Source organism: Nelumbo nucifera, chromosome 3 (genome assembly GCF_055504915.1).
Source record: "Nelumbo nucifera cultivar China Antique chromosome 3, China Antique-T2T, whole genome shotgun sequence".
Classification (NCBI taxonomy): domain Eukaryota; kingdom Viridiplantae; phylum Streptophyta; class Magnoliopsida; order Proteales; family Nelumbonaceae; genus Nelumbo; species Nelumbo nucifera.
Window position 1 is genome coordinate 77778963 of NC_142651.1, and position 54497 is coordinate 77833459.

Genomic DNA, 54497 nt, shown 5'->3' on the forward strand with positions numbered 1-54497 from the left:
GGGGTAAGATAGTTTGGAAATGCATGGATAAGGACATAGGGTGAATGATATAGAAACATTTAGATGCATTAAGAAAATGCATAAATTATACAAATACATACATAATATTAAGCTAAAATCGTCTATGGATAATGTATATAAACAGAAACATTACAATGTTAATAATACTGGGATTTTAGAATATGTATATATTATATAATAATTATCACAATTTCAATTTTTATTAATTTTTTTGGAATATTTTATTTGTTTACTATTTTTGTATAAAAAAATAACTCTATTTTTCGAATAATAAATATATTTTTATTTTTAACATTTGTTTTAGTTTACACATAATTTTAAAACAAAACATTTTAAGGTAGATAAAATAAATTATTTTTATAATTTTTAGTTTATATTAATTTGGGGAAAATTAAAGCTTAAGTTATTTATTTTAGCTTTTATAATTATAATTTCCATTTTATTAATTTTATTTATTTATTATTTTTATATAACAACTCTATTTTTTATCAAATAATAAATATGCTTTCATTTTTTAACATGTAATTAATATGCAAGATGAAGCACATAATCATTTAACGTACTTAAAAAAATATTTTTATAATTTTTAATTTTCATTATTTTTTGGAGAAAACTAAATCTTAAATTATTTATTTCAGTTTTTATAAATATATATAAATTTCAATTTTTATTAGCGTTCAAAATCAATTAAAAAATGGTTAATATATAGTTTTGTCAAATTAGGCATCAATACAAAGACGCATCATACCTATAAAAGAATAATTCTTTACATATCAAGGTTCAAAAAACATTTAATTTCTCTTTCAATCTTTTTCTCAAATCCAAAACATGGTGATACCCACTAAAATTAAGATAAGCAAGCACCCAACAAGTTACCAAACGAGGGAGCCACCCATTAAAACCAAGATAACCAATTATTCAGTTTAATCATTTGTTAGACTAACCACGTAGTCACGTTGTTGTTGATTAAATACATTTGTTAGGCTGTTAAAGAACTGAAGCATTTTGAAATGTTTAGAGGCATCAAGGTCCTTGATGAGTGGACCTTTTGATTGCCTCAAGAAAACCTATAAAAAGAGAAGGTCACCACTCAGCGAGGCGTCCATCTCAATTTATTTCCCCTCTCTTTGGAGGCTTTGAATCAAGTAGAGATTCATCTAAGAAATCGATACGGATTGAGACAGAGTCTGCAAATTCAGAATAGGAGAGAAGGAAGGTATAATTTTATTTTTGATTTATTTGAATATATATTTGTTTAACACTATCTTTGGGGCCGATTTCCCTTTAAAAACCAACAAAATTGGTATCAGAGCCTCTCTAAAATGCTTAAAAATGTAGATTGCATTTTTCAGTAATTTGCTCGTATTCTGGCGAAATATATGCCAGAAATTGATCCCTAGTTGACTATCCTCCTTTTCCAATCTATTGGAGGCTGATCGGTTGCCAGAAGTGACCAAAAATGGATGGTCTGAAATCGGTTATTGATTTGGGTTGTGCAAACGCAAACCTGATTATGAATTTCAAGCGAAGAAGACGACTTGCCCAGGTCCATTTAGACATGTTCTTGATGGATCGTGTCCGACACAGTACCGTACCATATATGATGAGTTGTGTTCGTCATTAGGGGTGTCAACCGTATTCGAAAATCCATTTCGAATTCGATATTCGACATAATCGAATTGAATTCGGATAATTCGAATATAAAATCGGTCGAATTCGGATATTCTATTCTTACCGAATAGTTAATCGGATTCGAATTCGGATATGACCTTATTCGATTCGATAAATATCCGATTCGACCAATTATTTAATTCTTGTATACAATATATAAAATATTTTATATAATTTATATATTTATATACTTTATATCAATAAAATATTTATTTTTTTATTTATTAATTATCTAAAATAATTAATTAATCGAATTCGAATCGAATATTCAAATATTCGAATATTTAATCGGATTCGAATTCAGATATTAATTTTCAATATCCGTCAGATATCGGATTTTCTAATCGGATTCGAATTCGGATATTGCCTGATCCTATTCGAATTCAATCCGTTTACACCCCTATTGAAGGAATGGTAGGATCCATCTAATGGACGCCAAAACTGTTGCGGAATGGGTGGGCGAATTTCAAAAATTTTCTACCTTCTTCCAACTAGGAATCGTATTCCCTAAATTTAGAATACCATATTCAAGGATCTTACTTGAACCCTATTCGAACCAGATCTGAACCAAAAGGTAAAAGGGAGGAATATACCTGATCCGGAGAAGCAGTATCTCCCAAAGTTGGTGTTCACGCCCAAAGAAGAAACCAAGATCCGCTCCTGCTGAAAATGACACAGTTGTGGATGGAACAGAACCAGCATGGTGCGTCCTACACACTGGATCCTTCACAAGAATCCTCTGGAAACTCTGAACACCGAATCTTCTTCAGTCTTTCATGCAAGACTGATATCAAGAACTGATTTCTTGACTTCCTATTGCTGCAAAGATCGAATCTTGCAAGAGAGAATGGCGGCGGTAGGAGGAGAACTCCAGGGACGAAGATGGCTGAACCGCTTCTCTTCTCTCTGCAGTATGAATGAGATCTAATCTCAATTCGCAGGGAGTATTCTTTCACCCAAACCCTGGTTCGAAATCTGATATATTTCTGTTGGGTTTCTCCTCTTATCTTCTTGATTAAGAAACCTCCTAATTAAGAGTTATCCCAATCCAAATCTGTATTTGGATAGAGGGTTATCTTAATCCTATCTGCAGATTGAGTTAGTTTACTCCTGATCTTATCAGGAGGTTACCATATTCAAATCTAATTTGAATTTGGTCTCCTGGAGTGGATAAGGTTAAAGGCCTAATCCTTTTACTAACATTAATCTCAGATTCGCCCCATAGATGGGTGATCATATCAGCCCAGCTCGAAATGGGCTTTTGGCCCATTATATGTTCAGTGTTTAACTAGTTTCCAATCTGCTGCCCAGTTGGGCTTCTTTGTATGGCGTGGGACCCAAGCATTGATCTACACACCAGCCACATGGGTTCGGCCTAGCCTTTAATACAAGGCCCAGCCGAATTCACTGAAAAACTCAGTAAACCCCAGAGCCCATCATATGGACCCTATGGGCCCAACACTTACATTGAGTGGTCCTTGGGCCAAGCCATCTTATAAAAACCTAGGGACTATGGGCAGGTGCAAAATTAGCCCATCAGGTACTATCCTAAATGGTCTTACACTTAACCTCTCAGCCCTTAATAATCAAGCACTGCCCGACAAGAGAAGACCTCTCCCTCGGCTGCAAGGAACAATGCCGCACTCTCCACTCACATGGATCCCGAGAATTAAAACCATTTGCAAACATTTTGAAACCGTACATATATATATAAATATATTAATTTTGCAAAACGAAAATCTAACGATTGAAATCAACTGCCGGTAGTTTGGTTTCCATCAGAGAGAGTGCCTTTCCCGATCATTACCCTTTGTCCGACAAAGGGGCTGATCCCGTCACTATGATCACCCACTCAGATGAATTCTCAGACTGTCCCAACATACCCAGGTTTTGACCCCCATCTAAGGATCTCACTGATTGATATATCAAAGACAGCCCGATCCGACATATAGTGAAGTGTCATAATCGAGTCTAGGGGTCAGATGTAACTTTTCAGTTTTGCTCATCTATTTCCAAAGTCCAGGGCAATACTGGAAATCTGGTCCGGTTCAAGGATTCGAATAATCTCATACTACATGTGCCTTGGGTCTTACCCTAGTGGCCGAGACAGGCCATCCCAACACTTGGTGGCACACCAGTATCAGCCTTGGCAGGATAAATCTCCCTAGACTTATCCAATGGCTGTGAACATTTAAAACTAACACGAGTCTCTATAAGTGTCCAGTTTTAGGGTCTTACACAGAATTAAACCAAACAACATGAATCAAACATGCACTTTATTTATTTCCACTAAATAACAAAAGTGCATCAAGTCGGATTGAAGCTAAGGGCATACAAAACTGTCTAACACCTATTCGCCTTGGCATCGTGTCTAATCGGTTCCATGCGAACTAAGTGGTTCGAACGTGGTCTGAATGGGTTAAACTGAACCAAACCGATCCATAACATATCATAACACTTTATGGGACCAGTTTGACAGGCACATGTGCAGTTTGCCTTGCTGTGTGATTAAATTCACTTGGTTATTATTATAGAATCATTCTTAAACCCAAAAGAGAGAGGATGAGACCATATATAACTTTGTCATTTGATAATTATGCTTGATTGTTTGGATGCATGATTTATAGTTTGTTCATTTAGCTCCCAATGTGTAATTAAATTTAGTATTTTTGCATGGCAACCTTGAACACTCAAAACCTTTTTGCTCAATTTCAATCATTCTCCATTGAATTTTCCCTGGAACAAATTAAAAGAAATGGAGAAGTTGGATTGACACCATCTTAGGGGCCTATGGATATGACATCTACCTCATACAACCTGAACCTCTACAACCTCTAGCAAATACGAGTAGCCAAACTCACACTACATATAACAATTGGTAGTAGACCAATAAAATGGCTCTCTTTACATTCAAAGTCAGATTTCTAAGTCATTGAAACTTGGCATTCCCATATCTAATATTGCTAAGCGAACTCTTAACACTATCAAAAGTCAGTTTGTAGGCTCCACAAAGGCCATGATCACAAATTTGCTTTCCCAACTTTTTGTTGCAAAATTTGAGCAACCTATAAGTACTAGAGAGTTTATTAGTAAGGTTTTAGGGATTATTTACCAGCTTAGAGATTTGCGGATGAACCTACTGTTAGACAGTGTATGCCCTTAGCTCCAACCATAATGATGTACATTATGACATTTATCGTAAACGAACAAAGTACATATTTGATTCATGTTATTATGGTGTGTTTCTGTGTAATACCCTTAAACTTGACACATATGAGACTTGTGTGAGTTTAGAATCCTCACAGTCGTTGGATAGATCTAGGGAGATTTATCCTGCCAAAACTGACACTGATGTGTCGCCAAGTTGGTTGGGGTGGCTTGTCTCAGCTACCAGGGTGACACCTGAGGTACATGTAGTGTGGGTTTTTTTGAAACCCTGAACCAGACCAGAATTCCAGTATTGCCCTAGACCTTAGAGATTGATGGGCAAAACTGGAATGTTACACCTAACCCCTAGACTCGATTATGATACTGCACCTAGGTGTCGGATTGGGTTGTCTTTGATATGCCAATCAGTGAGATCCTTAGAGGGGGTCAAACCTGGGTACGTTGGGACAGTCCGAGAATTCATCTGAGTGGGTGATCATAGTGACAGGATCAACCCTTTTGTCGGACAAAGTGAATGATCGGGGATGCATTCTCTCTGATAGAAACCAAAGCTGTCGGCAGTCGATTTTAATCGTTGAAATTTGTTTTGCAAAATATATTTATATAGATATATACATATCTACATATAGATATATATACATATATATTACGGTTTCAAAATATTTGCAAAAGGTTTTAATTCCCTAGATCCATGTGAGTAGAGAGTGCAACGTTGTTCCTTGTAGCCGAGGGAGAGGTCCTCTCTTGTTGGATAGTGTTTGATCATTATGGGCTGAGAGGTTAAGTGTAAGACCATTGAGGGTAATACCTAATGGGATAATCTTGCATCTGCCCACAGTCCTTGGGTTTTTATAAGGTGGCTTGACCCAAAGACCACTTAGTGTAACTGTTGGGCCCATTAAGAGCCCATGGTGATGGGTTCAGGGTTCACTGTGTCCTGCAGTGAATTCGAGCAGGCTTTGTAACGGAGGATGGGCTAAACCCATGTGGCTTATGTGTAGATCAATGTTTGGGTCCCACGCCGTACAAGAAAATCCAACCGGGCTGCAGTTTGGAAGGTTAATGAGCACATGGACTTAATGGGCCTAAAGCCCAAATCGAACTGGTTTGATTTGATTAATTAAAGAGGGGCGGTTCTGGGATTTAGATCAACAGATAGGATAGGGAGTTATCCCTATCCACTCAGAGAGTCCAGATCCAAATAATTATTTGGATTAGGAAACTCCTAATAAGATTTGGAGGGCTTATCTTAATTTGCAGACAATATAAGGGTTTATCCTTATCTCTTAAAGAGAGTCCAGATTCAAATAAATATTTGAATTAGGAAACTCCTAATGAGATTAGGAGTTGCTCACTTTAAGAGTATAAAAGGAGGAGGAGGGCAAACCTCCATTCACCCAATCTGATCTCAAATACAAGAGAGAAAGAAAGCAACAGTAAGACTGCGCCATTTTCTACTCTTGTCTTTCCTCCCGCTGCCGCCATTGCCAGTTCGTTCTCCACTAGTAGGAGCGATCAAGAAGTGTTTTGATATCAGTTTTTTGAAAAAAAACTGATTTGAAGTCGTTCTCACAAACCCTCCATCAAATTCTTGCTAAAGGATTCGGTTCTTGTGAAGAACCACCTGTTGATTCTGTTCCACCCTACAATGTGTCATCTTTAGTGGGAGCAGTCTTTGGAGATCTCCTTGGGCGTGAACACACCTTCATTGGGAGTTATTATTTCTCCATATTAGGTATCTCCCTCTCCTACCTTCTGGTTTCGGATATGGTTTGGTTCTTGGTTCAAGATTGATCATTGAAAAATGCAGTTTTTTGTAACACAGGGAATATGAATCCCACATGGGAGAGAGAGAAATTTATGAAATTTTGCCCTACCTTCCTGCAGGGTTCGGCTATCCATATGATGGATCTCTCATCCCTTCAGTGATATCAGAGCCAGGTTCAAGTCTTGAACCAAAAATAGATCAGATCTAAACCTGCGCAATTGGGCAAAAGGCGTTGTACCCGATTTGCGTAGATAATTGATTTTCTGGGAAATCAGTTCCAAGATTAAGGGTTGTTGATCTGGAATTAAATCTTTATGAATCTGAAATATATTTAGAATAGTTCTTTATATTTTTCTTGATTTAGGTTATTCGTATGGTGGAGATCGAAGTCTTTTTTGGCGCAGCAAATCTGCGATTTTGCAGTTTTTTAACTTTTGGTCTATAATTAAATTTTTTTCTAAACTGAATGTATAGGAATTCGATCTGATGTAATATTAATAGAAAATTAGGATTTTTCTATTTTATTTTATTCAAGATCGAAGCTGATTGCGCAGAGGGAGGAGATTTTGCAGATGGAGATTTCGCTATCTACGACTTGCAGTTTGTGAAACTACAAACTGCGATCTAACATCTATTTTGCTGGTAGCAGATATGCGAACGGCCCTTATACTATTTTTTGATTGTCTTTAATCAATAGTTTAATTTCAGATCAATTTCTTGAATTAAAAATCAAACCCTAGACCCATTCGAACTAGATTGGACCAAACTGGTTGGACCGAATCTGAAGAGATAAGTTTAGAGGAAACAAGCAGGCCCCAAATGTTATTCCAAATAATGTTGATGTTGGAACCTCATGAAGGCCTCAAAGATTTAGAAGATATGCAATTCGAGATGATTGCATTGTATATCTTACCGAACCTGACTATGTAGATAATGATCCTGGAAATTACTTAGAAGTATTAAAACATCAGAATTTTGAGCAATGGTTGGAAGCCATGAAAGAGGAAATTAAATCTATGGAGAACAACTCAATATGGGAGTTGGTTGATTTACTGGAGGGGAGTATTGGTTGTAAATCGGTCTTTAAGTCCAAAAGAAGTTCAAGTGAAACTATTTAGAACTTTAAAGCATGATTAGTTACTAAGGGATTCACTCAAAGAGAATGAATAGATTCCAATGAGATCTCTTCAGTAGTATCAAAGAAGGATTCATTTCGTGCATTAATGGCAATTGTAGCTCACTATGACTATGATTTATTTTAGATGGATGTAAAAAATTGCTTTTCTTAATGGTGATTTGGAAGAAATTATTTACATGCTACAACCTAAAGGTTTTATCATAGAAGGAAAAGAATAAAAGGTCTGCAAAGTTCAAAAGTCTATTTATAGACTAAAACAAGCTTCGATGCAATGGTACATCAAATTTCATACTATTACCACAACATTTGGATTCAAAGGAAACATCTTAGATAACTACATTTATGCGAAAGTCAGCGGTGTATGGAGGGGATATTAGGCTAGGTTGGAAGTGGTCTCTCTTCGAAAGACGAAGGAGTGCCTCCCTAGAGAATAGAAGCCTTTTGGTATGGGGTTAGAGGAAAAAATGAGAGGGTTGCAGGGGTTCGAGGGTCTTAGTATTGAAGTGTTTGGGATTCGATGATCCCCAACGCAAATAGGACCCCCTATTTATGGAGAAGATACCACGGTCCTAAAAGGTAGGAGACGAGGATTTTTGCTCTATACCGAGAAAGGGAATATATTGTTCGCTGGAAATTATTGGGCGCGTTGCCAGGCATCGCCACGTGGTCCTTGAAGACATCCTTGAGGATTAGCTTTCCTTATCCCCGAGATCCCTCATTACTCATCTGTGCTACTACCTTTTGTGTGACGTGACTAACCTTACATGGAGGCAATGATGTTACCACTCGGGGTCGATATTCGTTAATGCCATGTGGCGATCTGTAAAGTGATTCTCTATAACGGATCCGCATCTGTTTGGGCATACATGCCCGGGTCTCGCCATGGGCACAACCCATTGTCCTTCCGACCCACTGTCCGAGGTGGATTCATAGGCTAATCATGGTTCTGTTCAGTATGCTGCAGCTTCATTGCGACGGTTATAATAGACAGTAGGTTAATCACAGCATGGGGATTGACTATGGATTTCTTGTAAACATTTTTATGGTGTTACTCTTGGTACTTGGGTGCTCTTTAAGGGTCCAAGCGAGTTATACATACCAACATTAGCCCCCTTTCTTATCGGTAAGTGGGAGCTTATCGATAAGCATGTTGCCTTTGTTTTTGGACTATGCGGTGGTTTTATTGGGTTTGGTGTTTTTACTTGTCTTGTGGTTTTGTATAAATCACGTATACCCTGTTTTCATGCTTGGTAATTTATCATGGTTTAAGGTTTTTTTATCCCCCCTATCTTTTGGTGATTTGTTTCCTGTTAATAGTCAGTGTTATGTAAATTGCGTGTTTTGGTCCCCCCCTGAGTGTTGTTAGGAAGGAAATCACCAAAAGACATCCAAATTTATGGTTGATGGTGTGGCTATTTGACTACTTCCATTGTAGATGTATTGGTGACTAGGTTGCGGTGGTGGCGGTCATTATTTCCTTGTGCCAATGTGACAGGTGCCATGTGTGTCGCTCGGGTCTTCGCTAGCTAATTAATGGTGCTAGGTGTATCATTACACCTAGGTATGTGCGTCACGGCGTCTCATCTTCTTGTGGATGTACTAGAGATGTGTGCTATTGTGACTCTTGCAACAATTCGTCTGGATGCATCCAATTAGTCTCCTTTTTGAGGTGTAGGCTGCCAATAAAAGAGGTGCAAAGTGTCTTGTTTAGTATTGCAACAACTCATCTTCGATCTTTTAATTTGCGTTTGGGAATGGCTCTTAATCAAAACGATGCACATGCATGCCGGTGAATCTATGGGTTCTAATTCGCCGTCTCCAATGGGGTCGCCATTGTCCGCCAGTTGCTTAGGCGGTATTGTGAGGAGAATGGTACAGCCCCCTTGGGGTATGATGTTGTCGATGGAGTGCCTGTCCGTGGCCCTCATCTGCGAGATAGGTTTGTAGTGTCAAGGAAAATTGTGAGTTTTGCAGAAGCGGCCATGCGGTTTGGGTGGCTGCCTTCAGTTATTATCAGTCTAATGCTGAATACATTTGCTCGGTGATGTCTGAGATTAAGAACCTCCCCTATGACTAGATCATGGTCAACCCTCGCACAATGGTTAAGGACCTGTCATAGTCTCTCCATGATCGGTTTCCATGTCGCGGAGGTTGAGGAACGCGTCGTTCGATTGGCGCACGTGTTCTGGAGGGCGGGTCTCAGGGATTCACCATTGGTTTACAGGCAGTCTATAACAGATGTGCGTTGTCGTATGGAGGCGATGAAGGCCAGGTTGAAGGAGGCTACCATGCGTCTTGCAGACCTTGACGCATAATGCGTTTATCAGCGTCGCATGGTGGCGGAGTGTGAGGTAGAGATGATTGGGCTTGTAGCGTACAAGGCTCGGGAACCTCAACTCCGGGGTATTGAAGATGTGAGGACTGAGTAGACCGCTTGATGAATGCTGTATTTTATTTGTGAATATGTGTATTAATTTTCATGGAATCAATGAATCCTCTTCAACCCAGTGAACTTATTTTGTTGTTGTTATGTATTGTTTTGTGATTCGAGTAGGGGCTGTGTGCAGCTTTGGTCGCGTTTAATTGTGTGTGTGTGTGTGTGTGGCGCTCACGGTGTGCTATTGCTTTAGCCTTAGTATGGGCAGATGATTAGGTCGACTATGTGGCTTGGCTACATCATCACTATGGGCCCTGGAGATGTCGTGATGGGGCCGTGAGACTCTTCAGCTATGCAACCCTCCAAGCTAAGAATGGCTTGTAAGAGAGGGTTATAGCCTTTCCTAAGTGACGGCCTTGTCAACCTACTGTCAATCCTGTGAAGGCCATCTGACTTGTTGTCCCATCGAGACTTCATGCTCAGTTATGTATGGGCACATTTCAATTACTAGTGGGGCCATTCGATTGGCGCTTGCAAGATCATTACGATTCAATCGCGCGTGTGGGGCGAAATCGATGCCTGATATGGTTCGGCAATGGTTACTGACACGACATGTTTAAATTAATGTGCCTCGCCTGTCCCATCCTCCCAGGGGTACTTGGGTAAATTCAATGGGATTTCATGTATTCTAAGTAACGCCTTGTGTGTTGTACGGGCGTCCGTTCATCTATGACAACGTCGTTCGTTCCGCCATTTATGTTAGTGTCAGAAAACCTTCGTAAGATTGGGGAAAGCAAATCCTAGAAGATCTTTTCGCCCGCGATTTGTGCTTAAGGGTCTCTCTGCTTAATGCACCCTTAGACCTCGCTTTGATTTCTATCCATGGCTCCGTGTCGCCATCCAGATGTTAGGGTCGCCAAGGGTTAGGAGATGAGGGAAGCAGAGGAAATGGTTGAGTGTCCTTTTATCAATTTTGTTAGGACCGTTGATATGGTGGAAAGGCTATCGGAGAGGGAAACTACCTTAGCTGCTACAGAAGAACAGGGATTCTGGCCCCCGGTTCCAATGGCGAGAAGCTAGAGGGCATATTTGATCCTATTCAGGGAAATAAATTATTGTGCATTTGTGGTCAATCTGATCAATCTATGTCCTAAAAGTGTCAGGAACCTAGCACTAACAACACGAAATCCCCGAACAACTATACGGCATGGGCAAAGTTCATTCTCGAGAACCCTAATGACTGTCGGATGTTGTAGGATTCTGTTAGACAGTGTATGCTCTTAGCTCCAATCAGATTGATGTACTTATTGTCATTTATTGTAAATGAATATAGTGCATAATTGATTCATGTTATTATGGTGAGTTTCTGTGTAATACCCTTAAATAGGACACCAATGAGACTCGTGTTAGTTTATAATCTTCACAGTCATTGGATAGATCTGGGGATATTTATCCTGCCAAGGCTAACACTGATGTGCCACCAAGTTGGTTGGGTGGCTTGTCTCAGCTGCTAGGATTGCACCTGAGGTAGATGCAGTGTAGGTTTTCTTGAAACCTTGAACCAGACCAAATTCCGGTGTTGCCCTGGACCTTGAAGACAAATGGGCAAAACTAGAATGTTATACCTGACCCCTAGACTCGATTATGATACTGCACTAGGTGTCGGATTAGGTTGTCTTTAATATGCCAATCAGTGAGATCCTTAGCGGGGGTCAAAACCTGGGTATGTTGGGGCAGTCCGAGAATTCACCTGACTGAGTGTTCATAGTGATAGGATTGGCCCATTTGTCGGAGAAAGTGAATGATTGGGGAATTCACTCTCTCTAATGGAAACCTAAACTACCAGCAGTGGATTTCAAATGTGTTTGAAATTTGTTTTGTAAAATATATTTATATAGAGATATACTTATATATTATGGTTTCACAAATTGTTTGCAAAAGGTTTTAATTCCTAGGATCCATGTGAGTAGAGAGTGCAACACTGTACTTTGTAGCCGAGGGAGAGGTCATCTCTTGTCGGGTACTGTATGATTATTAAGGGCTGTAAGGTTAAGTGTAAGACCATTGAGGGTTATATCTGATGGGCTAATCTTGCATCTACCCACAGCCGTTGGGCCTTTATAAAATGGCTGGACCCAAGGACCATTTAGTGTAAATGTTGGGCCCATTAAGAGCCCATGGTGATGGACTCAGGGATTCACTGTGTCCTACAGTGAATTTGGCCAGGCCTTGTAACTAAGGCTGAGCTGAACCCTTGTGGCTGATGTGTAGATCAATGATAGGGTCTCATGCCATACAAAGAAGCCAAGCTAGCCAGCATTAAAAGGAACTGAGCCTAAAAGCTAAATGGGCCTAAAGCCCATTTCGAACTGGGTTAATTGGATTAATTAATTAGGGCCAAATCTTGGTATGGATCAACAGATGAGGATAAGAGAATATCTTTTATCCACTTAAAGAGTCTACATCCAAATAGAGATTTGGATCAATAAACTTATAACTTGATTAGGAGTAGCTGATCTTGATCTGCTGATAAGATAGGGGATTATCCTTAACACTTAAAGAGTCCAGATCCAAATAAAGATTTGGATCAAGAATCTCATAAATAGATTAGGAGATCATCTTTTTAAGGATATATATAAAGAGCAAGGCGGACATGGAAAACAATAACACAGTTTGACTGTTTCTGCCTCCAGTTCTTTCTCTCTCTGCTCTTGCCGCCCTACCCTGTTCGATCTCCATTTCTTGGAACTGATCAAGATTTGATCTCGATATTGTTTCTTGCTAAAAGAAACAATTCTGAAGCTGTGCTCACTACCCCATTCGATTCTTGCTAAAGAATCAGAGATTCTTGGTGAAGAACTCTGCTGATCCTGCCTCATCCTAAGCTGTGTCATCTTTAGTGGAGAGAGGATTTGGTACCCTCTTTGGGCGTGAACACCTATGTTGGGTGGAGTTTTTTGCGTGGATTCTGTATCAGGTATACCTCTCCCTATTCTTGGTTTCAAATTTGGTCCAGATTGGTTACAAAAACGAACCTTGAAAATGAAGTTTTCTAAATTAGGAATATGATTCCCGGGTGGGAGTAAAGAAATTTTTGAAATTTCGCCCAACCCTCCTGCAGGGTTCGGCGGTCCATGTGATGGATCTCCCATCCCTTCAGTGGTATGAGAGCCATATTCAAGTCTTGAATCGAATTAGATCAGATCTAATTCTGTACAAATGGGCAAAAGGCGTTCTACTCAATTTGCACATTTACTAGTTTCTTTAGGATTGGTTCCCAGATTTTTGGGCGTATTATCTAAAAAATAAATCTTTATTATTTTGCTATATATATGGAATCATTCTACGAATGTATCTTGAATTCTTGGGCTGCACATGTGATGGAGATAAAATCTTTCTGGTGCCAAGATTTGCGCACCCTGCTATTTCTATTCAATTAGGTCTGTAAATAACTTTTTTATTTTTAGACAAATTGTAAAGGATTCAATGTGATGTAATAATAAAAAAAAATATTTTTTTTTCTATTTTATTTCATCTGGAGATTGTTGGAGTGCGTGGTAGAGGAGAAGAAGTTTTCGCAGAGAGAAGTTCTGCGATATGCGATTTGGCAGATTTTGATTATGTAGTCTGTGATGAATTTTTTCTTTATAGGTTTGCAGGATGTCTAAGATTGGATTAATTTATCCCTGCATGTGATGTATGAATGTGTGATGTGCTACGTACATGGGCCATAAGTACTTGGCCCATGCTCAATCGACAGTGGCTCTTGCGCACACCATGGATGAATGCACATCATTGCCATGGTGTCCCTTTTGGTCATTGGATGACCTCCCTCAGTGGTGGGCCCCACACCTCATCAAGAGGTTACGTGCGGAACCCTAGCCGATTTAGGCCCACCAAAATCTGGTTTTATGAAAGTTAGTGGGAGCCACTTTGGTTTGACCTAAAATAAGAACTAGAGCGTAATTAACTGTTCCCTCCGGCTAATATGAGTGCATGTGATAGGGAGATTCATATGATGAACTCTCTAAAGGCCTTCCGTCATTAGCATGAGGATGGGTCCTTCAGTAATGAGGAAACGCACCAGAAAATGAGCTATCCAATTGCTGTTGGGCTTGTCTGAGTGTTTCATAAGATGATAGGGGCGTCATAGACCGATGTGGGAGGGGCTTCACCAGAAAATGGGAACTCTCTCACGGTACCTTGGCGTTCACGAATATAATGGGTAAGCACTCACTAGACAGAAAGGTTTACCTGAAAACGGCTCTGAACCTTGTCTGACAGAGGCCAAAGGGAAAACTCATATGATGAGTGGATATGATCCTTCACAGAAAGGTGGTGGGGTTATGCAGCTAAAACAGTTGGCTCCATGCACCCTATGTGATTTCCCACATTTCCAGAGACAACCCGTAGTCTCTGTCACTGAGAAAGGAGAAAAATCTCTGAGACGAATAAATGGAAATGGATCGTAGATTAAAATCCATATCTATGAAATGAACATGAATCAAATTAGGTTGTGGACTGATGTTTGCTCTTTTTTCAGAAAATGGCAAACGGATCATTTGCAAAACTGCTTGATGACAACAAGTTGAAAGGCCCAAACTATGTTGACTGGTACAGGAACCTTATGTTGGTCCTAGCTTCTGAAAAGCTGGACAAAGTGGCAAAAAATCCTGCCCCAGAGCGTCCAGGTGATAGGGCTTCTGAGGCCCGAAGGAGAGACTATCAAGAATGGGAAGAGAAAAACTCCCTTGCCCGGTGTTAAATCATTGCCTCCTTGGACAACCCGATACAGAGGCAGTTCGATCAGATTGAACTTGCCAATGACATATTGGACAGTCTCAGGACGATGTATGAAGAGCAGAATCGTTCTACTCGACAAAAGGTCTTGAAACAATTCATGACCGCACAAATGTCCAAGGGTCAACAAGTTCACAACCATTGTCTTCGGATGATGGGATACATCAACGAACTGGAGACTCTTGGATCCGGGCTGGACCTTGCAACCCAGATAGATGCTATCCTTAACTCTTTGCCTCCTTCCTTTAATCCGTTCATCATGAGCTATAACATGAACAAACTGAATGTCAGCTTGCAAGAGCTCAGCAATATGTTGCAAAGAGCTGAAGAACTGATTAGAAAGGATAAGCCTGTAGCCATGCTTGTTGAATCTGGCAAGACAGGCAAGAGAAAGAGGAAGGCAAAGAAGCGTAAGAAGAAAGCCACTAAGAGCAAGAAGCAGAAGAAAGACAAAGCATCGGATGCCTGTCACTTCTACAAGAAGGCCGACCACTGGAAAAAGAATTATCCTGCCTACCTGGAATCCAAGAAAGCTAATTTCGAAACTTATGTTATAGAAACCAATTTGTTGGTAGCTTCTGCGTCCTGGTGTATTGACACCGGGGCTTCAACTCATGCGTGTAACTCACTGCAGGGGTTCAAGGTAAGCAGAATGCTGAGTTGGGGACTACTGCAACTGTTGCAGCCGCGGCCATAGGAACCGTGGAGTTATTTTTTAGAGAATAAATAATTGTACTAAAAGATTGTCTTTATGTTCAAAATTTAAGGAGAAATTTGATTTCCCTCAAAACTGTGTGTAGATGGTTATTTTGTCTTCTTTAGTAATACGATTACTATTAAAAGAAACAACAGATTCATCGCATACGGGGAACTGGAGAACGGTCTCTATGTTCTACATCCTTCCCAAGAAACTAACATAACCGAAACTACGTCAGGTGAAATCCCCAAGAAGAGAGCCCATGATACAATTAATCCCACGTGTCAATGGCATTACCGACTTGACCACATCGGTGTTGACCGAATCACAAGATTGGTAAAGGATGGTCCATTGGATTTTCTAACTGTAGAAGATCTTCCCACTTGTGAGCCTTGCCTACAAGGCAAGATGACGAAACGACCATTTAACGGTAAGCCTGAAAGATGTATAGGCACACTTGACCTAATACATACCGATGTATGTGGTCCCCTGAGTGTTAGGATACGAAATCAACACGTGTATTTCATCACCTTCACAGATAATTTTTCACGATATGGTTACGTGTACCTAATGAGACACAAGTCTGAATCCTTTGAATAGTTCAAAGAGTTTAGACAAGAGGTCGAGAAACAGTTAGGGAGAGAAATTAAAGCCCTTCGATCAGATCGAGGTGGCGAGTATCTCTCTGACGAATTCAGGGACTACTTAAAGGACAATGGGATAGTATCACAATTAGCTCCTCCTGCTACACCACAACTTAACGGTGTTTCAGAGAGGAGGAATAGGACCTTATTAGATATGGTCCGGTCGCTTCTCATACACTCAGAGTTACCCACATCCTTTTGGGGTTACACATTAGAAACTGCGATTTATGTGCTGAATCGGGTTCCAACCAAATCGGTTCCGAATACTCCATATGAACTTTGAACCGGAAAGAAACCAAGTGTTAGACACTTGAAGATTTGGGGTTGTCCAACACAAGTTAAAAGAACGAGTGCAGACAAGTTGGAATCCAAGACCAACAGTTGCCTATTTGTAGGCTACCCAAAAGGCTCTGTAGGTTATCTATTCTATGACCCAAGTGAGCAGAAAGTGTTCTGCAGTCGAAATGCACAATTCTTGGAAACTGATTATATCCTAGACACTCATCGTCAGGAAATTGTTCTTGATGAGGAGAGCTCAGGAGCAGTGGGAGATGTCCCACAAGTTCTAGGTAGTGACCAACATAAAAGATCCACTCGAGTATCCAGGACACCAGTCCGTTATGGTTATGACCAGGATAGTTACCTGGTGGAAACCTTGACTAGTGAGGAGGATCCCGTGACTTACGCGGAAGCTATGTTGGACATAGATTCCCAGAAGTGGGTGGAGGCCATGAGAGCAGAGATGGACTCAATGGAGACCAATGGAGTCTGGACTCTAGATCCGCCTTCCGGGGTAAAGGCAATCGGTTGCAAATGGATTTACAAGAGGAAGAAGGGCCCCGATGGTAAGGTTGAGACCTTCAAGGCTCGTCTGGTGGCGAAAGGGTACACTCAGAAAGAGGACATCGATTATGAGGAAACTTTTTCGCCTGTAACCATGCTTAAATCCATTAGGATCCTACTAGCTGTAGCAGCATACCATGATTATGAGATTTGGCAGATGGATGTCAAAACTACATTCTTGAATGGAGATCTTACTGAAGATATTTATATGCAGCAGCCGCAAGGCTTCATTGCTGCAGGACAGGAAAACATGGTATGTAAACTTAACAGATCAATTTATGGACTTAAGCAAACTTCTAGAAGTTGGAACATCCGTTTTAATTCTGTTGTCAAATCGTTTGACTTCGAGCAGAATCCGGATGAACCCTGTGTCTACAGGAACTACAATGGAGATAAGGTTACCTTCTTGGTTCTGTATGTAGATGACATTCTACTCATTGGGAATGATGTAGGAATGTTAATTACGGTGAAAGTATGGCTATCATAGCAATTCTCCATTAAAGATCTTGGAGAAGCCTCCTATATACTAGGTCTTCGACTCATAGATCGAAGCGGATAATAGGATTATCCCAATTTGTTTACATTGACAAAATAGTCAAGAGATACAGCATGGAAAACTCCAAGAAAGGAAATGTTCTTTTCAGGCACGAAATCACTCTCTCCAAGAAGATGTCACCCAAGACTTCTGAGGAGATTGATGGCATGAAAGACGTTCCTTATGCCTCAGCCGTAGGGAACATCATGTATGCCATGCTGTGCACTCGTCCTAACATAGCTCAGGCAGTGAGTGTAGTAAGCAGATTTCAGGCCAACCCAGGGCTGGAGCATTGGACTACTGTGAAAAACATACTTAAGTACCTTCGAAGGACAAAAGAGTTTTGTCTAGTATTCGACGGTATTTCACTACAGATCCAAGGGTATACAGATGCTGATTTCCAGTCAGACCCAGATGATAGAAAGTCTACATCTGTATATGTTTTCACGATAGGATCGTGTACTGTTTGTTAGAAAAACAGCAAACAGGGGTCCACTACAGACTCCACGACCGAGACCGAGTACATTGCCGCAAGTGAGAGCCAAAGAAGCCGTGTGGATGACCGACTGACAGTTTGAAATTCATAACCTACCTCATATCACCGCCTTCACAGAAGAGAATTGTATCATCTATAAATTGTAAATGACCGACTGACACACCATCCCTATCTACACTCTAGCCTAGAGATTAATCTCACAAGGATATTAGAATCCACCCTAGAGATTAATCTATCAAGGACATCTGCTACTAAAATAAAAAGGAAAGCAAAATATTGCCAAATCAGCATAAAGAAGCAAGGGTAAAAAGAATAAACCAGTACCAGAAAGAAATATAAGTGACATTGTCAACTGTAAGCAGCTATCCAATGATAGAAGACATGTACAATCTATGGTACGGTTTTGGGTTAAAAAGTAAGTACCATAATGCAAGAGGATATTTTGGTAATTAGCCTGTAACTCTATTATTCAGAGGTTAGATCCAGAGATAATTAAGAAGCAGTATCAGTTGTTGCCCAATTACCAATGAATAGTAATACACTATAAACAGTTATTTACAGTAACAGGTGATGCAGGATCAAAAGGATTGGAACGACTTCATTCTTTAAGTGGTATCTTGAAACTGTTACAAGCGAGTGTGGAACTGAACCTTAAGGATTTTCAAATAAACATCCCTTCTTTACAACGAGAAGCTGAAATTGAAGATACAAGACTATATACAGCATTGCTTAAAATAATGAATAAAAAATCAGCACGCCTCAGAGCTCAGATACCTATGGAACAATTCAGGGCGTAAAAGTAAGCAAGGCCAGGCATCACTTGTAAGCATTTTGGAACACTTCAGTTAGGAGGTATTCCATACTTGAGGAGGCTACATACACCTTGGTATCATCAAGAAGCACATTAGCTGGTTGAAGAGATTCTGTCACCTTGTGTGTTATGATTCATAGTTCAACTCCTGCTCCTGCCAGTGCAGCGGCCATTGAAGCTGATGCATCTTCAAGCGTCCGCTGCTTCTGCACTGTGCTAAAGGCCTCAATAACATCCCCCACCTCCCAATCAATAAAATCATCCACCCCAATACCACACTCTAGTCCAGCGTTGACCTGGCAAGGAAAAAATGCAACACATTCAGAAAAAAGCACAAATTATAGAGTGAGGGGAAGCTTGTGTTTCGGTGGGAAGGGTATGATATTGCCACTCCTCTTTCCTTCTCAGCCAAAGACTAACCCAAGCATAAAAGGAGTGGCAGTAGAAGCTCCTAAAAAAAGCATTTCTTGTATTTCCAAAATCTGCATCCACCATTATATACTAGAAGATTCTGAAGAGAATAACAAATAAAGGTACAAGACAGGAGATACAGTAGTTAATTAATGTATGATACACAAGACATACCAAAGAATGTTCTACAGTGTTCCATTGTGCATTGCACTGTTCTAAATGGAAGGGTGGAACACTTTACACCATAGTTGTCAAGGCGACACCTAGGCGACAAGGCACCCTTGGAGGCTCACCTCACCAAATCACCAAGCAGTTTTGTATACTATGTTATAAAATTTATTATATTCTTAATTTTTTGAGATTATAATTATAAAATAGACATTATTAAACTAAAATAATCATTTTGTGTGTTTATATACTAATTTTTTTATTATTTTCTTATTTGTTAGGGTTTAATCAACACATACATTGCTAACTGATGTATTAAACTCTCAAAGACTTCAAAACCTGAACCAATAAGAACATAAAATTTTGTCTAATCAACACATTTTCTTCTTCCACCTTTTCTTTTCTTCTTTTCCTATAACAAAAATAGGGGTTCAACCTCTATTTTTTTCAATTTTCTTTTCTTCTTTTTCTTCTCATGAATATGTTGATTTTCTATATTTTAACATGAAGTTTATACTTTCCTTATGAAAATTATGGATAATTATTAAGGAAATCATGGAAATGGAACCTAAGGAACCACCCTAGGATATATGTTTTTACTTACAAAAATCCATCATCTAGGCGACTAGGTGCCCCTTGTCGCTTAGCCCAATGTTTTAAAAGCGCAAGGCACAAAAAACGCACAAGGGCCAATTTGCGCATGAGGCGCAAGGCGAGGTGGACGCCTTTTCGAAGCAAGGCACAAAAATACAAAACTAAAAAGAGAGAGAGCTAAAAAATCAAAAACAAAGTCAAAATTCAAAAAAAAAGCCAAAAAAATCATAAAAATGCCAAAAAAATTCAAAAAAAAAACTGAAAAAATTAAAGTACATAAACATAACATGTAAAGCCCATTTTCAAGCATGTAATAGGTTGAATGCGCCTCACCTATGCGACTAGGCGTGCCTTTAAATCAATGGCCTAGCCTCACCTTGGCACCTTGAAAACTATGCTTTGCACAAGCAATAGAGAAGCATCACATGGGATTAATAGGTTGAATGTGATTATAGTATGCTTTTCCTTACCAAAGCATCTATTGTTTCTTGTCTGATGGTTACTGAAGGAATTTGAAGGTAATAATTGATGGCAGTTATGAAATGACTAATAGCAAGTTAAAGTGAAAGAAAACGTCTTATCTTCAATCCTAACAATATCTCCGTAAGGGATCGATCATGGCCCACCCACAAATTGATGGATCTAATCTAAAAGTCATGTTCTACTCTGGAAATCATGGTCCACCTACCAATTAATGGATCCCATCTGAAAGATATGATATTTTCTCTTCTACAAGTTTTATCTCAATATCGGAGTTGTAATTCCATATATTAGAAAGCGTTAATTTCTTTAGTCCTATCTTTCTTCAACCTCCAAGCTAGTTTCTTCCATCCTTTCTTCAACTTTTATAGAGCTAATACAAAACCCTAGACTAGCATTTTCTCTCTAGAAATCATCAAACTTAGAAACCCTAGAAAAACGCCACTAAATCTTCTCCCCACACCAAACCCTTTGTATATCTAACCCAATCACAAATTTTTAGCCCATTTTTTTAATTCATCATAACTAAAATTCTTTCCTTTGCCACCCTTCAGTGTATGCAAGATTTTTTACACAACTTTTCTCTCTAGAACCCACTCTTTGAATTCCTAACCTTCCTTACTAACCCTAAACCATTCCATGGACCTATTCCAATTTCCAAACCCCAAATGCTGGCTATAAACCCTAGTATTACCGTAGTTCTCTTCACGTTTTGCTTTTTCACAACATTCGACCATTTTTAACACCTGCCAAGAGTTCATAGGAAGGTTGTTGTCCACTGTGCTATTGAAGAAATTATAGCAGAGATTTCTCCTGCAGAGAAATTTTGAAAAGAATGGTAGGGAGGGATCTCCATCTACGGTTTAGTGAATTAGTCCAAGTTTCCATGATAGTGGAATAGTATAGAAGTTCTATCACCTGGCAACTCACTCTTTTTTTGAGAAAAAGCAAAGATAACTATATTACTAACAAAACCATGTACAGACAGAAGATATACAAAGGGAAACAAATAACCTTCCCAAAACACCAAACAAGTCCCAAACCCTTGAAAGTTAACAAAGATATTATCCTTTAACTGTTTACAAAGCCCTTGAAACCTGGCAACTCATTCTAACCTTTGAGTAGAATAAGAATATAATGTTAGCCCAGAATTGCCAATGATTATAGAAGCAGATTGCATTAGGATTAGATGTTTGTAGGTTTTATACCATGACAGAGGCAATTCAAGTTGCACCAGATTGAGGATGATTGGAAACATAAATCTGGCAAGCAACTTCAATTGTATTTGCCATAATATGCAACCTGGACAAGGCTAATCCTGATGCAACCTATTGTGGTAATCCTGAGTTACTGAGTTATCAATATATCTTCATTCAACCCAAGGTTAGAATAAGTTGCCAAGTGGTAGAGTTTATTTGTAGACTTCTACCATGAAATTCTGGCATAGTTTTCTCAACTATAGATGAAGTTGTTGCTTATAGGTCACACCACAGAGATAAGAACTAGCTATTTTAAACCTTGAACCCATAGTTGTTAAGGCGCCTAGGCAGGTATATAAAATCTGTAGATCCCTACCCCTCCTAAGCTAGTTTATTTTAATTTACCAATCAGCAAACCTGTACATTAACCATCAGCAACAAAATCTTTCAAGTATAAATTTCATGTAAAAATATAAACTGCCATCATATGCATCAGTTAAATATATTAACTTCAATATTTAACTAACTGTTCAATAAAGCAAATAAGAAGCAACTAAGAAATGCAGTGAAAAAAAAAGGAGAAATGGAGGGATGCAGCGATAAAAAGAGAAAAATAAGGTGGAGCCCCTGTTTCATTAAAAAAACATTATTAAAAAGAATGCAAAAAATACAGGAAAAATTAGAAAGATAGGGCACAGATCCTGTTTAAGAAGAAGAAATAGTGGAGCCCCTGTTCATCCCCAAACATATTCCTTAAATAATAAGAAAATAAAATACAAGAGTAATAGGACAAAAAAAGGGGCAAAGCCCCTGTTTCATTTCCAAAAATATTTCTTGAAGAAAAATAAGAAAATAAAATACAGGAATAACAAGATAACTTGGACTAAGCACCCACATGAATAGCAATATAAAATGAAACAAATAAAAAATGATATAATGTGTGGGGCAACAATCTGAATAGCAACCTAAGCGCCCACTTAGTCGCCTAGGTGTGCACCAAATTATCTGGGTGAGCGCCTAATAGGACAATCATCTGGCGTTTGGGTGAGGCGATCCATGAAAACCACCTAGTCGCCTAGGCAACCCCTAGCCGCCCACCTGTAGTAGTATTCTTCGATTTGGCCTCAGGAAAATAGATTTTCTTATCTAACCAGTCTATACGAAAGTCAGGCTACGATCTCCAAAAAAATCTGGAACACCCAACTCATAATTTTACTGCATTCAGGTTCATATGACCCATGGGCTGTAAAGGAGGTAATGGTTCAAGATCTTGTAATTGGGCAGCATTGAGGAGAACTGCATCTCACTGAACTTGGTGACAGAAGGGCAAAATAAAAGGATCTGGGAGTTGCTACTTGATAGTTAGGACTTGATAGAGGTATCACATTAGAGGTAGAACTATAGGACACCTCAACATCATTCTTTTTAGAATTCTTCTGTATGAGAAGAGCCCTCAGAACTCTACCATAAAGACTTCAATAAAAATTAAACCTCTACATGAATTTGGGACTTGATCTCAGATTGCATATCAGCTATTTTTGTCTCTTAAGTTTTTATTGTAGCCTCACAATCCTTGATGTCATCTTTCTTTAAGCTCTTATACATCCAGTTTTAGATTACATACCGAAATGTAGGATGGAGAGACAACCTTCCTATGAACACTTGACAGGTGCTGGGAAAAGGGGTTTGTTGTAATAAAGGACTAAAAGTGAAGATGTGGTTTACCACCCCAATTTAAGCTTTTATACATCCAGTTTTAGATTATATACCAAAATTATGTAGGATGGAGAGCCAACCTTGCTATGAACACTTGACAGGTGCTGAGAATAGAGGATTGTTGTAATAAAGGACTGAAAGTGAAGATGTGGCTTACCACCCCAAGTTTTATATTATGGGATTCAGATTACATAAAAAGTTGCAAAAACTGAAGAGGAGGTTAAAGAATTGAATAGAGAAAACTTTGGGAGAGTACAAAAGAGGAGAAAGGCAAACTCATCACAAATTTAGGGATTCTGAAATTCCAAATAAGCTTAAATCCTTCAAATCCCAGTGAAAAACGTCTGGTATAGGCTGATCTGACCTAGAATTGTTGCTTTTTTCTAGGAGGTCTTCCATGAGAGAATTAACACTTGTGACCTACTATAGAAAAGTGAGACCTCAGTGTTGCCTATCACCCTCATGGTGTATACTTTTTCTTTTTTTTTATAAATGATGAAATTTTATTAAATCATAAAAGGTTTGAGATCGAAAGCTCATATAACCCTCAGGGAGGCAAGAGTTGTAGCCTCCCCAACAAATAACAAGGAAATTACAACACAGATCACAATTGAGCCCAGAATAGGTCTTCACTATTTTTCCCTTGCTTAGCTAACATATCCGCCAAAGCATTTGCTGATCTCCCCACCCACTGTATAGAAGTAGACATAAAATACAGGAATAGCAAGATGACTTGGACTAAAATACAGGAAGAAGAAGAAATAAGAGGGTGTTCCCAGGAAAAAAAAATAAAGAGAAAAAAAGGACGACTTGGACTGTTTAAGAAGAACATTTGGACTATTTAAGAACGTTTGGTTTGACTTAGCCAGAGATCCCTCAACAACTTGGACTAAAACAATAAAAAATGATATAATATGTGTGGGGCAACAATCTGAATAGCAATCTAAGCACCCACCTAGTCGCTTAGGTGTGCACCAAATTATCTGGGCACCTAATAGGACAATCATCTGGCGTTTTGTTAGGAACCTGCCCAACTCAGGGCTCTTCGAGGGGCCAACCTCCTGAATTCTTGGAAGGAGAGAGAGAGAGAGAGAGAGAAAGAGAGAGAGAGAGAGAGAGTTTAATGCTGAAAGAGCCCTTCATTATTCTTTTTGGCTCTACTACTTATAGTGTTACAATCTTGACTGTTACAGCTGTTACAAGTGGATGGCAGTTGTGACAAGTGACTGCTGATGTGGCCTCTTCTTGTAACTGACTAACTGCCTTCTGTTGGTCTGTTCCAACAGTCTTGACAGTCCAATTGGGTGGCAGTTGTTACAAGTGGATGGCGGTTATTACAAGTGGCTGGTTGGTGGCCTCCTCTTGTAAAACTGACCAACTGCCTTCTGTTGATCTGTTCCAACAGTCTTGACACGTTTGGGGGAGGCGATCCATGAAAACCGCCTAGTCGCCTAGGCAACACCTAGCCGCACACCTGTAGCAGTATTCTTCGATTTGGCCTCTGGAAAATAGATTTTCCTATCTAACCAGTCTATAAGAAAGTCAGGCTATGATCTCGACAAACATCTGGAACACCCAACTCATAATTTTACTGCATTCAGGTTCATATGATCCATGGGCTGTAAAGGAGGTAATGGTTCAAGATCTTGTAATCAGGCGGCATGGGGAGAATCACATCTCACTGAACTTGGTGACAGAAGGGCAAGATAAAAGGATCTGAGGGTTGCTACTTGATAGTTAGGTCCTGTTAGAGGTATCACATTAGAGATAGAACTATAGGACACCTCAACATCATTGTTTTTAGAATTCTTCTGTATGAGAAGAGACCTCAGAACTCTACCATAAAGACTTCAATGAAAACTAAACTTCTACATGAATTTGGGACTTAATCTCAGATTGAATATCCGCCATCTTTGTCTCTTAAATCTTTATTGTAGCTTCACAATCCTTAGAAAAACTTCCAAATTTAGCATTTAGATCAGCTAAAATCCTTGATATCATCTTTCTTTAAGCTCTTATACATCCAGTTTTAGATTATATACCGAAATGATGTAGGATGGAGAGACAACCTTCCTATGAACACTTGACAGGTGCTGGGAAAAGGGGTTTGTTGTAATAAAGGACTAAAAGTGAAGATGTGGCTTACCACCCCAATTTAAGCTTTTATACATCCAGTTTTAGATTATATACCAAAATTATGTAGGATGGAGAGCCAACCTTGCTATGAACACTTGACAGGTGCTGAGAATAGAGGATTGTTGTAATAAAGGACTGAAAGTGAAGATGTGGCTTACCACCCCAAGTTTTATATTATGGGATTCAGATTACATAAAAAGTTGCAAAAACTGAAGAGGAGGTTAAAGAATTGAATAGAGAAAACTTTGGGAGAGTGCAAAAGAGGAGAAAGGCAAACTCATCACAAATTTAGGGATTCTGAAATTCCAAATAAGCTTAACTCCTTCAAATCCCAGTGAAAAACGTCTGGTATAGGCTGATCTGACCTAGAATTGTTGCTTTTTTCTAGGAGGTCTTCCATGAGAGAATTAACACTTGTGACCTACTATAGAAAAGTGCCTCTCCATTCTGATTTCTCAACACTCCCCCCATTCCAGGAAGTCCTGGATTGCCTAGGCTGCTCCCATCAAAGTTAAGTTTCACAGATCCTGCAGGCAGGGAAATCCACCTCAATAGCTACCCAGATCTTAATGGAGGAACAGCTTGCTACTATTATCCAGTTTCTCCAAAAATCACTAGAGGAGAATTGCTGAAAGAGATCCATGGTTTTTAGCCATTGTATTGCCCTATTCAGAACACAGTCCTCCAAATCAAGGCTGTTCCTCTCCTTTTCTTGGAAGGTTCTTGCATTTCTTTCCTCCCATAAGGTTCAAAGCAAAGCTGCCCAAGTAGATCTCCACATGACTCTCCCTCTTTTTTGGACCAAGAGAAGGTAGAGTGGTCAAAAATCATGCGTACATCTGCTGGTAGATTCCAACTACACCCAAACAACGAAAGGAGTCAAACCCATAACTCTTCTGAGAATGAACAAGAAATCAATAAGTGATAGCAATCATTCCCATGAGATCTACAGAGAATACACCAGTTGGGAGAAATACACACTAGAGGTCTTCTCTTTTGTAGGTTATCTAAAGTGTTTAATTTCCCAAGGTACACTTCCCAACAAAAGGCCATGATCTTTGGGGGAATTGGCCTACACCAAACTTCCTTGAAAGGGAACGAGTGGTGACTAGGAGAGAGGTAAAGAGACTTAAAATAAGAGGTGCAAGTGAAGGTTCCTTTGGGCCTCGGGTCCCACACCCTCTTATCTGACTCCGTTGGGTCCAAACAAACCTGATTGAGGAGGGAGAGTAAATCAGTCAAAGAATCAACTTTATTATCCCTTAACCCTCTACGAAAGCCAAAATCCCAATTCAAAGCCAAAGGAGTTCCCAATGTTGAAACAAATTTTGAGAACCATTCATATTTATAAAGAGAGATAGAGTATAACAAGGGGAAAAGGTCTTCAAAGGGGTTATTTTCCACTCAAACATCCTCCCAAAACCGGACAGAGTTTCCAAAATACACCTTATACCTGATATACTAGTGTCCCACCCATACTTTGAACTACCATGGATACTTCCAATCACCTCATGCCATAACCTCTCTCTCTCTCTCTAAAGGCCAACTCCAAAGCCATTTTCAAAGCAATGCTAAATTTTTTTAACCACCCTTGATATGCCCAATCTGCCCTCCTCTTTACTTTTGCCCACAACCTCCCACCTAACTAAGTGTTCCTTTTTGTCTTGTCCTAATTCCCACAAGTAATCTCTCATTAATTTCTCCAACTTCTCTGCTTCCCTAGATGGTATCCTAAGCACAAACAAGAGTAAATGGGTAAGTTCGCCAAAGTAGCCTTTATTAAAGTGATCCTACCTCCCAAGGATATGTAGTTCTTCTTCCATGAGGCTATTCCCTTATCAAACTTTTCCACCACTCCCTTATCAAACTTTTCCACCACTGGAGTCCAGAAGCTACTCTCCCTAGGGTTTGCCCCTAACGGAAGCCCTAAGTGGGACATAGGCCAAGAAGAGATAGAGCAATCAAGACATTCTGCAATAACCTCAATCTCTCCCTCACCTCCAAGTTGATACCTACTATGCAGCTTTTTGCCAAATTTATTTTTAGATTGGAGATCCTCTCAAAACCTTTTATTAGGTCTTTCAAGTTTGCCACCTTCTCGCTACTACCCCCCTCACAAAAAATCATCAAGTCATCTGCGAACTGGAGATGGGTGACTGGGATTTGATTCCTCCCTATTCTCCAAACCCTAATTACATCTTCCCTATCAGCCTTGGTAATGATTCTACTGAACACAACAGCTACTAGAGTAATGAGGAATGGTGATAGTGGGTCCCCTTGCCTCAGGCCCTTGCAAGCTAGAAAGAAGTCCTTTACCACACCATTGACCAGAATTGAGTAGCGACATGAACTAATACACCCAAACATCTATTTACACCACTTATCCCCAAACCCACAATTTCTCAAAACCTCAATTAGGAACTACCGATCCACTAAATCATATGCCCTTTCAAGGTCCAATTTACAAACAAAGCCCCTTTGTTTAGTCCTTTTCATCTCCTCAACACATTCATTCGCAATTAGGATTTGGTCTGTTATTTGTCGCCCATGAATGAAAGCCCCTTGGGTTTGGCTGATAATGGAGGGGAGAACTTTAATCCTCAAAGAAAGCACTTTAGCCAGGATTTTGTAAACACTTGTCACCAAACTAATCGGCCTGAAATCTTTAGGGTGGCTAGCATCGGTTTTCTTGGGGATAAGATAAGAGACAAGAAAGTCGCACTAACTCCAGAGATTACTATGTGGTTATCTACAAATTCCTTAAAAACATCACACAAGTCATCTTTAGCACCTCCCAACAATCTTGGTAGAAAGCCATTGTAAAACCATCTGGGCCCGGGGCCTTAGATCAATCCATTAGAAAGACTACTTTCTTTATCCCTTCTTCCTCAAAACTCTTTTCCAGCCACCTTGCCTTTTCATCATCCAGCCTTGCCCATTCCAATCCTTCCACTACTATACTCTCATTCAAAGGCCTTCTAAAAAGTTATTTGAAGTGGTTCACAAAGATCCTGGCTATGTCAACCTGGTTTGTTATCACCTCCTCATCTAGCTTTAAATTAGTCACAAAATTCTTCCTCCTTCCATTTGCCAAGTCATGAAAAAATCTGGTATTCCTGTCACCCCTCCTTAATCCACCTATGCCTAGACTTCTGCCTCCAGCTGATCTCCTCTCTCAAAAGCACCTCTTCAAGATCCCTTTTTAGTAGTCTTCTCATTTCTCTATCATTTTCAGACAATATAATTTGGGATTCCTTCTCATCCAAATCTTCTATTTGAGTGATCAAACTCATCTTCTGTTCCTCTAATCTCCCAAAGTGATCCTTATTCCATCTTTAGTTTTTCGTGGAATATAACCCCCTTCCAGTCCCCCCCCCCTTTCCTCTTCCCACCATTCTTTCACCTTATTCACAAAATCTGGGTGGGTTAGCCACATATTTTGAAACCTAAAAGGTCTAGGTCTAGTGACAAAGGATTCCGAGCCTAATTTGATCGGACAATGATCAGAGGTAACACTAGAAACCAAGGATCCCCAAGGCCATTAAACTTTCTCATGCTGGTTGTGATTGTTCTAAGAGGGTTGTTAGTCTCTTCTAACAACCTAACATTGAAATCCCCTCCCAAACACCATGGACCATCCTAAAGCCCTTGGATTGCATAGAGCTCCTCCCTCATGGTGTATACTTTATAAAGCTTGGTAAGACATGCTATCATTTGCTGATGTCCTGCCATTTGTCCATGTCTAGTAGTCTGAGCAGATCATGGAAAGGAGATATTTCTCCATCATCTTGTACATGGGAAGTAATGCAAGGCCCAACCAAATAGTAACTAATTGAAGTGGTTGTAATGGGGTTGGTCAAGCTGTAATTAGGCCATAAAGCCCTTTGTTTGTTACTTTAGTACCTTGGTTAAATTTAACAACCAATAGAAGTCAGAAAAAATATAAGATGATTTCTATAAATTAATAAAGAAAAGGGAACAGGTCTGGTAAGGGTATAAGAGGATAGGAAATGCATCCTACAAGTTGGCTGACCAATTTGAAAGGAATGGTTAGAAGCTTGGGAAGGTCATAAGAGTTGAAACAACATAGAAAAAAATCCGTACAATTCTAAGGTAACTGCATGGACTTGGAACAGAAGCAATAAGAAAAGAAAGATGCTTCAAAGAAAACAAAGAGGAATATAATAAGACAATAAAGGAGAACTAAAAAGAACTACGGGAATCAATTTATTATGGAGAGAGCATAGAGTCAGAGATAAAGATGAGAAATTGCCAATCCAAATATCCAATTACAAGAACTACTACTCATCTCTCCCCATTTCTGTAATATTTCATTTATTTTTCTTTCTTCAATTTTGTTATATGCAAATTTGAAGACTTCAGAATGTGTAAGGTATCTCCAGCTTTTCCATGATGCCCTGACATCTCTGACATGAGAAACATTATTGAAGTTGTATAGCAATATAGCACATACTGAATGTTAATTGGCTCAGGGATCTTATTAAGAAACAGTTTTCTGGGGTTTCAGGGATCTTCTTAAGAAAGTTAATTGGCTCACAAGGAATATTTCAGTCAGATTTCAGTGGGTTAGCAGATCAACAAACGCCATGACTGATTCTTTGGCTAAACAAGGGGTCTCTAGGGTTTCTCTGTTTTGGGCTTCCTTATATTGTATTCTTCAAAGAGTGTGGCTATGTTTTCATTTCTAAGGGGAGGTAAGGTAACACCTCGCGCCTCTTCTTAGAGTGATTGTACACTTTATTATCTTATTTATAAAATTACCATTCATTCATCAAGAGAAAATATAACACATACTGAAAGCTAAATAATTTACATGAAATTGTTGGGTTTCTATTAATTTTCAGAATTTCTCAAGATATTTTTAACCCCAACTTAAGGGTAACATCCAGTTTCTCGTAACTGAATATTTGTTTGCAAATCCTCCCTTGACCAGGTAATTGAGGCACTACCTCTCTCTGAGAATCTTGAAAACCCTTGTCTGTACCATAGATTTTTCTGCATCTCTTTTTTCTTCTGTTTCAGTTTGAATATGCAGGGAGAGAGGATAATCAAGTTAGTGGTCAGCTGCTAGTAGATGAACACTGGTTTCCAACCTAGATTTACAGTAAAATAATCAAAAAGAAAAGCCAGCTTTACAGTAAAAACCAGCAGCCTACCAAATCTGAAAAGGTGATAGTATTAGACACATACCTCTTTTACCATTTCCTTCACTCTCCTTAAAGAATCAAGAACACCAACATGAACTGTTTTCCCATTTCGAATTATTCGAACACCACAACCTTTTACTACTCTTCCTTCATTAACCATGCACCCGGCAACACGACCACTGCCACTGCTGAAGATAGCCCGGACTTCTGCTGCTCCAATTGGTACTTGTTCCTATCAAGATACAAATATGTTAATCTTCACTCATATGGAATTCAGCAAATCAGGGTGCACAAGAAAGGAATGGAACCAGAGTTAAATGAACCCAACCTGGAAGACCCACCTTCCAGAAACAGACTGGTTGATCACGATAATCTTTTAGACATGCACAATAGAAAGGACATTTTGATAAAATACAAATAAGATATTTTGGTCCTAGGCAAATTTTCTATGAAAAGGCATCCCTCAATTGATACATAGGATAGTAGATCAAACAAATCATGCATGTGCAAATGAAAAGATCTATCTTTACCCAGTCCACCATACTCATACCTCCGGGAAAAAGGAAACAACTCAAGGTAAGGCTTAGTTTGGAAGGAATACAAATACAAATATGTACAGTGCAAAACCTTGCATTTTGTATGTATTTGTACTTTACATATTTGCATTTGTACTCTTTCCAAACTAAGCCTAAGCTGCAGAGATTCCTTGCTCACCTCAACAGGCTCTAAGAGTCCTTCCATTGCATTCCTCATATCATCAATGAGTTCATAGATGACTCTGTACAGACGAATCTCAATGCCTTTGTTATCCGCATAGCTCTTAACTGAACCCGATACTCTGACATTAAATCCCAATATAATGGCCTTACTAGCAACAGCAAGGTCAACATCACTTGTGCTTACATCCCCCGTTGCTTGTAGCAGGAACTTCAAAGTGACATTATCTTGTGGGAGCACGTGAAGGGCTTGTCTGATAGCTTCAATAGATCCCTATTGATAATTAAGATACTTCAAATTAATTGCTAAATAGAACACAATCCTTAGAGATGATGAAGTATATAGAAGAATGTTTTCTTTTTTTAATACATTTTTTAAGAAACCAACAGTTGTGCACATATGACAGTGGTGGGCACAACATCCTATAGGAGATTCCATTTTATATACCCATTCCATGAGAAAGTCTCCCAATTATATTTGAAATTTGACCCACCATCCATAAAGATATAGAAATCTTTCTTTTAGTTCCAACTTTGCCCCTAAAGTGAGAATTGACCTATAAGATGAGCCAAACTGTCCAGTTTTTTCACTCTGGATCCTTTTATTAGATGGTTGCAAAACCACCATTTTTGTAATGATGTTGCAACGCCACCATATTATATTCTTATTCTTTACTAAGCCACAAAAAGAATTTGTTGGTAGAATGGTCACAACTATATTACTAATTCAATGTTTGCAGCATACTAACTCCATGGCAGAGCCATCAAGTGGAGGGGTTCTACCTCCTGCATAGGACCAATCAAATGCTAGACCATCTTCCTGTTATCTCAGACAGATAATCTCTTCTTTAACTGATTGCAATGTGATTAGAGCATTTCCTCAATCAGATACTTTCTGTATATTAAAATTTTTTAGAATATCCATACAACTGTACCTGGACATCAACCTTCATAATAACATTCAGCTGATGTAAATCTAATCCAGATTGTTTTCCTGCTGAAACTGCAGAAGCCAAGGAGGAGAGAGTGACCTTCCCATCCCCAGCCTTTGCAGATATACGTTCATTCCGCAAGAATTCTGCACGTGCCTCTGCCTTTTCACGTGCAACATCAATGGAGTCAACAACCTCAAATTCATCACCAGCAATTGGAACATTATTTAAGCCAATGACCTGTGGCAGTAGATGGGCGTCCAAGAAATTTTTAGGGGTTGTTTGAGACAACATATTAATAAACCAATTTAAATAAGAAGATAAAAAAAAGAGGGAAAATCAGATCGAAAACAAAAGAAAATAGAAAAAATTGCCAACGCATCGTCCAAACAACAAACCCAAAATATCAAATTTCCTGTTTTTTTTTCTTTTTATTGAAGGGAGGCTTATAGGATTCAAAAGATAAAATATATACAAATCTATGAGAAGCTAGATCCTTATCTTCCACTATATAATAACCAGTTTAGGTGTGCCCCTAGTTCAGTGAACAGTCTATAAGACACTCCCCTGGTCCGTCCGGTACTACATAAGAGAAGTTAATAGTATTATCTTTAATCATCACAAAATCAATCAGGTAGTCTACTAGGTTGGCAAACAGTCTAGAAGACACATTCGCAAGGGATGAGTAAGCAGGCAAGTAACTTTTTCGGGGGCACTAAATCCAGAGGCTACACTGTATGATCTTATTGTCAAATTATGTAGTGAGATGTGAACTTAATGTTGTTGCATTTGTCCTTTCCATTTCCTTTCAATGAACTGTTGGAGTTGTCTCTTTATTTAATTTTAATATAGCTCATTTGGCCATGTTAACGATAAAAAACAAAAAAAAAATGATGATAATTTCTTATGCGCTGATTAGAAATTTCTTAATACAGAAGAAAGGAAGAATACTTCTTAGACATCATATCTGCACTACTAATATATAACTCCATAGAATATTGAATACTCTTTTAACCTACGACTAGAAGGGAGAAAGGAAAGGATAAGTGGTGCACAAGTAAATTGATGCTTGACAGCTTGAGCCATAGAAAAGTTGCAGAATATTCCTAGAAATCAAGGATGAAGTTCCATGAGTATCTAAAGGAAAACAAGGGTCATCTGGCTAGGTAAAAGGTGGGTTTCGAAGCAGAAATTGCAATAATAGGTTGCTATAAGCAAACCAACCTAGGAGAGTAAAAGTAGGGATGAAATAATGTATTGAGAGGCTAGAAACAGAGGTTTAACACTTTGATTAAATTTACCACCTAAAGGAGCTGAACATAACTTAACAGTGCATAAAAAATTTAAGAAGAGCAAAGGGAAATAGGTCCAAATTGTGTTGTTTATGGACCAAAGAAACTATGTAACAAAATTAACAAAAAAAGAAAGGAAAATAGTTAGAAAATGGGAAATGGGTCCAAGTTGCACTGTTTATGGACTGCAGAAACTAGACAACAACAATAACAAAAAATGGAAAGAAAGATAGTAAAACAGTCCAAAGAGAAGGTAAGAACAATAATAAAACAAAACCCAAAACTGAAAGCAAAGATTCAGCGTACTAGATAACCAGAAAACAAGAAACACACTTCACAATAGTAATAGAGATAAAACCTAATGGAGCCAGCACCACTAGTTTTCTCTTGGAGACAAAACCTATAGATGGAGACAGTACAAAACCACAAAATTGCAAGAAGCAATTCCTATTCCATTTATCCCATCAGCAGAATGTTTTCGAGAATATTGATCTATAACATATTTATTTTCCTGGTAAGTGCAACACTTGGTAACAAAGAAACAAACATATCTAACTAAACTTTAGAGATCTCAATATCTAACAAAACATCTTGTACTCGACTATTCATTTGGATCAACTGAGGGGGAGGATTTGGTTCATATCTCAAATTATGTTCTAGGGAAAAACCATTGGAATCTTGGATCGGATAGTTTCCTAGGGAAAACCGGAACAAAAATAAAATAAATGTTATTGTTCACCTAACTTACTTGATTACCACTTTGAGCTAGCTTAATATTCATTTCGAACATGAACGTAAATATTAGATTTTGTTTATGTAATAGATTATTTGGTTGATCTATTACAGCCATTTACATTTTCTATGAGTTTAAATTAACTCATTCTATCATGAAGCTTTGAATCGTAAGGTTTGCAGGGCAACTTCAGAATGTATTCTTTTGTCTATAACCTAGTTTCTTAGCTTTGTTCAGTGATTTGGAATTTAAAGAGGTGTGCCTATGCTTCTTTCATCATTTCATAAAATATCATTCTATATTTTGCATATTTTACAATGTTTCCACCATGTTTACAATTTTTACAATATTTCCATATGATATTTCTGACATTTCCAACATGTTTCTTATATTTGGACGAGCGACATTTCCACTGACACCGACATTTTAAACCAACTACAAGTCTACAGCCCTAATGCTTCTTCACAAGACTTTTCCTCTCTTAGGCCATCTAAAGAAAGCAAGGATTAAAGGCTAGAGACAAAAGTAGGAGGATTCCACCTATACCCAAATAAGGAAAGAAACCAATCTCAAATGCAAGTAACAAATGGGCAAGAGATTAGTAAGTGAGAGTAAGTCACCATTTTTTTATCAGCAACATGGAAAAGGATTCATTAAATTTAGATAAAAAGGTACAACAAGAAGTTGTGGAAATATATAACAGACTCAAGAGTACATATTAAGCCCAGAAAATTACAAGTGAGCCCAATACACTGTCTCTGAATCCCTTGCTTAGCCAGCCCATCCACCAAATGGTTTGCAGATCTTCTTACCCAATTGACTTGAATCATCATTTCTTTAGGTAACAAGAAGTTGTGGAAATATATAACAGACTCAAGAGTACATATTAAGCCCAGAAAATTACAAGTGAGCCAATACATACTGTCTATGAACCCCTTGCTTAGCCAGCCCATCTACAAAATGGTTTGCAGATCTTCTCACCCAATTGACTTGAATCATTATTTCCTTAGATAGACATTTAAACCTTCTAATAATCATTCCTTAAATTCCAGATTATACCATCTCCCTTTGCAAAGGACACACCAATGAGGGGATAAATAGCTAATAGGTCTCCTCTTTTATAGCAAAACACAAGTGTTAATTTTCCCAAAGAATGCCTCCAGATGAAAGCTCCAATTTTAGGTGGGATAGGCCTACACCAATTTTAAGTGAGATTTGCATCCTGCTTTTAACAAGATTGTCCCTTGTTGGAAATTTGCCCCATGCCGCCGATCACATCAGAAAGAAAACTTTTGAGGGGTTTAAGGGAGACCAAACAATATTGCCAAGGAAATCAGCATAAATGCTACTCTAGAGCTTGCTCACCAAAGATATAACCAAGAACTTCCCAGAAGGATCCCAGCACGAGACTTGCTTGTCCTGCCCTCCTACTAGAGGCTTTTGGTTCTGTAGTAAGAACGATAGGGCAGAAACTTCACCCACTTCCCAATCAAGCAGATTCCTATAAAATTTTGAGCACCAAATGAATTGTCCTCTTCTCTCCACATAACAATCAATCATCCTTGCATCTTTGTCTACTGCAATTGCAAATATATTAGGGAAGGACTGCTTCAAATGATTCTCATTACATTACACCATTTATCTCTCCAAAACTTGATCCTTGTCCCATGGAATTGGGCTTGCCTGGATAATTTTAAATTATTGTACTTGCTTGCATAGGGTTAGTTTCATAGGTTTGGGTCCAAAATCAACAACTTACTAGTTACTAGGCTCGAGCTTGCTACTGAAATTTTATAGACCCATACAATTTGATCTGGTTTACAAAGATTTGTGAAAACCCAATTGCTGACCCATTGTGACAGCCAAATAAAGCCCCATATAATATAAACAAATACAGAAGTATGGGTTTGACTTTCCTTTTCTAAGATTTGGACCCGACACCATAAATGTTTAAATTAGCTATAGCCTAATATTACTTTTATATTTTTTTTGATAAATAAATTAAGATTTTATTAAGAGAGAGCATTTCAGATACAAGATTCCCATGAAGAGGCGCAAGCTGCGTCCTCTCCTAAAAACAAGAAGAAAACAGAAAACAAAAAACAAAAAACAAAACAAATTCAAACTACAATTAAGCCTGTTGAAATAATTTAGTTATTTTTGTTAGGGTCTGTTTGGCTAGTTAAAGCCTTTTTATTTTCTATTATTGTACTTCACTTACAGCAGGGGCACAGGAGTCTTTTCCCTCCTTATTTATGTCGCACTATATAATATAAATAGAAGCTGGCACCACCAGCACTGTTCCATTGCTCCAAACCTTTTCTTCTTCCTTTCTTTCTTTTTCTCTTCTTTCTTCTTCCCTTCTCTTCTCTCCTTCCTGATATTTCAATCGGATTTATTGCCAAGATGGTATCAGAGCAAGGCTGTTGAATCTGGGCGACCAAGTTTTCTCTTCAAATTGCTGAATCTGGGCAGAACAGAGGATTGAATCTCGACTGATCAAATCAGATCTGCAACTGGTACAACCCTAAAGTTTTTTTTTCTTTTATTTCTTTCCTTGGTCGTGTACCAAGTGGAGAACAAACGAATCCAAACCACTGAATGTCAGCAGACTTTTGTGAGGGTTATACCTCTTTTATTTCTTGGATTGTGTGATCCTATACCTGTGAAAAGGTGACTGTAGGTCACAGATGACCTGTTGTCTCTGCCCGTTAGTCTGATTTCATGTGTGTTAGGATCTCTCTTATTGATTAATGCTGTGGAACTTACTGGAAAACCAGTAGGCTGGGGCTGTTCTTCATGCAGATCTGAAAATCAGTCTTGTCATAGTTCTTCTTTGGAAATTGGTGCTGTGTTTTTTTTTTTTTTTTTTTTTTTTTTTTGTGCTCAGATTAAGTCCAGAACTGAATTGTTGTGTGTGGAGCTTTTGTTGATATAAGGAGGGATCCTAAGTTGAGAGTTTAGATCAAAAAAATTCTGTGTTTACCATGTCGTCTGAGAATTCTGCTACTTCAGAGATTTCAGGGAGCCACAATGGAGTGAGTGGGGGAATGGATATGAATTTCACCATGGCTGTTATTCCCTTTGATGGTCTGAACTACCTTGAGTGGTCTAGGGGAATAAAACTCTACATCACTGCTAGGGGGAAAATAGGATACATCAATGAGAGAGTGAAGGAACCGAAGAACGGAATTGCTGAATATGATAGGTGGAACCAAGAGAATAGTATGGTGATGTCATGGCTCTTGGTTTCCATGCTGCCACAGGTAAAGAAGACATTTTTGAGGGCTGAAACTGCTTGTGAGATATGGGAACAAGCAAAGTCCACCTATTCAGAGCAGAGACACTATGCCAAGATATACCAACTGCAAGTTGAATCCTCTACTTGCAAGCAAGGGGAGAGGAGTCTCTCGATGTACTATTCTGATTTAACATCGATATGGAAAGAACTTGATCACTACCATGTGAATTGGAAGTGTGATGAAGATGCAAAAGCATATAAGTCACTTGTATCTCAGCAACGGGTCTTTGCCTTCCTCCTAGGGCTGAATCCTTCATATGAGTCCATCAGGGTGCAGATCTTGGGTAGTAAAGACTTGCCATCAGTTTAGGAGGTGTATGCCTTAGTGCAGTCAGAAGAGAGTAGAAGAAGTGTGATGAATTGTGCAGAGGAGGAGTCAGTTGCCCTAGCTGTCAGGGGGAAATTCAGATACAAATGTCAGAGGTGCTTTTAAGAAAGGTGACTCTCAGAAGAGAACAAACGATAAGAGTAAACTTTGGTGCATTCACTGCCAAAAGACAAGACACACCAGAGATACATGCTGGGATCTCCATGGAAAGCATAAATGGGCACAGGATTTGGGTAAGAAGTCAACACCTGATCAGGGCAAGAAACCAAATCAGCAGAATCAGAAAAAGTATAACTCAGCTAATATGGCATCTCAAGAGACTAGTACGTTGGTAACTCAGGAGAGGCATCCCAGTTATGATCCTAAGGAAGAAATTATCAACTCCTTTCGTGACCATTTGGAATTGTATGGTAGGACTCTCCGCTAGATGGATTCTAGTCCTACTCCCTCTACCTCTTTTGCGTCTACATCAGGTAACGTTGCCACTGCCTTCCATGTGTCATCTCATACCACTGATTCTCCTTGGGTTATTGACTCCAGAGCCTCAAACCACATAACTGCTAAGTCAAATTTATTTCAGACGTATAACCTTCTCTCTAGGAGAAATAAGGTGAGACTAATTGATGGTTCTTTCTCTACCATAACTGGCCAAGGCATCATACCTCTCCCACTCGGCCTTACCCTTTCTAATGTACTGCATGTTCCGAAATTACCTATAAATTTGCTTTCCATTAGTAGTATTACTCACTCCTTGAACTATTCAGTCACTTTCTTTCCGTCTTCATGTGTGTTTCAGGATTTGGCCTCGGGGAAGACGATTGTTAGAGGAAGCATGGTGGATGGTTTCTACGTGTTGGAGAATAAAGCTGGTGTTGTGGCTACAGAGTCCATGAGTTTGTCTAGTGAGAGTCAAGCCTATTTATGGCACAGTCGTCTTGGTCATCTTTCTTTTGAGTCATTAAAAGTTATGTTTCCAAAGTTGTTTGAGTCCTTGATAGTGGGTCAGTTACAGTGTCAGACATGTCAATTAAGTAAACATTGTAGAAGTTCTTTTCCTTTGAGAAATAAAAGATTCGGATTTCCATTTCATATTGTTTATCCTGATGTTTGGGGCCCTGTTACTCTACCTACTGAAGCTGGATATAAGTACTCCATTACCTTGATTGATGATTACTCTAGATACACTTGGGTTTACCCTATGCGATCTAGAGATGAAGTGCCAAAAATTGTGAAAGACTTTCAACGCATGGTGTTCATTCAGTTCCAAATTGAAATCCATATCTTCCACTCGGACAATGCGAAGGAATACTTCCATAGTGATCTCACGGAGTTTTTTGCTTCGAGTGGGTCACTTCAACAAAGCTCTTGTGCTAGGACACCCCAACAAAACAATGTTGCTGAACGAAAGAACCGTCACCTTCTCGAAATAGCTCGTGGCTTATTAATTCATATGAATGTGCCAAAACGTTTTTGGATGGATGCAGTTTTGTGTGCTACATACATCATCAACCGTATGCCATCTCGGTTACTAGAGTATAAGGCCCCATATCAGCTTTTGTTTCCTACAGCTCTATTGTCCACCATTCCGATGCATGTTTTTGTGTGTCGTTGCTTTGTCCATAACTTGTCCCCTACTCGAGGTAAGCTTGACCCTCGCGCTATTCCTTGTGTTTTCCTTGGTTACCCTTTATCTCTAAAGGGGTATCGTTGCTATGGTCCTACCTCTCGCAAGTACTATGTCTCCATCGATGTATCCTTCTTTAAGAATCAACCTTTCTTCTCAGTTTCTCCTCAGGGGGAGAGTAGGGTTGAGGAGAAACAGGCGGCTCAAACTTGTTGGTTCGGCTGATTTAATGTATATGTTAGTCATTGTTGGGTCTTAAGTCATTAGTTATTGGGCCTAAACTTGTTTAATGTTTTATTTGTCTAGGTGTCCCATCACTAATCAGGGGTATTCTAGTCCATTCATGTAACACTATGTGATAAACATATATATAAGATAGTAGGGTCGGCTGAAAGTTAGAGAGCCGCCATTCTCAAACTTTCTCCTCTTCTTCTTCTCTTCTTCTTCTTCGGCTGTTGTGTTCCAGCAAACATGGTATCAGAGCATTAATCCATCTCTTGGTTACAGCCGCCACCACCTTTTCTACTCTTATCTATTCCTTCTTTTCTTCTCTATCTTGGTCGCTGTGAAGAAACCCTAGGGTTGACCATAGAACACAGCAAGATCTGTATCTAGGGTTTCCCTTGGTTGTAGGGCCCAAGGGGAGTTTGTCCCAAAAGCTGATGCCCTACTAGACTCCTTACAGCAGGTAGTAGCTATTCGGCTGCTAAGAGAGATCTGTGTGGAACAGATCTAGGTGGAAGGACTGATTTCGGCAATCCTAGTACAGGTCGTAGGGGTGATTACAGTCTACGACAACAGAAGTCAAAGCCCAACAGAAGTCAGCACAGTGCAGCAGTGGGTTGCTCTTGGTTTCAGATCTGTTACGAGTTCTCAGGACTGTAACAACCTCAGTAAGTCTGAAACAGTATTCTTTGTACTGAGTTTGCAATCGTGATCATTGTAAGAGGGAGGAGATGTCTTCAATATCAGGGGAAGTGTCTTCTAGGGATAATAGATCTGGTGGGAGGTCTCCTAATCTGGAGAATCCAAATCTGCACAGCTTGCAGATCACCAGTGTGTTGTTGGATGAATACAATTTCAAAGAATGGTCTGTTTCTGCCATGCTCTTCATTACTTCCCGGGAACTCACGGGTTATTTAGATGGGCAGAAGAAGGAACCTGAAGTGGGTAGTGTGGAATATGCAGTTTGGCATAAGGAGAATGCTATTGTTATGTCCTGGCTGCTTGCTTCAATGACTCCAAGAGTAGCCAGGACTGTTCAACACTTTTCCACTGCTGCTAAAATTTGGGAGAAAGTGTCTAAAACTTATGGACAGAGAAAGAACAATGCCAGAATTTATAGGCTAAACCAAGACATTGCTGCCTTGAGACAAGGAGATATGACAGCTGCAATGTATTTTGCAACCCTAGAAGGACTGTGGGAAGAGCTTGATCACCACCTTATTCTTGATTGGGAGAATGCCAAAGACAAGGAGAGGCATGATAAACAAATTGAAGAGGGTAGAGCCTTTAAGTTCTTGGCCGGTTTAGACCCAATGTATGAGAGCATAAGGTCTCAAATTTTGGGAATTGATGAAATGCCAGATTTACATCATGTTTATTATCTAGTAAGGAATGAAGAGGTTAGGAGGAAAGAGATGCAAGTTGACACTCAAATACAGCCAGTTGAACAGCCTGTTGAACATTCAGCCCTGATTTCTTCAAATCAAAAGGGGAACAAGTATTCAGACAAGAGGCATCTTAAGTGCACTCATTGTGGAGGTGGAACGCATGTAAAAGAGACATGTTGGGTTCTTTATCCTCATCTGAAACCAGCTGCCTTGAGGAAAGACAAGAAGCACCAGAAGGGTCAAGCAGCAAGTGGGAACCTTACTACTAGTCACAGTGGTGATAGCACAAAGAACACATCAACAGTTGCTTCTTCTCCCATGGGACAGACTGTTAATTCCTCCATATCCGGGTCCTTGGGTTTCACTACTGATGAGGTAGAGGTCCTTAGCCGGGCTTTAACCCGTCTAAGGACTAATTCTCTTGCTTCCACCTCCCTTGCCAGATCAGGTATCGTCTCTGCTTTTAGTGCAACTAGTTCTATTGACTCTACTTCTTGGATTATTGATTCCAGTGCAACTGACCACATGACACATATGTCCTCTTTATTTTCTTCCTATCACTTATTGTCTAGTCAAGATAAGATGAGAGTTGCTAACGGTTCTCTCTCCACCATCTCTGGGAAAGGGGTGGTTGACCTAAGCAAGGACTTTCTCTTAAATTTGTTCTGCATGTTCCGAATCTTACTTCCAATCTCTTATCTATTTCAAAACTTACCAAGAATTTGAACTGTAGCATAACTTTTTTCCTACTCATTATGTCTTTCGGGACAGATTGACGAAGAGAACGATTGGGAGCAGTCATGAGTATGGAGATCTCTACTATTTTGATGCAGACATCAGTTCGGCCTTACAAACATCTGCTGCTAGTAGTCAGAATAATGTGGAGTCAATAGCTAGGTTACATTTGTGGCATGCTAGGTTAGGTCATTTACCTTTTTCATCATTGGAAGGATTGTTTCCTGAATTATTCAAGGGTATTTCAAGTCAAAGTTTAGTTTGTGAAGTGTGTCAGTTGTCAAAACAATGTAGAACTGTTTATCCAGTTTCTAATAATGAAATTCAAGCTCCTTTTGATTTGGTTCATTATGATGTTTGGGGCCCTTCACCTCTTGTTTCTATTGATGGATTTCGTTACTTTATCAGTTTTATTGATCACTACTCACGATGCACGTGGATCTACTTGTTAAAAGGACGTGATGAAGTACCACGGATAACCATGGAATTTTGTAAAATGATTGAAAAACAATTTGACAAGAAGATTAAGCAATTCCGGTCAGACAATGCTGCTGAATATTTTGAAAAATCCTTGAGCCTATTCATGGAGGATGTTGGCATGCTACATCAATCATCTTGTGCTAGTACCCCTCAACAAAATGGGGTTGCTGAGCGCAAGAATAGACACCTATTGGAGACCACTCAAGCCTTACTATTTCAGCACAAGTTTCCCAAGCACTACTGGTCTCAAGCAATCCTTACCGCATCATATCTGATAAATCGGATGCCATCCAAAGTGTTGGGTATGAAAACTCCTTTCTCTGTTCTTTGTCCTAATCTTCCAGACTTTCCTCTTCCACCTAGAGTCTTTGGTTGTGTATGTTTTATACATGTAAAATATCCAAAGAAGACCAAACTGGATCCTAGGGCTACGAAAGGAATCTTTCTTGGGTACTCTCCTACACAGAAGGGTTACAAGTGTTATGATCCCGTCACCAAGAAGAAATATGTCACAAAAGATGTGGTATTTTTTGAGTCTCAATCCTATTTTCATTCTTCCCAGAATCCTCTTCAGGGGGAGACTAGTGGGATGAAAGAGGATTCTTCTTCCCCCTCCTTTTTTGTGCCTCTTTTTGCCTCGGGCCTTCCATCTTCTCCTCCTGATCCTCCTAGTTGTAGCATCCCGGGTGAACCTAGTGAGGCTCCCATTGTGCCTGTTACCACTCTTGATGCTACAGTTGTTACTGAGGACTCCAGTAGGCAACAAAAAGATATAAGAATTACCTACAACAGAAGGAAAAAGGGCCCTCTAACTCATGGCAGCAACCAATCGGACTCGGATCAACCTGTCTCAGCAACTCCAGGTAATCTTATCACACATACTTCTGATTTGGATCTCCCTATTGCTCTTCGTAAGTCTACCTGCTCTTGTACTATCCGACACCCCATTGCTGAATTTGTTTCTTACTCATGTTTATCTCCTCGTTATTATTCCTTTGTGTCTGCTCTCTCCTCCGTGCATGTCCCTACTAGGTACTCAGAGGCAGTGTCTGACCCAAGATGGAAAGAGGCTATGAATGAAGAAATGAAAGCAAGGACTTGGAAATTAGTGGATCTACCAGAAGGGAAGAGCATTGTCGGATGCAAGTGGATGTTCACTGTAAAGCATAGGGAGGACAGGTCCATTGAAAGGTATAAGGCCAAACTTGTGGCAAAGGGGTTTACTCAAAAGGAAGGGATTGACTACAAAGAAACCTTTGCTCTAGTAGCGAAGCTCAACACAATCCAGGTTTTATTGTCATTAGCCGCAAACTTCTCATGGGAGCTACATCAGCTGGATGTAAAGAATGCTTTCCTAAATGGCGATCTACATGAAGAGGTATTCATGGATCCTCCACCAGGCTATGTTTTTGATAGCAAAGTGTGTAAACTGAGGAAAGCATTATATGGTCTTAAGCAGTCTCCTCGGGCTTGGTTTGAGAAGCTTTGTGGGGCCATGAAGAAAGTGGGGTACACTCAAAGTGGGGCAGATCATACCTTGTTCATAAGGAAACAAAATAGCAAACTTACAGCACTCATTGTCTATGTGGATGATATGGAGATTACTGGGGATGATCTGGAAGAGATAAAAAGATTAAAGGAGTTCTTGGCTTCTGAGTTTGAGATCAAAGACTTGGGCCATCTGAGATACTTCCTTGGGATTGAAGTTGCTAGGTCAAAAGAGGGCATCTATATATGTCAGTGGAAGTATGTCCTTGACCTCCTAGAAGAGACAGATATGATGGGGTGTAGGCCAGCAGATACTCCAATAGAACAGAACCATGGTCTATAGGAATCAGTAGAAGAGGACTACCTTGATAAAGAGAGATACCAAAAGCTGGTAGGGAAGTTGATATATCTGTCTCTCACTCAACCAGATATTGCTTATGTTGTACATGTTGTCAGCCAGTTCATGCACTCTCCAAAGATCCCTCATATGAGAGCAGTGGAAAGGATTCTTATGTACTTGAAGACTTGCCCAGGAAAAGGAATTCTGTTCAGAAAACACAATAAAATTGAAATTGAAGCGTATACTGATGCAAATTGGGTCGGTTCTGTTGGGGACAGGAAGTCAACTTCTGGGTATTGCACGTTTGTTGGAGGGAATCTGGTTACATGGCGGAGTAAAAACCAGAATGTGGTTGCTAGATCAAGTGCAGAGACTGAATATCGAGCTATGGCTCATGGTGTTGCTGAACTTCTGTGGCTTAGGACCCTTCTTAGTGAGCTCGGGATAAAGATCGAGTGTCCTCTCAGGTTGTACTATAACAACAAGGCTGCCATCAACATTGCAAATAACCCAGTGCAACATGATAGGACGAAACATATTGAGATTGATCGACACTTTGTTAGAGAAAGAATAGTCTCAGGGGAACTCTACATTCCTTATACTCCTTCCGAGATGCAGATTGCAGATGTGCTAACAAAAGGGCTAGCTTCAACGAAATTCTTGGACTTACTTGGCAAGCTAAACATGACTGACATCCATGCTTAGCTTGAGGGGGAGTGTTGGTTTGGCTGATTTAATGTATATGTTAGTCATTGTTGGGTCTTAAGTCATTAGTTATTGGGCCTAAACTTGTTTAATGTTTTATTTGTCTAGGTGTTCCATCACTAATCAGGGGCATTCTAGTCCATTCATGTAACACTATGTGATAAACATATATATAAGATAGTAGGGTCGGCTGAAAGTTAGAGAGCCACCATTTTCAAACTTTCTCCTCTTCTTCTTCTCTTCTTCTTCTTCGGCTATTGTGTTCCAGCAAACAAAACTCAACTACCTCCTTTACCCGATCCTCCTCCATTCTGTGTCTTTCATCGCCACCATAAAAGCCAGTAGAGTTCAAGAGCCGTGGAACCTGACACTATGCAACCAACATCATCGGATTCGCCAGAGCCAGATCCTTCTCATCAGCCAGGTACTCTAGATCCTATTGATATGCCTGTTCCTCTCAACATTGATTCCCCAGTCATTAATGATCTTGATGTTCCTATTGCTAAGAGAAAGGGTGTTAGATCTTGTACCACTAATCATTCTATCTCTAATTTTGTGTCCTATGATCACATTTCACCTTCATTCCGTGCATTCCTCTCTTATGTGGACAATGTCCCTGTTCCTAAGAATGTGGCAGAAGCTTTATTCAAACTTGAATGGATAGATGCAATGCAGGAAGAAATTGATGCATTACACAAAAATGGCACTTGGGAGTTGGTGAATCTTCCTGAAGGGAAGAAACCAGTGGGTTGCAAATGGGTGTTCACAGTGAAACACAAGGCTGATGGAACTGTTGAAAGATACAAGGCTAGACTGGTAGCAAGAGGTTTTACACAGGTATATGGAGTGGACCATGCAGAGACTTTGGCTCCAGTAGCCAAGATGAACTCTATCAGGATTCTTCTTTCATTGGCAGCAAATATTGACTGGGAACTTCACCAATTGGACATCAAAAAATGCTTTCTTAAATGGTGACTTGGAAGAGGAAGTGTACATGACCCAACCTCCAGGTTTTTGTGCCAAAGGCAGTGAACAAAAAGTGTGCAGGTTAAAAAAAAACTTTATATGGGTTGAAACAATCACCTCGAGCTTGGTTTAGTAAGTTCCACTTAGTAGTTCAACAGATGAGGTTCAAATAATGCCAGTCATATCACACTCTATTTGTGAAAAAAGGTGAAAGGAAAATTGCAGTTCCAATTGTGTATGTGGATGACATAGTGATCACAGGAGATTGGGAGGCTAAAATACAGAGACTAAAAAAATTCTTAGCCACTCATTTTAAGGTGAAAGATCTAAACCCCTTACGTTATTTCCTTGGAATTGAAGTTGCCCCTTCTCACAAGGGCATCTTTATTTCCCAGTGGAAATATGTACTAGATCTACTAGAAGATACAGGCAAGTTGGGGGTAAAACCAATTGACACACCAATTGAATTTAATCATCCGCCAGGAGACAGTTAGGGAGAGTTTTTGAAAGATGTGAAGAAATTCCAGAGACTTGTACGGAGACTCTTGTATTTGTCTATGGCCAGGCCTGATATTGCTTATGCAGTGGGTGTCCTTAGTCAGTTCACGCACAATCCTAGGACAACTCACTTTGAGGCTACAGAGAGGATCCTTAGATACCTCAAGAAGTTTCCCGGAGCTGATTTGTTGTTCCAAAAGCATGGACACTTAAAGGTGGAAGTGTATACTGATGCTGATTGGGCAGGGGCAGTTGATGACCGAAAGTCTACCAGTGGGTATTATACCTTTGTAGGAGAAAACCTAGTCACGTGGAGAAGTAAAAAACAAAGTGTGCTGACTATATCTATTGCTGAAACAGAATATAGAGCGATGTCTCATGGGGTTGCTGAAATCATGTGGATAAGAAATCTGTTAGGTGAACCGGGTTTTGCAGTGAGCAACCCTATGTCACTCTACTGTGACAATAAAGCTACCATCAATATTGCTGCTAATCCAGTCCTACATGATAGGACGAAACACATTGAAATGGACAAGTATTTTATTAGTGAGAAACTTGTGAATGGAGAAGTGTGTACTCCATATGTTACCTCAGAAGAACAACTTGCAGATATCTTCACCAAAGGTCTTCATCATGTGCGGCACAATGATTTGTGTGACAAGTTGGGCATGATTGACATGTATGCTCCAACTTGAAGGGGAGTGTTGAAATAATTTAGTTATTTTCTTAGGGTCTGTTTGGCTAGTTAAAGCCTTTTTTATTTTCTATTATTGTACTTCACTTACAGCAAGGGCACAGGAGCCTTTTCCCTCCTTATTTCTGTCACCCTATATAATATAATAGAAATTGGTGCCGCCAGCATTGTTCCATTGCTCCAAACCTTTTCGTCTTCCTATCTTTCTTCTTCCCTTCCCTTCTCTCCTTCCTCATATTTCAATCGGATTTATTGCCAAGAAAGCCCAATACAATTGTTCCCTGTTTGCCCCTTGCTTTCGAAGACAATCACCCAAAGTATTTGATGATCTCCCAACCCATTGTATATTTGTATTCTTACAGTCAAGCTCCTTGTCGGCCACTTGATTTTTTTTTTTTCTGATCAGCAACACAAGAACAACTTTTATTAAAACATATGAAAATATTACAAGATTGAGTAGCCTCAGCTACCCCAGAATAGCTTAAGATGACAACAAAAGCCACCCTTAGAATTACAGTTGAGCCCAAAAGCAAATCCTTCTATTAACCCCTTGCCTAGCTAAATAATCAGCTAAGGTGTTTGCTAATCTAGGAACCCATGACAAAACCACCAGCATGTCTTTTTCAAAACCTTTTGAATTTTTTTATCTCATTTCTGAATTACCAAGGAGCCTTGTTGTTTTGTTTCAGCCAACTTAAAATAACCTTCGAGTCTCCTTCAATCACCATTTTTTTATCACCTTCAATCTCCTATGAGTCAGCCACTTGAATTTTTTAATTTCATTCTTAAAAGCTTTGCAATTTAACTTTTATATCCTTCACTTGGTTTACCAATTTTACATTTTACTTGTAAAAGCTTTGCATTTTAACTTGTTTAGCAATGATGTTACAACTGGAAGTAGTATTTTTGGGAATCTAACTCAATATCCAAAAGAGTAGCCATAAGTTCTAATTTTCAACATAAACTAACGATAGCCAAGACTTAAAGAATTCTAAAAAGGCTAATACACAAAGAAGACATTTAACTTATTCGGATTCCAATAATATAAAAAGGAAATGTACTATAAAACCTGCACAGCTGTAGATGGTCCAGCTTCTTCGACACGATTTCCATAGTCATCAAATAAAGCGCGCACCTGACACAAGCCCATCAACAACAAGTAATAGAATCAATCAAAGCAATGCAAATTTTGCAGTTTAAAGATGAGAGAAATACAAACTACGTTTTTCCTTCCCTTTTTTTTCATTTTCCTTTTTTGAATGGAAATGATATTGCCTCCAAACAAGTAATCAACGTTACAATAATACAACTGACCAACCTTCCCAAAGGCCTCACCACAAACTACTACATCTCCCCTTTTGAGGGTGCCATTCTGCACAATGAATGTAGCAACAGGTCCTTTAGATTTATGAAGACCTGCTTCAATGGCAGTACCCTTTGCATTTCTGTGAGGATTGGCCTTTAACTCTTGCAGCTTTAAAAAAGGAAACCAGACGAGTGTTAGAATATAGAGGAGCCAGAGAAAATAGGAAATCCATACAACAAAATGAGTAGAAAAAAATACTAATAAAACAAATGAGTAGCAAGAAACTTTTAATAAGAAAAACAAAAAGATAGATATATGGTAGGCAAACCATCAAAAGTTTGTTTGACAGCTAGAACTTACAATCACTTACAGAAACAACTAAAGCAGCAGAAAGAAATACTTATTTGCAACTTTGCAAGAAAACCAATGCCAAACACATTAGCAGGCCCATCTGAATAAGACCAATTGACCAAAAACACACAAGTACCTCTGCAACAAGCATGACAGTTTCCAACAATTCATCCACATTCTCCCCTTTCAGAGCACTAATCTGATGGAACAAATTAAATGCATATCAGCACCCTACAAAAGTTTAAAAAGAATATACAAAGATATATGCACAATTCTCATTCTTAGGGGAACAAATACCTTAATCATTGGGGTATCACCACCCCAATCTTCTGGCATTAGACCAATTGAAGAAAGTTCTTGCATGACTCGTTCCAGATTAGCCCCATCCTTATCCATCTGGAAATAAAGGAGAGCTAAATATAAGATATTGCAGTCAGCAACTCCAAAAGGAAGAATTCAATAACCACGCTACTTAATGGATGCACCTTATTTATAGCCATGACAATTGGCACCCCAGCTGCTTTAGCATGAGCTATGGCCTCATTTGTTTGAGGGCGAACTCCATCATCAGCAGCAACCACTATGATGGCAATGTCTGTCACTCTTGCTCCACGAGCTCTCATTGCACCAAACGCCTACAAGATTGGACAATATATAAGAAAGGACACAAGAGAAGCATTGCAACAAAAAAAGAATTAAAGCAAAAGAGACTGCAACAGATTACCTCATGTCCAGGTGTATCCAGGAAAATGCATGGTTGAGACTTGCCATCAACAGGAACAAGCACCCTATATGCCCCAATTCCTTGTGTTATTCCACCTGCTTCAGTTGCAACTACCTGCAAAAGCCTACCAATCAGAGTCCACGTAAATCATTTTTTGCACATAATCAAAGGAGTGGGGTTGTAAATATAAAGTTTGAAATAAGGCAACATCTGGACCACCATTGAGATTAGTTGACCATAAGTCAATTTGAGCATATCAACAATCCACATTCTTTTGAAATATTAATGACATGGCACATATTAACAAACAGCCCAAAGAGATGTTGGTAATAGGATGGGTGAAATCATATAAGCAGGGCATTTTTAGTCCAGTCTGTCCTTCCTAGATTGTATTTGCTATATACAGTGCCCAAGCTTTGCATTTTCCAACAAAATATCAAAATATATATATAAAAGAAAAGTGCCATAGACATCATAAAATTATATATTTGTATGCAAAACTCAATAGGAAAATGGGTAGGATTAAGCTTCACAAGATACCTTGCTCTTTCGAATATAATCCAAAAGGGTTGTCTGCAAGTAAGTAGCATAAAGAACATATCAGCAAAATCCTGATGTAAATGAAATACATTTTCATTCAAACCAAGAAGCACTGATATAAACACATGAGCTCTGATCAAAAAGAAAAAACACATGCACTTATTTACCTTTCCATGATCAACATGACCCATTATAGTAATAACAGGAGGCCTTTCTTCCAGTTTGTCAAGATCTTCTTCATCTAAAATCTCCCTCTTTCTTGCCTTTCCTTCCAGCTTAACAGGTGCAGCATCTATGACTTCCACATTGTACTCCTTACAAATCAATTTCACCATATCTTTGCCCAGAGTCTGCACCCCATCAGGCTTAATCCCTTTCGAGTAAAGATATCCAAGTATTTCACCTTCACTGATTGCCAAGTTGTAAGCCAACTCTTCTGTCACCATACCTTCCTCCCCAACCTCTAGAATTTCTACTCTTACAGGGGCCGCATCCTTTGCTGCCTGGAGCCTAGCTGCTTTACGACTTGCTTTGCTCCATTTCCTCCCCTTCCTCACAGTTGCTGCACCAGGAATAGAGACATTGAGCTCTGAAGTCTCCTCATCTGGAATCTCAGTTTGATCAAACAAACGTCTCCGTGCTCCTCCAGCTGCACTAGTTTTCTTGCGATACTCATCTTTAATCTTCCCCGAAGCCAGGCCTTTTGCTGGTTTTGTAGGGGCTAAAACTGCTTGAGCAATAACAGGATCAATCACAGGTTTCTTTGGTGCAAATTTGTCAATCAAGATTGGCTTTTGTTCTTTAGGTTTTGGACCAGCGGCAGTATCATCAGTAACCATTGGCTTTTGAGCTGCCCCCACATCCTTCAAGACAACAGGTTTCTTGATCACAGAAGGAGCGATAGCAGGTTTTGCCTGCAACTTTGGTTGTACTTGCTGAGGTGGTTGAGGGGGTCTTAATGGGGCACGGGATTGACGTTCCCCCTTCTCTGTGTCTTCTGGAGCTATATCCTTTTTATCAAGCTTACTAGGTTTAAGAGGCTCCTTAACAACCTTCTGCACACTTGCCACTGGATTTCCTTTCCGCCAAACACTCTTTAAAGTCTTAGTCTTCCGAACCCCTGTTGAGTTCACTGGCCTATTCCTCCTTGGGTTGCTGGGTGCTGGTTTACTATCAATCCAACTCTCTGTAGCATGATCCAGTTTTTCAGAAATGTTTGTTTCCAGCCTCTCTGCTTTCACCAACACTTCCCCAAGTGACTCTATTACTTTATTTCTCTCCTCTATATCCTCCAATTTCTCATCATTGGAAACTGTACCAGGTCTCGCTGGGGACCAGGGTACTGAATTCCGTGCATTAATACTTAGAAGTGATTCCGCTTTGGGCCTTGACAGTAAAACAGGCTTGGGAGCAGGCTTAAGGACAACATCGGCATCCTCATCTTTGCTCCCTCTAAAGGTGGAATCCAAGGAAATCGAATTTCCCTGCTCTGCCACCAAATCTGTTGTGACCATACATTTACAGACATAGACATTGTTCCATCTGTGCCCACCAGCCGAGTTACCTAAACTACTTCCCTTAACTATCGAAATCCTCCGAGGTAATGAAGGACTACCATCAAAGTAACTAGCCAAAGAACTCGTTCTCACACCTCCCAAACTTACAAGGGAACCTAGAGAAGACATGGTTCTTACAGAGGGCCCAGAATCAACATGAACCCACTAAAAGCAATACGCACTAAACTAGATAATAATGCAGCTTCCTACATATACCCTACTGAACAGAACTAGTCCATAACCCAATCTCGAAAAAAACCAGAATTTCCGAAACATAATCGAGATTCGATAAACTCTATAGCCAATAGAACTGAACTTCGCTTACAGTCAAATCTTCCAACAGATGTTCCTCGGAGCACGCAGAAACCCTAGGTTTCGGTTCTATAAGAGAAACAGCAAGTGGAACTCCAAGAACAGAAAAGATGAGATGCAGAGCAAACAAGCGAACGGTTACTTGAGATAAGACAGTTACCCCGGATATTTTGCAAATGGGTTTTCTGCAATTGGATTAAACACGGTATATCTTAGAACCTTGGTCAAATATGGATAGAAAAGGAAAAGAGGAGGCAAGGGCAAGGGGCAGAGGAAGATAGAGAAGTTCTCGGAAACCAGCCACTGCTGCTAGTGGTGGCAAAACTTGCTTGTGTGGCCGTTTATCCTCTCTCCAAATTATTATGTCATAAGGGTTGTGATCAGGTATTCTTTTGGCCCAGTTGTCACCGCCTTCTTGTTTTCGGGAAAACCATATCATAGTCGAACCCTTTTCCTTGTTTTCAGTTTTTCACATTTTTCGTAGGCCCCGTTCGTTTTTAGGAGGCCACTTTCCCGGGTAATAGGTTTTCTGTACAGGGTAAATACTTAAAAATACCCATATAGTTTAAGCAAATGGACAATTACTTAAAAATACCCATATAGTTTAAACTTTGAATAATTACTTCAAATACTTCCCCTACAATGGATACAATTCACCCCTACGGTTAGCGCGCGACAGCACAATTTGTTGGCATACATGATATCATGTGATTTAAATAAGCTTTCTTAATTCTAAAATTACCTTTTTATAGTTAATTTCCCCTTTGTTGTTTTTCAAATTTTACAAAACGAAACCCGACCACAATATTACCACAAAATATCCTTTTAATCCCTTATATAATGGATTGCTTATAACATGAAGTGTGCTTCCTTAGCATTGTTATATAGGGACTTATACTTGACTCTGAAGACCAGTGTTCGAGTTGAAGTTGCCACGTGGTTAGTTCCATGCCGACGTCCTCTTATTACATTAGCACATGCCTACACAGTTGCATCATTATAAACCTCACGAGGAAGCAAAGTCCCACACAAACAAAGAGACGTGCCCCCGTCGAGAAGAGCAGAGCCTCCCAAAAATCTTGATGGGCGACCTCATCCTAATAACACTGCAAAGCTTGTTTGGCCACAACACGAACCTTCACCTATTTAAAGGCATCTCCTCCTTAAGGTAAAGGATATTCTTCAGCTTCCCTAACAATCTAGCTCCCTTGCTACCTTACTATTCTCTTTGGCTCGAACCAGCTTTCCCTCTAAAGCTTGGCTCGATCGACTTCATCCTCTTGCTACTAACTTAAGCGTCAGAGAGTCTTCTCGGGGATCCTCTCCTCGTGCCTCTAATTTCTTCTATGGTTGTAAATCTCCTTGGTGTACAACTTCATCCTTCCACATCGGCCTCTTTCAGTTGGCACAATCTTATCCGATGCGTATTTTGTTTGGCACACCTCCGAATGTACAACATCAAATTGGTGTCGTTTGTGGGGATCAACACAAAAAGTCTATTTCTAATATTCTCCACCTCATGCACCAAAAATGATCATTAATCCCAAAGACACCTTCAAATGCTCTGGCGCTCACTCCCCATCTCGGGGATCCCATTCTAATGCAACTCCCCCCCCCCCCTGAGGCTCAACTACAGGACTAAGTGAACAGAGGAATGTCAACCGCCTCATCCTAATAATGAAAGTGTTGGGGCAGCAAGGGCATGCCCTTACGGCAACGCAACCAACCCCACAAGGTTGGTTGGTTGTAACAAGGTAATCCCTTTGCAACAAAACCTACAATTGGAGTAGCACCTCAATCTCCATTTCCATATTGGACCACACAGTCCAAAGCCTCGCCTAAACAATCTCTCACCCCCCCAAAAAAAAACAAAATCAATTGCAAGACACCTCTCAATTGGATGCTAAGGTAAATGAGCCTTCACAAGAATGCCTTCCTTGAGAAAGATATAGAAGCCTTCAGATTACTACTAAAACTGGCCTCCAAAATGAGGAAAAAATGGAATGAGAGAAGTATAAACCAACACCAGAGAGAAGGAAACAAGAGAAACTAAAAACTGTGACTAATCAATAACCAACACAACGCAAAATCAGTGAAATTCCACCAAGCACATTATGATCAATCAGGTATAGTATCTCAAACAAAACACTTAAAACTTGAGTTACCAAATCTAATTCAATTCCTATTAGAGTAGTTGTTTTTGCAATAATGGAAAGTTTTCTTCAATGTTTGAACTTTTGGATGATTGTCAGTCTTGTTCGATATTGATTTTTTCTTTCATATTTATGTCTTTCTCTTCGGCGTCTTCTATCCATGTAGCTTATGAGTCGTCCAATTTGAACATGTTTGTTGCTATGACTTTTCTAGAAGTGTGTCTTGCATTGTTTCTATTGTCCACCCGAATGATAAAGGAGTATATCTT

The 54497-nt window shown here is 39.5% G+C and overlaps 1 protein-coding gene across 2 annotated transcripts; it reads right to left on the minus strand.

Moving 5' to 3' along the window:
- Nucleotides 1-18647: 18647 nt before the first annotated feature.
- LOC104610238 (translation initiation factor IF-2, chloroplastic-like) lies at nt 18648-52247 on the minus strand. Of its 2 annotated transcripts, none has more exons than XM_010276763.2 (12): nt 50375-52247; nt 50208-50240; nt 49668-49781; nt 49429-49578; nt 49241-49339; nt 49080-49142; nt 48605-48760; nt 48356-48421; nt 32493-32729; nt 31556-31831; nt 30885-31073; nt 18648-19265 (listed from the first exon to the last, which is right to left on the minus strand). In XM_010276763.2, the coding sequence occupies exons 1-12, from the start codon at nt 51890-51892 to the stop codon at nt 19104-19106; spliced, it is 3063 nt and encodes a 1020-aa protein (XP_010275065.1). In that variant the 5' UTR covers nt 51893-52247; the 3' UTR covers nt 18648-19103. The 2 variants fall into 2 exon arrangements, with proteins under 2 accessions (XP_010275065.1, XP_088757849.1); XM_088901723.1 differs by lacking the exon at nt 18648-19265 and adding an exon at nt 30504-30707.
- Between the last annotated feature and the right edge of the window lie 2250 nt (nt 52248-54497).

Bases quoted from the DNA above. Each gene is read 5' to 3' on its own strand.
- LOC104610238 (XM_010276763.2), bottom strand. From the start codon at position 51,892: ATGTCTTCTCTAGGTTCCCTTGTAAGTTTGGGAGGTGTGAGAACGAGT. The intron at 49,340-49,428 runs GTGCATCCATTA...CTTTATTTCCAG, and splicing joins TTGTCATGGCTATAAATAAG to ATGGATAAGGATGGGGCTAA. The intron at 49,143-49,240 runs GTATTTGTTCCC...TTGTTCCATCAG, and splicing joins GTGATACCCCAATGATTAAG to ATTAGTGCTCTGAAAGGGGA.